The 72,089-nt window shown below is 38.5% G+C and overlaps 2 protein-coding genes across 2 annotated transcripts; both read left to right on the plus strand.

Annotated features, from left to right (window-relative positions):
• The first annotated feature begins 38,742 nt into the window (after positions 1-38,742).
• Positions 38,743-40,971, plus strand: LOC148037352 (uncharacterized). The gene has a single exon (XM_087677096.1). It carries the CDS (start codon positions 38,743-38,745, stop codon positions 40,969-40,971), a length of 2,229 nt encoding a protein of 742 aa, XP_087533222.1.
• A 2,445-nt stretch (positions 40,972-43,416) lies between these two features.
• LOC148037353 (beta-fructofuranosidase, insoluble isoenzyme 1-like) lies at positions 43,417-46,093 on the plus strand. The gene is made up of 5 exons (XM_087676256.1): positions 43,417-44,294; positions 44,423-44,584; positions 44,675-44,913; positions 45,039-45,129; positions 45,675-46,093. Exons 1-5 carry the CDS (start codon positions 43,422-43,424, stop codon positions 45,858-45,860), a joined length of 1,551 nt encoding a protein of 516 aa, XP_087532382.1. The 5' UTR covers positions 43,417-43,421; the 3' UTR covers positions 45,861-46,093.
• Positions 46,094-72,089: the final 25,996 nt, after the last annotated feature.

The raw sequence follows: 72,089 nt of genomic DNA on the forward strand, positions 1-72,089 counted from the left end.
CTGTAAGGAGGAATGGAGTATTGATTGATAGGGTTTGAGATTTTTTGAAAGCTTATTGAGTGATTTTTAATGGTTTGGAATGGTTTTGGTATGAGTTATGTGGTTCTGATGCTTTCTGTTGACCTTCTTATGCTTCTGTATGTGTTCTGATGGGGATGAGAGTGCAGCTTGGGAAAGTTTTCTAGCCTGGGAAAGAGGTGAATACAAGTGCAAAAGAGCTAAAAGAAGTCAAAGAAGTAGCTGCTGAAGACTCAAGTAAAGACTGGAGTGAAGTGACAGTGGTGAGCTATGAAAAGACACTGTAGTGGCTCTGGTGCCTCTTCATATCAGACATATCTCTTGGGAGGTGCATTCACGACTTAAGAAGGATTATTGAGGGTTATTAGTGAGCAATTGTAGTGAGGATATGATTTACTATTGATGGAGAGAGAGAGAGAGAGTCAGAGATAGCCAATTCCATCAAAACTGTGTGATTGTATATGAGAGATTGAGAGAGAAGACTATGAAGACATTGAAGATGAATACCATATGATGTATTTCCATTAAAAGATGGTGTATTCCTTTGTGTTCTTTGTTCTATTGATGGATTCTATGAAGATATTGAAGAATATGGTTGATTCTATCAAATCCGTGGGAGATCTACATGATGCTGCATGAATATTTGTTATGTCTGGTGTTCTTTTCTTCATTGTGATCATATAAAACCTAATAAAAAAGCTTGTTGATGTTACAAGATAGATTTTCTTGCAAGAGAATTCCCTTTTCCTTGGTGTTCCTCTTGGGGCTCCATGTTTTTGGTGCGCAGCCGGGGAAGCTTACCATCAACAAGCACCAGAAGAGGCTGAAAATGAAGGAAATGGCATTGCCAAGAAGAGAAGAATTCAATGGATGTTTGTAAAGTTCCTTCTTCCACTGAAGAGTTGGAATTTCTCATAATCAAAGCCACTTTCCACAAGAAGTTCATCCCACAATGGCGGAAACATATCACCATCCTGATGCATGCTCTATGTGGTGGACAATTTCCTCTTCCTGTTGAAGCAGCAGAAACTTGCATCTTGGTGGCAAACTGTTTGGGAACAAATTGAAGAGAAAAAACAGAGAGAATGACCATCCATGGAAGATTTGGCATTCATTGAGAAGTTTCCAGACATCATCAAGTGGGAGATTGTGAAGAAGCTTCAGGAGTCTTGGTCTGTGGAGGTTCACAAAAATAAGAAGGAAAAGAGTTGGAATTTGTTCATGGATGCTCAACAGCAAGATACATGGGATGCTTGGTGTTCTAACAATCTTCTGTTTGTTCAATTGGCAACCCACTGGAAGTTGGTAGACAGAGTGTTTTTCACAACATGCACTGTTGAAACCATCAGAAGCTGGCATTACTATGATGATGCCACCACCACAATGCTTAGACGTATGCATTTTGACACCTTCAGAACCGAATACCTTCCTCTGTGCAGTGGCATGAAAGTATAATTCAGAGACGTTGAAAAGGAAGAAGTAGAAGAAATGTTGGCAAGAGAGTCCTCCAGAGACAAAAGCCTTCTGTTATCCCTTTGTGGAGCACTAACAACATAGTGGAGCCAACCCCCTGATGAATGACGCAATAAAGAGGCAAGCGTTAGAACGAGTCTAGAGGTACGTGAGAAGAGAGAAAGCAAAAATCAGAGCCGAGAACGTGCTAGCAGGAGAAGCCGCCTTTGATGCCCTTGCGGAACTCTTCACAGAAGTCCCAATGGCACATCAAGCCCTTCCTCGTCCTGTTGGAGGTCCACTTCCAAGCTAGATCCGTCCTAAAAATATTGATGAGGACAGGCCAGCGAATGTAATTCCATTGCCAGTTTTTAAGGGAGAGTACAATGAAGACCCTGATCTTCATGTAGCATATTTTATGGTAGCATGTGTGGCTAACAATGACAGAACCCCTGAGCATTGGTTAGCAATATTCCCCGCCACTTTCAAGGGTGCGGCATTTCAGTGGTATGAGAGACAAGCAGCAGGAACTTTTGGTACATGGGACGACTTGAAGTTGGCCTTCCTCACTAAATTCAGGCGTGAAGGTTTTGAAGAGCGGATGTGAGAGGAATTTATGAATTTAAGTCAGTCCTCTGGAGAAAGAGTAGAAGCTTATGTCTCATGAATGGAATCCATCCTGAAGAGATGGACTAACCATAATCTAGATGATGGCATTCAGAAGGGGGTGTTTCTCAGAGGATTACAACCAGAAGTCCGTAAGTTTGTGGAGCTGCAAAGACCAGCCACACTACAAGCTGCAACAGAAGGTGCAAGGGAAGTTTTCTAGCCTTGGAAAGAGGTGAATACAAGTGAAAAAGAGCTAAAAGAAGTCAAAGAAGTAGCTGCTGAAGACTCAAGTAAAGACTGGAGTGAAGTGACAGTGGTGAGCTATGAAAAGACACTGTAGTGGCTCTGGTGCCTCTTCATATCAAGCATACCTCTTGGGAGGTGCATTCACGACCTAAGAAGGATTATTGAGGGTTATTAGTGAGTGATTGTAGTGAGGATATGATGTACTATTGATAGAGAGAGAGAGAGAGAGTCAGAGATAACCAATTTCATCAAAACAATGTGATTTTATATGAGAGATTGAGAGAGAAGACATTGAAGACATTGAAGATGAATACTATGTGATGTATTTCCATTCAAAGATGGTGTATTCCTTTGTGTTCTTTGTTCTATTGATGGATTCTATGAAGATATTGAAGAATATGGTTGATTCTATCAAATCCGTGGGAGATCTACATGATGATACATGAAGATTTGTTGTGCCTGGTGTTCTTTTCTTCATTGTGATCATATAAAACCTAATAAAAAAGCTTGTTGATGTTACAAGATAGATTTTCTTACAAGAGAATTCCCTTTTCCTCGGTGTTCCTCTTGGGGCTCCATTTATACTCTTGCATATCTTTATGGCCTGCTTCAAAATAACAAATTTACAAAGGACAAAGGTATCTTGGCTAAGTAGAAATTTTGTAGAAGTGAAATTAGACAACATTATAGGAAGGCTTTGGAAATCTAGAGAGTACGACCATAAGGGTGATACCATGAGGTCTATTGTATGCCCCCAATCCTTATCTTTGTGTTATAACATTGCACGACAAACTCTTTCTTTGGGCTTTGATTATAGGATATACAAACTTAAACTAGGCATTTTGATTCCCTTGGATTCTGATACATATCGCATACCCTTCAAACTTAAGGTGCAAGTTACAACACACATGAAGAAGAAAATGAGATAAATATCACTTCCAATTGGAGTCTTAAAGATGTAAGGTATACCTTGGAGCTACTAGATAGTACATCCCCTGAATATAAGTTCAAAGTAAATGGTAAAACATTTGAAAAAAGAGTTGAACGCTCTTTTTTTTTTTAATGAGTTTCTTGCATTTCTCACAATTGTAAGCTTTGAGCCATAAATATGAAAACATTGATTACATTTACATAGGGTAAAAATCTTCTCATTGAATCAAGCATTACAAAATTGAAGTGAAAATATATAACGATGCTTCTAGTCCCCATTTGTATCTATTTGTCTTAATTTGCTTTTTCTTTGGTTATTGGAAGAATTTGACTTGGATAGGGGGTCTCTTCTCTTCATTCTGACAAGGAGATGGATGAGACTCCATAGGAGAAAGTTTTTTCTTTTTGGAGTTTACCTTGTTAGTCTTTCCAGATGACTTGCCCTTGCCTTGCCCTTGCCCTTACCCATACTCTTAGTTGAGGATTTTTGTGGAGGGGAGTCAGGGTTGATTGGCGTGATTTCCCTATCCAAAATCAACTCAATACATCTCTCCCTTATCCACCACGTGAATGAACTAAGGTAATCTTGACACTGCAAGAAAAAGTGTAATAAGTTGGAAAACTCAAAGACAAGTTCCTCAAAAAATAAACAATGTGAAAAATATTTATATTAACCCCATCTATCTTGAGTATCTTTGAATCTATTGTCCTACAAACATTTGAAATCACTCTCCATCCACAAGAATGCGCATCACTTTGCAAGGGCACTTCTTGTTAGAGAAAGCTATATGGTTTTTGAGGATCAACAATATCCTCATATGTGGTGTCCAAAAAGGTAGCCAATGAGCCTGCCTGCACTGTAAATGGAAACATGTTACTTAAAAAAAATAATCAAATAATATAAGCAATAAACCAAAAATCAAGTAGTTTTCTATTCAACAAACATTTTTGCTTGGCCGTGGATACCACTAAGAGAGTTCATGAGGATAATTTCTCTAGTGAGAATATCAATACATATGAGGATCCAATGTCCTCTGCAAAGTGAAATATTAGTAGGAAATGAATACAACAAAGAAGTATACATTAAGCCCTTTCCAAAATTGCATACCTTTTTGACATAAGGAAAAAAAAATATGGTAGTTTATGATTGAATCAAATGTTTTGAAAAATATTTCTATGTTTGAACCAGATCTAGAAAACAATTCCACCGATAATAGTGGATCAACAATAAATATACTTTTAAAGATTTCTTGGGTTGAAAAGAAATCAATGCCCTAAAACCAATAGCAAAAACAGAGTATTATTTGCAATGAACAGCACCATCATTCCATATACTAAAAATTTTGAGAGTCAAAATGCCTTACCTTATGCAACAAAATACTACAGAATCTGACAATTGAATATCTTTTTTAACAAGCATAGATTTGTCCTTAGGAGATTTACTAAGATAGTCCTCTTCTGAAGAAGTGCAAGAGATATTCACACTCCATTCACAACCATTTTCCCATATACCTCCCCCATTCTCTTCAGATTGACTGGGCCAAGGACATCAATTTTCCTCTTGCAAACTTCATCCTCCAACTCTATAACCTCTTGTGGTTTTTCTTATTGGACAAACACTTTTCGAGAAGTAGCCTTTGTTGGGTATAAATGTGTCACCTTGTTGATCATTGGCCCTTTCACTTTCCTAGACAATTTTGGTGGAACATTAAGGAACTCAATGGCTTTTTTTTATCAATAGTGGGCAAGGGTCTCAATACCTTGTCGAACCTATACCTAATTCTTGTTGACCATACTAAAGTCTTTGTTCATAAAAGTCACCCTATCAGCATGAGCAATAGCAATGTAAGCATCATTCATAAAGTCAATAACAAAGTCTTGAGCTACCCCTTGAATACAATGAATGGCTACAAGCTACCATTTCTTTTGCATGCCAACTTCAATGGACACCCTTGATAATCTATAAGAAATGTCCTTAACAACTTTGATAAAAGTTATCTTTGGAATGACATGATGTGTGGATTTTTGTGCCTTCCTTATCTCACTAAAACGTTTCTGAACATAATAAAATCTAGACTTTCTATTTCTCTTAAGCTTGGAAGAGGGTCCAGGTTGCTCTGTTTACTAAATAGGGGCTCTAGGTAAGGTAGGAAACTTGGCAGTTGTTGATTTTAGAGGCCATCCTGGTACCTTTTCTTATTCTCCATCCTGCTTCTTCCATTGCCTTTGTATTTTACTGCTTTCTCTTCCGTCTCAAGCTGCTGGGATTAACATTTCCCCCTCCTAGTATAGTGTAGTCCAATGGCACTGATGTGGAGTGGTAGGAAGGAGGGATGGGTATAACCGGGTGGCTTTTTTTTTCAGTGTGTATACAAGTCCTTACGAGGATTGGTGTTGGGTGGAGCGGCCCTTGAAATTGGAGATGAAGTTGGGGTGGGGTGGGTGCCTCTTTGCTACTGGCCATGATGAAATTTGTCCTTTGAAATTAAATATCGTGTTAGACGGATCCTTGCGTGGAGAGAGACTGGTGGGCGGACCCATCTTTGAAATTGAATATCGTATTAGATAGATCCTTGCATGGAGAGAGGCTGGTGGGCGGATCCATCTTTGAAATCGAATATCGTGTTAGATGGATCCGTCGTTTGGCCCTCTACACTTACTTTCTCCTAAATTGTTCCAAATGAGCTTCTTCATTCACTTTTTGACTGGGCTGCCTCATTCTGCCTCTACCTTGTGTGCCTACATGGTGACATTGTCTCATGAGATGACCCCATTCTTAAGCGGGTGTTGGTTCCCGGACACTTACAATTTTGAGCTGGTGAAGGTTCAATGAGAATGGGTAGACGTGTGAATCGATGTTCATGGGCTCTCAAGGGAATTGTGCTTGGGAAGAAATGGATCACCCGGTTAAGGAGGTGGAGGCTGGGAGCGCATTGGATGGCGCATTGTAAGGATAATGAGGCCTTTGTTTGTACTTGAAAAGAAAAGAAGGTGCACTAGCTGGGGGTGTGATTGGTTTTCCATGTGGTGCATTGTGCTCATACTAGTGGGACTGGCCTTGAGCTAGCTCCTTGTTAACAAAATATTACACCCAGGCCATAAGATTACTGGCATCGACCATGGTCGGGGTGCTTTGGGTGGCCATTGTTGTTGTGGAGGTAGGTACCATGAGGGGCGGTGGGGTGGACGGGGGCTTTGCCCTCGCCCTCCTGCACTGCGGTTAGCATGCCTTCAGGTACTTGAGTGCTTGACTTGTTAATCTGAAGAAAAATATCAGGTTTACGACTCTCAATTTTTTAAAACATATATTTTAATTAAATAAAAATCATTAATTATTAATGTCAGTTAGTTTTTACTTTAGTTAGTAATCTTACTAACTTATTAATTGACCAACTAACTTTTAATTGTGTGGAAATATTACAATGTTACATCACTGCCAATGTGGAGAAGTCATGACATGTTGAGACTACCACTATACAAGAAAGACATCAATGAAATTGGGTGGTCTTGGTCTATTAGAGTTCTTATGTGAGGAGCTAAAATAGGATAAATAATGAGCAATCTAGGACAAAGAACAAGCAATTCAAGAAAAGTTGGAATTGCAAGAGAAGTTTGAGGAAGAGGGATCGGCTCATCATGACTTTTTGATTCATTCATGCCAATAACCATGACTTATAGATCGAGCTTGTGGAGAACAATAGGGAAATGGAGGGGTTGAGAGAAAAATTGCAAGAAGTTGAGATTATGAGAAAAAGGGAAGAAATTACCTATGCTCAGATTGCAAATCTTATGGTCTAGCTAGAGGAGGAAAAGGCAAGGACAACATCTCTCACTAGAGAGTTATCAAAAGCACATCAAACTCAAGCATAAATGAAGGTAGGCTTCACAAGATTGCAAAATAAAATTGGAATGATTCTAACTACTATTTTCAAGCAAGTGGAGGAGAAAGCTAATAGAGCTTATGAGAAGATGTTGTAGCAATTGATCACAAACTTGGCACATTCCTCCTCTCTTCTCAAGTTCAAGGTGTCCATCTCGCCTTGTTTGCCTTGTTGCCCCATTGACCTGTTTTTGGCCAATTTGATGTCTTCCTCTTCCTTCTTCCTTAACTCCTCCTCCTGTTTAGTGGCTTTTCTCCTCCTCTCTTCCTCAGCTCTTTTTGACTCTTTCTTGGCTTTCTACAAGTCCGCTTCCTCCCTTTTCTTCCTTTCTTCCTCCTGCTTTTCTGCATTGTTATCTTCTTAGGCATCTTTGCTTTCCTTCTATTGGATTGAGCTTCTTGCTCTCCCTCCTCTTCACTAACTGTCCTTTCACTCAATTGTTTTTTGTCATGACGAAGAGGTGACCTATTAGGTGTTTCATCCGCTCCCTCTTCTCCATCCTGTGCCTCTTTTATCGCTTCTTGGATAAGGGCAAGATTCCTCCATGCCCAATAAACGAGGCTTTAGTTGAAGGCTTATTTCTCTTGGTTCCTTTCAACGTTGAGGACTCTCCACCCGCCAAGGACTACTTCCATGGGCTAGTGCTTTAGCAGATTGGTATGTGGTCTTCTGCACGTAGCCATTCCAATCCACCTCATCTAGCGAGTGAGCCGCCACACTTTTCAGCACGGGCACGTTGATCCTGTGCATGAGCAAGTTGTACCTTTGGCTGGAGAAGAGGGAGTGGATTACCTTGGCTTACAATCTGACTTCTGAATCGGGGATGTCTTGGATGCTTATGCCATCGTTCGTCAAGGCATTCTCCTTTTTCATCCTCAGCATGGCATAAACGTCTATTTTATGCCTCTTTTCCACTTTCGGTTCCAATCCCAATGCCTTCTCTACCAAGGCCTTTGTTGAGAATAGCAAATGATGCTTGCCCATAGAGGCTAGATGTATGCCCTGAAGAGGCTAGAAGATAGACAAAAAATGTATGCTCTAGGAATAGATGTTCAGAATCCCATATGCATAGTGAGGAGAATGGTACTATCCAAAAAGCTATAAAGGCATGTACTCGATTGACACTCATAACAAGGTAATGGTACTATCAATTTGAGTCATTGTTAGTGTCATTGTCCATTTTACACAAGAATATGTTTATGAGTCCAAGCTAATCTATCTTGGAATCTAATTCACTTGTGCAACAGTTAGTCTATCTAAATCTATGTCATCATGAGTTGTATATTCATTTTTCATCCCCCATAGCTCCTATCATGCTCAAGATCCGCACTTTTGACATGGTATCAGAGTGCAGCCAGGCATGGCACTACCCCTCCAGCTCCGTTTCACTCTCATCTAGCTCAACTTGAGCTTAGTCCACAAGTCTAGAAACCCATCTCCTACTCCTTCTCACTGTCCTACTTCACACCCATAGCCACCCTGCCTGAAGCTCTTAGATCTCTTCAACCAGACAAGATCTTGACAAGATTTATTCTGGAGATCTCTACTCCTGCTCTTGGAGCTCCTCTCTGTCACCTCAGAGCTCAACATTAGGTCATCTGTACCTGAGCATTGTCAACTATGTCAGCTTATGCTCTATGTGTCCTCCATAGCCAAACATGACTTGAAAACAATTGAGCTCTTGGATCTCATAGTAGAGGCCATTTCAGCTCACAATTTCTTCTGTGGATCTCTTCAACAAGGGCACAACTTCTTGCCACAACAGCTCACAATATTGAGCACTCTATGCTCCAGCATTTCCAAAATTTATCATCGCTACCTATTTGGCGCCTGTGCCTATTCATATGGCATGCTCTCCCTATACATAGCGTTATTCTCACCGAGCTCATAGGGCGAGTGAAGCTCCATACCTAAGCTCTCTCGCACTCAAAGGCTTTTCAAAATGGTCATCTTTATGAGCTGCAATAAGTGAAAGATCAGCCCCCTGTCCTGAAACCCTAAACAGAAAGCCATAGCCGTTTGGGTTGAAGCTCATAAAACACTACATTTTCTCACTCCTGCCACTTGAACCAAGTTCTTGCCACTCTGATCACTTGATTTAGTAAGGTCTTAGCAAGATTTTCACATCAAACTAAAAAAGGAGGGGAAGATCTATGAAAATTTGAAGGATTCAAGCTCATCATCACCTGACATCAAACTAGTATCTCTTGATACTAATTTAGTGCTTCTTGGCACTTGTGCTTTTTTAGCACAGTCAAGATCATCTGGGTTGTTGATCATTTGAAGTTGATTTCCTATCATAGAATTCCAAGCATGAAGAATTTTAAATAGATGATTCTCATGAAGAGTAACATGACTCATACTACTCATCTATACTACATGGAAGAACTAGCTGTTTCACTTGTAGGGATGGCTGGATTTATTTGTTTTGAAAAGCAATCGATGGTCTTATTTGAAGACCTTGAAGACATTTCTACTACCTCAAAAATAATGATACCTTTTCTTGAGGAGAACAAGAAGAGCAAAGTCAAAGTCGAAGAAGCTGCAAATAAAGCAAGAAAAATGAAGGACAATATGTTGTATGATCTCAGAAGAAAATCCAATGTAATGTCAAGTCATGAGTCAAAGTCATATGAAATCCCAAAAGCTATGTATCCAAAGATTTATGAAATAGTTCAACAAGTCATGTCAAGTCACAGCAATGTACCCATCTCAAACTCACTGAGAAAGAAGACCAAAAGGACCTCACAAAGAAGACTAGAGCACAAGGTAATGAAGAGCATGAAGACCAAGAAGGAGTCCAAGAAGATCGAAGACACCCAGATGATCGAGAAAAGGAAAGGATACTAAAGAAGCATGAAGAAGATTAAGAAATCTCCACTCCTGACAACAAAGAATATTCCCATAGTGGATCTCATATTCCCTTAGTGGATCTTCTTCCCATAGTGGATGTAACAAACCCTACCAAAAATGTAAATTTTCAAGCTTGACCTGACTATAGTTGCCAAAGAGTGTCTCCTAGTCCATGTTTGCATGTGGGGGGGCAAATGCCAATAGGTGTAGGAACTCCTCATTTGAGGGGGGGTGTTGAGAATAGCAAATGATGCTTGCCCATAGAGGCCTAGATGTATGCACTAAAAGAGGCTAGAAGATAGACAAAAAATGTATGCTCGAGGAAGAGATGTTCAGAATCCCATATGCACAGTGAGGAGAATGGTACTATCCAAAAAGCTATAAAGGCATGTACTTGGTTGACACTCATAACAAGGTAATGGTACTATTAGTTTCAGTCATTGTTAGTGTGATTGTCCATTTTACACAAGAATGTGTTTATGAGTCCAATCTAATCTATCTTGGAACCTAATTCACTTATGTCATAGTTAGTCTATCTAAGTCTATGTCATCATGAGTTGTATATTAATTTTTCATCCCCCATAACTCCTGCCATGCTCTAGATCTGCACTTTTGATAGCCTTACTGAGCGAGACCTACACCTGCTTCATTCCTTCTATGCTCCCCAACAGTTATTGTCCCATACTCCTTATCGGGGTCATATGTCCTCAAGAATTCCACACACTTAGTGCCAAACTTTTCGATACACTTGGCAAGGTTGCACTGGTCTACAATCCTCCTCACCCTCCTCACTAGTCATCACCTCTTTGATGTTGTGAATGCTCTTGAATTTGAGCTGGCTATATGCCCGATTTTCAAGGGAGAGACCGTACTTTGCTTATTCCTCTTTCGTCGTGAAGGAAACGCGATGGGCTCAATCTTGCTGCAACATCTTTAGCTTCTGTCATAAGTCATGGTTTGTCATTAGTGTTTTTTCAAAACAATCACTTGCTAGAAGAAAAAGCTTCATGCTTTCTGAATTAAAATGTTTTAGTACAGAAATAGACTTCCCTTCCAAGCTTTATTTCAAAGTTTGCGACATTTTCCTCAATCGCGCTAGTTAATATTTTCCTTCCTTTTCTTAGATGTGGATTGAGGCTTTTAAGGTATGTTTTTCCTTTTCTTTTTTCCTTAGGTATGTGATTTGATTTAGATTCACCTTAGCCCTTTACCCCCTCCTCCTCTGAAGTGAGAAGAATCCTACCTAGGATTAAAGATTAGAGGATAGAGGCCATAGTGTTTTACTTCCACATGAGCCAAGAATAGAAGTTTGGATTATATTCCATATGAGCATATCGGTCCATGTCGAAAGGTCGGATACTTGCCTAGGTGATGTAAGTAAGAACATTGAGCAAGAAGTCACCAGAGTCTACGCGACTAGCAATGTGCAGTTCTTCTTGGTGAGGATGCAATCTAAATAGGGGTGTCCCTGAATGTGTTCTTCCAAGGGTCGGTCACGAATGATCGTCAATATCCTATAACAGGTTGGCACGACATAAGTTGGGTCATACGCTAATGTTTTGATTGCTCGTCATTGCTCAACATTGGCTATGATCTGACATCCTTCAAGCTCCCATTAGAATGCGAAGAGCATACCATTTCTTCAAGAAAGGGGAGTCAATGGTAGCACCTTGTTTCCAGTCTTCTATCTCTTGATCATTGGCATAAGTTGTGCGCTTGTCATATGAGGTGATGAGGTGTTGTTTCTGCACTTGTTCGCAGGAAACATTAGTGGCAATCAGCTTCTGAGCTACCTCAGAAGCCTTGACAAACATAAATTCCAATTCTTTCCAAGAACAAGGGAATGTCCATACTTCCATCGCTATAGGCTCATCCAAGAGCCCCAAGTCTATAAGCAATCATAGCTTGTAGCAAATGACATGAATGTGGCATCTAGGCGTTGAAGACAGGCAATTGAGTCATCCCTCGTGTTCTCCACTAAGTCCAAGGCCATAGTCAGAATTGATCATAGCTCATACAAGGGTCAAAGGTTAGCGAGGGATTGGGGTTTGACAGAACTAGAGAGTTCAGCAAAGTCGATGGCGGCCACTTTGGTTGTTTCTGAGCTTGGGGTTGGGCCTTTTGTACAGTAGGTTGGGCTACGGTTGCCGACAATACACTGCAACATTCGGGTGATGGTCCATGAGTTGTAGGACTAGTTATGGCCTACATGTAAGTAGTAGGTTGTGGTTTGGGTTGATATAGTTGCTCAATTTTCACTAGTTTAGGTGTTGGTGATTTTGAAGGTTTTGAGTCCAGAGGCTCTTATGGCCTTGGCCTTGGATGTGTCATGTAGGCTTGTGTAGTCAAGCTTGAGGGTGGCGTTCGAGTAGTGTCTTTGGCCATTTTTTTGTCTTAGGAATCCATATCCAAGCAGTACCCTCGTAATAGCCTTGCGCTTGCAAGAGGGTCTTGGGGACCCACTATAGTTGGGCCATGCATTGATGTTTGTAGTTGTGTCTTGGCCTCCTAGGGCATGAAGTGGGGTTCTTACCCTTGGGGGGTTGTGGGTGTCTACTCCTAGGCTATCGTCCTTGCAATTTAGGCATCCATTGAAGCTTTGGCTCATGGGCGTTGGCTTTGACTTTAGTGATTTTCTGGTCTTGAGGCTTGGTGAGTTGTGACGGAGTACTACCCCCCTCCTTAAACTTGGCAGTAGGTTTCTCTACCGATGGCTTTGCGGACTTGGAAGGAGTCATGCAACCCTTGCTAAAGGTTATAACTATGTGGATGCTGCCTATGGCTAGGTGGATATGTTGCGACTCATAGTCGACATTGCAACAAACTTTCTTCTTAAAGGTTCATCCTAACAGCGACTCTGTGCATGCATCTTTAGTGTTGAGCAACACATAGAAGATCATTAGCATGCTTTCAAACTCAATAGAAATTACAACCTTGCACAAGAGTGCGTATGATTGGCCCCCGTACGGGGGCTGAGTTTAGCATTGGTGAGTTGTAATTGCAGTTTGCCAATTTGGATCCAATGATCATGAGTTAAGGCATTAAAGTCATCTCCCTCATTGATCAATGCATTGAAGGTGCATGTGTGCTTGGCAGTGACCATTATGCTTAGGTAAGATGGCTCTACAGCTTCCTCATCCTCATCATCAATCTCAGTGATAGTGGCTACTCATACATTCAGAGGGGACTTTAGCATTAGAGGGTCATGCAGCGAGTGCATGGGAGGGTAGTACATCTTTATGTGGCTGTTGTTGAAGAATCCTATGCTCTCACCTTCTAGGGTTTCAAGTTCTACATTGCCAGTTTGGTTGATGGCCCGAACTCTGAAAGGTCCTAACCCCCTAAACTTCATTTTTTGTTTATGTCCCTTGAGTGAGTACAGTAGCACACTGAGTCACCCTATTCAAAGTCTCGCTACTTGACATGATTATCAAACCAGTTTTTGCATATTGCCTTCTGACATATTAGCGCATGTGTGACTAGAAGCCGAGTTTCTAATAAGAATTCAAGCTCAACCAGGCATTCTGTCCATGCCTTCTTCCCGTCCCATCTCTCTTGAAGGGCTATCCGCAGGCTAGGAATGAAGAATTCTAAGGATAGAATTGCTTCTATTCCATAGGTCAACCTAAAGGGAGTCTGACGCACAACCGTTTTGTAAGCTATGTGGTAGGCCCATAAGGCTGCCATCAACTTGTTATCCCAGTCATTGCACGAAGCAAAAACTACCTTGGTCTGGACATTCACCAAAATTTTATTTGTGGATTCAGCTTTGCCATTTGCCTAAGGGTAATAAGGTAAATACTTCTGATGGATGATTAGGAAGGTGGATAGGAGATGAGCTATCACTTCGTTCATGAAGTGTGTGCCTTGGCCACTAAAACGTTTGATGGGGCAACTGAATCATGAGAGCTCCCATAAGAACTTGGCAGTGGTCCTAGCGTCATTTATTCTCGTAGCACGTGTTTTTGGCCATTTCGTTAGATAATTGATTGTGACAATGATGTATTTAGCTTGTGAATACTGTGCAGTGGGACTCATGGATCCAATGAAGTCAATTCCCCATTTCTCAAAGGGTTGTCATGCAGCAATGATTGGGGTTAGCTTCATGTGATCCTTACGAATAGAAACCTTAGTTCGTTGGCACTCATCACAATGCTCTACGAATTGTGTTGTATCTCAAAAAAGAGTGAACCACCACAGCTAGGACTGCAGCACCTTCTTGCGGGCTGTCGTATCTCCACTGAAGTGTCCTCCTACGATCCCACCATGTGCCTCTATGAGTACATCATGGATTTCATGCTCACACATGCATCTGCGTAGCAATCCATCTTGCCCAAACCTGTAGAGTTGGTCTGCTACTATCAACTGATAGGGTTGGATCTTCAGGATGAGCCACCTAAGTCGAGCCTTTTCTATTGGTCATTCAAGTAGTCCATGCTCAAGCACTTAAACTATGTCATATGCCCAATACGGTGTCATATCGGCTCTAAAAAAATCCCTTTTGCTGGACAAGCTGAATAGATGTGCATCTGACAGTTCGTCTACAGGTGTAGCCAAAAGATAATGCCAAAATTTCTTTATAGAAAATACCATGGCCAAGCCCTCTCTCTCTATTGTTGAGTAATTTATTTCAGTCTCAGTGAGTTTTCTACTAGCAAAGCTCACTCGGTAATCTAGGTTGTGTTCACCAGGTTGGCACAACACAAATCCTACGGCAAATTTTGAAGCGTCAATGTGCACATGAAATGTGAGTGACCAATCTGAGGCTCGTAGAATTCATGTCATGGTTAGAGCCTTTTTCAGTTTCTCATACACACATTGGCTTTCCTTGGTCCATTCGAATATGATCAGCAGCTTGTATAGAGGTCTAGCAATCAATGCATAGTTCAACATAAACTGCCAATAATACCCTGTATGGCCTAAGAAGCACTAAATACCCTTATAATCAGTTGAGGTGGAAGATCGACAATGACTCCGACATTCGAGAATTCTATGGCAATGCAATTATTTGACACTACATGCCCTAAGATGCATCCCTGCTTTACCCAAAACTGACACTTCAAGGGGTTCAATGAGAGACGATATAGTCGACATTGTTCAAAGACCGCCTGAGTTTGTCTAAGTGTTCCCTCCAAGTAGAGTGAACACACAAGTCATCCATGAAGACCTCTAACTCCTTTCTAAGCATATCTTTGAATATAGTTCACATAAGTCATTGAAAGGTGGCGTGTTAGTCAACCTGAAAGGCATGACTATGTAGGCAAAGATGCCCCACTCCATGGCAAATATGGTCTTATGCCTATCCTTAGGTTGCACTTGCACCTGATTGTATCCAAAGAAGCCGTCCAAAAAACTATAGGCCTCTTTGCCACAGCCACTCTCTTGAGCATGTGCTCGGTGTACGAAAATGGATAGTTATCTCTCTTTGTAGTAGCGTTTACCTTCTTGTAATTGATGCACACTCTAATCTTTCCATTTTTTTTCAATACGATGACTATGGGCGAAACCCAATTTTTGTGCTCAATTTTGTAGATGAAACCTGCTCTCATTAGCTTGTCAATTTCCTCCTTGACGACGTGGGCATGCTTTGGATTCATAAGATATGGTCGCTACTTGACCAGCATTGTGTCAAGTGTCATGGATATGTTGTGAGTCACTACACTTAGGTCTACCCCTTTGAGCTCCTCTAGGGACCAAGCAAAGACATCTATATACTCTCGTAAGAGAGTAGTGAGACTTGCTTCCTCTTCCTCAATTAAGTCATCGGCTATAAAGATAGGTCAAGGTGTCTCCTCTTCTCTGGCTAAATTGACCTCATTAACCTTGGCAGGTCCTTCGATTGGTTACTTGCTTGCCCCTATCATTTGGCTCCTAGCAAGATCACTATCCTATCTCCTTTTTTGAATTTCATGAATCACTTTGGTAGGTCTTGCGATTTTCACTAGTCTTCTACCTGTGTATCCTTAGGTAGCTTCCATCATTCCTACCTTAACCATTGGTGCCTTAGGTGGACAAGTAGATCTCCCTTGGTGCGGACTTTTGACTCAAAATCCAACTCTCCATCTTTGCTGAAAGAGGTACATCAAGTTTAAATCATGCACCTTGGATCATCGCTACTTAGGTTCATCCACCAAGAGATCTTGGAGTGGCTTGAGATTCATTGCTAGATTTCCATCCAACTTGTTGATCAAGTATCCTAGGATCTCCAGGAGCTCCTATCTATTATTCGGGACTCGGAATGTGACAAGGTTGGGTCTTTCATGTAGGCTTCCAGCCATCATGCAAACTGGTACTTAGGGTGTGTCCTTGGGCTTGCTAATCATCTTGATGGCTTGTTTGTACTCCTCTTTGTCAAAGAACGGGAGGTCGATGGTAGCAAGAACATGCATACAATCTTGCTCGTCCTCAAGGCATGGGATATACTTGGTTAAGGCCCCATAAGATTTCCTAATCTGGTCATCACCCTTTAGCATGGTGGAGATGGCATCTAGGTCAACCGGTGTAGTCTTCTAGGTGTCCATATCTACTCTTACAACCTCCATTTGATTGCCTAGGAAGATGAGACCATTGCCCCAATCTTCTATGACTCTCACGTTGCGCATCGAAGGTTGACCTAGCAGGATTTGTAGTCCACTCCCTTCATGACTATAAAATCAACAGAGAATTAGACTTGTGATCTTCACTGGTCTATTTTTTAACACACTGAATGGTTTCACCTTCATCCATTGGCCAACATGCTCTTGAACCTAGCAGTCTCAAATGCTAGGTTACCCCAAGTTTGGAGTACTACATGGTTTAGCACACTAACTTCCACTCCCATGTCTACGATTCCCTTCCTTGTGACATCTCCAAGAGCTAAGACTGGCAGGATTGCATGCATCTCTATGCCTTCCCAAAAGGCATTGACGTGCAAGGACTTAGGCAAGGAGTGCAACATCATGCTCGGTATTTTCATTTCTATGTAGTGCTCGTGCAAGTCTGTGGCAACTTGCTCATTTGATTCTTAAACCCAGTGTTTCAACTCTTGCCATAGCATTGGATGTTGCCTAAGCAGGTCTCCTAATCTTAGAGTCACAGGGGTGGTCACCAATGTATTAAGGAGGTTGCTAGCTGCTTGCCTCCCTCCCAACTTCGTGATTCTTGGCCAATGGTCTTGATTGATTTGCTGGCCCATAGCATTTAGACTTTGTCTAAGTAGCACTGCTTGTGGTGTAGTTGCATCCCTCGATTTTGGTCGTGGGGGTGAGACTAGTGTGCTTATGCTTGAGAGATCATTGATCTCGTCTTCTAGTATGGGCTCAGCATCTTTTAGGTGCTCTTGGGTTTCCTTCACCCACTCTTTCACTTTCTTGATGGCTTCAAGTTGGTGCTTTAGGTTGGGGTACTCCCCGACCTTAGCATTTCCCTTTTCAGTCATCTTTGGAGCCAACATTCTCTGCATCAGTGACTTTCTTTCCAATAGGCAGTGTCATGGCACTTTTGGTTTTGAGTATGACCTTAGCGTTTGGTCTCCTCTTCCTCCATCTCCAGCTCCTCTTTCTAATTAAGGTTGCATCAAGATTGATAGGCCCTAGCAATGATATGCCAGCCTACTTTGTTTGTGCATGGTTCATGACATGTAATGGGATAGGCGTGGCCTCTGCATCGAGTGTCTCGACACCGAACAACCCCAATGGGACCGATGGCTCATTCTTCAAACTAGAGGATGGCTTCCATCTAGGGAAATCGACAAAGAGATGTGTGATTCCACACTCAGTGCATCTTAGGTCAGTCTTATCTCTATTTGCTTGCTCTCTCTCGGGGCAACGTGAAGAAACATGTCCTTGGGTAACCGCAAGTCCAACACACGATTGGCTCTTGTGTCTGTCCCCCTAGAGCTCTGCCTCTCCCTCTACCTAACGCCATCATTGATACTGCTCAGTAGTCCATAAGGGCTGCATTTCCTTCTTCGTCATATGATACGTAAGGGTGTACATAAGGCTCATCACTATTTGGCTCCTCCACATAGTGGACTGGAGTGTCACTCAATGGATGAGTTACGTAGGGTCGAGGTGGTCTAGGGATACCCATAGGGTTTATATCCATCCTAGGGATGGTTGTCTTAGCATCATTAGGTGCTGGGAGGGCCAATGGGGATCCCCTTCCAAAGAAGTTCAGTGGCTTGTTCGCAAGGTAGGGTTGACCATAAGGTTGTGAGTATGGAATTCTCCGAGGTAGTCAACAATGCATTGCCTCATGGCAGAACCTATCGCAATTTAGCACAAGGTCGTGACCTAGGGTCCTAACACTTGACTAGCGGGTGGTTCCCACCACAATGCATGCATTCGACATGTGGGCATGTTGGGCATCTCATCATCTCCTGTGATTTGGCTATTTCCATCTTCATCTCTGCTAGCTCTTGTCCTGAATCAATACCCTTCCCTTTATCTTGAGAGCACTTGGGTCTGATCTATCACTTGGCGTTGAAGCCCTCTTGGAATTCCTAGCACTCACTCTTCTCGATTCAAGCTCCTGGAGCTTCTCTCCTTGAGCTCATCGTCCACTCTAATAGCTTCTTCAAAGACCCTTGTGCTAATGTGTCTCACTGCAGGCTTGAGTTGCCGGCCAAGGCTTTATAGAGTTCTTTACTTCGTATTCCATTAATGAATACCGTGGATACCACTATTTTGTTTGGTCTCTCGCCCATAGGAATTCTCTTGAAGAGGCTCCTCACATGGGTCATGTAATCTCTGATGTCCTCCTTTTCTCTCTGCTTGACATTCATGAGTCGTACTAACAGGTTATCAGAGTATCCAGGTTCGAAAAATCTCTTAATGAAGAGATTTTTTAGGCCACTAAAATTGTCTTACTCAGCAACATCCAAACTCGTGTACCAAATCCTACCCTTATTTCCTAAGCATAGATCGAAAGCTTGCGAGCATTAAGTGAGATCAATGAGGCCATTGGCCTCACATACCTGCTCCAACTGCTCTAGAAGCTATACGAGGGTCGTCGTTCAGCTGGTATTTGTCTACTTGCTTTGCTACCACGGAAATTTTTTATTGGCTCTTAGAGCCTTGGCTGACTCCTAATCCTACCAGTAGCGATGTTGCTAATGCTACAGCACTCTGCTCCAGTGCCATATTATCTAGCAAACGCTTCGTCAGAAGCTCGCTCAGCGTGAGATCTCCTTCTAGTGATCTCTCGTTCTCTATCTGATTTCTGCCTACTAGGGCTAGCATTCTCTAGATCTCTCACATTTCTGTGTTCTGGTGTAAGCTCTTAGTCTACCAATCCTGATTGTAAGTGACTATGCCTTGTAGAGCTTTGCGTGCTAGTTTCCTCTCCTCCTCAAGGTCCGCTATGATGTCCTCTGCAGGTCTCCTGCGGTGTTCTAGCCAGGTTTGAGCATCATATTTGCTCACTAATTGTTGGATTGCCTCAGGAAAATCTCCTAGTTTAAGTTCTTCGTTGCTTCTATGAACTAAGCTACCCTCTTCCATGTCCAAGATTTCATGTTCTGCCAAGTTGTCGATCAAGTTGATGAGGTCGAGTAGATCCATCTCCCTGATACCGTCAGTCCTTGCTACATCTGGCTTTTCAGTTGTGTTCTTCACTTGGTCCTACACTTGGGGATTCGATCACCTATCTATGTCTTGGGATCTTCTCTTGCTTGTGGATTCCTTCAGGGTTTTATGTCTAAGTGAGTTCCTTGTTAATCACAACTAGTCCTCAACTTACCCTCACTGTGTGTGTGTGTGTGTGTGTGTGCGTACTCTTTTCTGTGCATTGTGCACAATCAAGATTTTAGCTTTTCTTAAGTGTGTTCCAAGTGCTGGAAATTAGAGTGAGTGAGAAAACAAAGTGTCTAAGTGGCTTTTGCACTCTCATTTATGGGTTTGGCCTGATAGGCTTATATGTTCGACCATCCTCGCTGGTTTATAGGGTTTTCGGTGCTCCTCCTGCTCAGTCAAGATTCATTTGGGGGTCTAAGACTCCGCTTGATGCCGCTAACGGGTCATTAGATAGTCGACTAGCATCGCCTCTACATCTGTTAAGCTTATTCTTCTTTTTCTTGCACCAGAAAGGTATTTTGAGTGCTTGTATGGCCTTCCGAGGTTCATATGGTCTGTATCTAGGTGGGTTTGGTCTAGAATTTAAAAATTTTGGAAAAATTTTAGCTTTGGTCCAATAGGTCCGAATTCTAGTAGGGGCTGAGTGTATCACTCAACCGGGTGGAGTGGCTAAGGGCTGAATGGCACTGGGCCAAATTGGGACATCTGAATGATATGTGGCACAAGTAGGCCAAGGCCAAATATGGAGTTCAGACAGGCCAAATGGCCAAGCACGATTGGGTCGACTACCTAGTACATTCGAATGTGCCACTCAAACGAGTCAAGTGGTTGCGTGTCCGAATGTGCAAGGATGACTCGAATAAGCCAAATGACCAAAGACGAGTGGTCAAGGGCCGATTCTGGGACTCAGCCTAGGATCAAGCCACTCGGACAGGCCGAACGCGGCACGTTTCTTGCTCAAATGGTAGAAAATTCAACATGCCGAGAGATTCAGAGCTTCATACTTTTCAAGCAGTTACAGATCATAGGTGTGGGTATACCTATAGCAGGCGACAAACTCGTGGGTGGCAAGATCGAAGTGAATCCACGCAATGGAGCTCTCTCTCTCTCTCTCTCTCTCTCAACCGGGGTTTCAAATGAGCTCTCCCTTGGCCTCTTGGCTATTAAACCCTTTCCAACAAAGGTCTTGCCACTCCTAATCCCTCACTTGTCGACCTTAATCCACTTGAGCACCCTTTCTTCCCCATTTTTCTTGATTTGTGCCTTGTTCAGTCATGTTTTACTACAGCGAATCCTACGCTTTTCCAATCTGATTTCTTAATCCTAACCTACTCTAAATGCAACAAGAATTGAAGGAAAAGTACTAAACTGATTTCTCCTACTCTCCTAATCATCAAACCATCAAAATAACCAAAATACTTACTTGTTGTGAAGATTAAAAACCCCAAAACTTCCTACTTATCTCAAGCTCCAGTTCAGGGATAAAACCCTTACTTCGATGTTTGATTACGTGAAAGTGCTCAAGCTTGAATTCGTTGGTCTCGGCAACGGGACCAAAATGTAGAAGCGAGCTCACACTCAACTGCCAAGACCCATGGACCGCTTATTTGTTCAAGCGTTTCAAGCAAGCACCTATAGCTATCTCTCACCTAGCCAACACACCTTCGATATCCTATCGGGGTGTAGCTTACCTCGATGCCCGAATGAGTTGCCTCCTCCCTCAAGCACACCATGCTATCTCTCACCTAGTCGACGCACCTTCGCTATCCTACCGAGGTGTAGTGAGCTTACCTCGATGCCTGAATGAGTTGCCTCCTCCCTCAAGCACACCAGTAACTTCACGATTCTTGATGCAAGCTCAAGCATCCTAAAGCCTCCACCTCCAAGCTCCATCCTGCGTAGTTGCGCACACGACGAGAGAAGAGAAGAGAAGAGAAGAGAAGAAGAAGAGAGGAGATGGTGGAGAGCTTCACCTCCTCCTCGATCCCTCATACTCTTGCACTCCCTCTCTCAAGCACACACAAGCAAGCAAAGAGAAGAGAAGAAGAGAAGAAGAAGAAGAGTCTCTTGTTTCCACACATGAATGAATGAGCTCTTCATTCACTTTTCAACTTAACCCTAAATTTCCTTTTGGGGGTTCATCCCTTATCCCCTTTTTACATGACCGGTCATTGTCACAAGGTCCTTTTTTTCATTCCCTTCTACTCGGCCTATTTCTTTGGCCTATGCCCGTCTACACTTTTACAATTTGCATAGGAGGGAGCCTGGCGCTCTTTTACAAACATTTTGGGGTGCCTTTTACTTTAAAATGCACTTTTTCCTTTAACTTGATTTTAGATGCTATCCTTGCGTCTTTGCTTGTTCTCCGTCCTGCTTCTTCCATTGCCTCCGTATTTTAATTTTTTTTTCATCCGTCTCGAGCTAGGGTTAACATTTAGCAACGAGTGTGGAAATGCCTAGAAATTCTCCAATCAAGGAAAAGTCACCATTCAAGGTTCCTAGATTATCTCATATCACAGAGGTTTCTCCCTTAGAAAGGCTCCTAGACTTTCTTCTTTAGAATGGTATAGAGTTATCTTACTATGGAACTGCAAAGCATATTTTCAACCTTGAGTGGGATATTGACCATGTATTGAACTCTTACAATAAGTTTTTTATGGATGAGTTTGCTGATTTTGAAGGTCTTGCATCTCCTGTGGTTGAAAAGGATGCAAAGGAATATGTGCATATACTTATTAGGAGCTCACCCTGAGAGAAACCTTTGTTTTCAAGGAAGTGTACATCTCGTTCTCTTGAAACACCATATTGGGGAATATGGGAATTTCCCATAAGTTTGAGATACATGGTCAAATATTTGGATTTGTCATAACTTGAACACTATAGCTCCAAATTGAGCGCTCTATAGCTCAATAGATTCCATTTTTCAAGTGCTTTCCAATGATAGGTCACATCACATGGTTTTGAGAAACTTATGGGCATGTTATCTGGGTGCCACCTTTTTAGTATTCAAAAAATGGGAATTGAGAGATTCCCAAACTCACTAATATTGTGTTTTGACAGGTTTTGTGCACCAGATTTATTTTGTTCTTTTCATTCTAGGAAATGTAGGCTTATGTCAAAAGCAACCGCATTCAATGCTTATACTCTTGTTAAATATCCTGTCAAAGCTGATGAACAACAATTAGAGGATCCAAAAATTTCTAGCTTTTTCCTTTTGGATAACGTGGAAAATGACAAGGATGTAGAGAAATGTTTGGACCCTGAGCAAGAAGCATATATTATTGGCAAGCTAGATGTTGTCCAATTCAAAGATGAGACCATTCTTGAAGAAAACCATGTAAATGTGGATATTGTATGTGACTCTTCTTTCTATTTTGTTCCTTCCCTTCCAACTTTCCTTATCAAGGACAAGGAATACATACGACTATTAGACATCCAAAGGCTTTTCAATCTTATGAAGGATTTTTGTTTAGTGATCATTGCAGAGGCTTCTAATGCTGTAAATGACATTGTTGATGTCAAAAATGAATCCAAAGAAGAGTTGCTTAAACTGGATATTTAAATTACAAATGACAAGTTTATTGAAGTAGGGGATGTCATTTCTCTTTGTTTTGACAAGGCAAAGAAAGCTAAGAAAGAGTATGGGATTATTGATGTGAGGAGTTCAGCCGCCTTCAAGATCTCGACTTAAAATTTCCAATTTGGAAGAGAGGAGTCGGAGTATGTTAAAGAGTTGGAAGATACCAACAATCATTAATTAATACATGAAATCCAACTAAGCTAGAGAATGATGAAAATCAATTGGTACTATTATCTCCAATTTTGTAAGATACATTAATATGTTTGATTTCAACATTCATTTGACATTCTTTTTTTTTTGTAGTTGGAGATTGAAGATTTTGATAACTTCTTGGGATGGGATAAAGGGTTGAGAGCTAGTATTAGTTCATTGAAAGATGTTGTACTTGGCCACTACTTAGCAAAGGATTGATCCCCATGTTTTCTTGGTATTTCATAACATCTTCTCAGAGGAAGCAACATGGCCTATGCTATGTATCAAGGCACTTAAAAGGCTACTTGCCTTCTCTGGGGATTACAGTACAATGCACCACAAGGTGATGTTTTTGGAGAAGATTGCAACAATTAGGATTTTTGGTTATGATCCTAGTTTCTCTGCTTGTAACATTTGTCGTTATCCCACATGGCTCTCTCCAATGCTCCCAAGTAATCCTCACCTATTTTCTTGTATGGTTTTCTAAAAAGCATCTAGCTTTTGAGCCTTCCATTGAGACATCAACCAAGACATCTCTTGTTTTTCCTGAAAGTGTTGGATCTTTTCTTAAGTAAACTTGACCTCCATCACAACCCATTTTGGAGAATAATACCTCACACTTGTCAATACACTCATTTGATAAAGACATGGGCTTAATTGAGTATGCATAGTCAAGATGCAACCTGAGAAGTTTATCAAAAATTCTAATCTCTGCATGCAAAGTACATATATGAACATTTGTAAGAGGAATTGAAAGAATGGAACCCATATATTTTTATTTTTTTTATATTTACTTAGATCTATAGAGTCTCTAGTAGTTAGGGCTCTTCTTGCAAGGTGCAAGTTGCTCCAACCTTTAGACCTAACACTTTCCATGTAATAAATACAAGGATATTTTGCATTTGCCCCATTATATATTTCAAACATACATTTGATAGTTTTTAAGACATCACTCATGTACCATTCCATATTAAAATTACCAACCCCATCAGCCACCAATATTTCTCCATCACTTTGCGACTTAATAATGTTTGGAATACCTATATGAGTGAAGAACCATTTTAGTGTTCGATGATCCTCAATTGGTACCTGGGTTGTACCAACCCACCAAATCTCCATCTTAGTCTGGAACTTGTGCATTGGAGCTTGATCCCCACCATTGTTGTAGTCCAATACCATGTTCATGATGCAAATGCTAACTCTTTTCATATTTTTTCCTTTTTGAATATATGCTTCATCTAACTTCAAGGCAAACTTCAAAACACCATGGCATTCCTCTAACGTGAGTCTATACATGTGAACCATTACAATCTACACTCTTCTTAGATCAACCCACATATTGTTAAATGCATTATATTCAAAACTAGATTTTCTTTTTGTCTTTTCGTATGGCATAGACACTTCAATATGAATGTATTTCCCAAAAACATATGGAATCTTATGATTCATGGCAGTCCTTGCAACCAATACTATAAGGGCTTGAGGCAACCCAAATGCAGTTACTCTATTACATTTAAGATTTTTAAACCATAATCTAGTGATAGAAAAATAACCTTTTTGACTTATACCCACAGTATTACATGTCTCTACAATTTCGTTTGGCTTTAATGTGTCTTTAAGTCCTTTACCAATTCTTTAAGAGTTAGGCATCTCAAATCCGCATTCTGTGAGGTGACTTAAGAATACTCAAAATATCATTCTTATTCATGGTCTCTTTTAAAAGACTAATTCTCTCCTCACTCTCTCGAATATTAATGCCTGATATGTTAAAGACATATTTCTTTGCAAGATTTAATATTCTTTTCTTTACTCTCTCACACAAGCTACTTATATTTTTTAATGGTCTCTTTCTCTCTCTAAATCTTATTAGAGTTTTCTTTAAGTGTGCTAGATTGTCTTCTAATGACTTATTAGCATTTTCTAGAACGTCAATCTTATTTGTAAGCTCAAAAATGCTTGTCTGTGTAATTAATAATATTTTTTTCATTTCATTCATTTGAGCCATGTATGTGTAGGATGCAGAGTATAACCTTTGACAATAGCCAAGCATCCCATTAGAACCTTCCCCAACATACCTCATGTAGTCATGAATATTAAAAAAATTAGGAGGTTTACCTGTTGAAGGATCCTTGGGATAAATATTTCCATTCACCCACAAATCTATATATTTCTTTCCTTGAGATCGCAATCTATTGACCTCCATCTCATTTGTTAGTACTCGACAATGTATACTTCTCAGAGATGAATTAAATTGGATCTAGTTGGATGGTAAGTTTGTACTTGCATATGCTCACATCTGTATTACTTGTAGAGGTATTGCTAAACATTTTAGCAGATCAATGATAAATGAATCTCACAATGATAAGAAAGTGAGCACAAAGAAGAAAGTGGTGAAAGAGAATGGTGAAAGAGAGTGTGAAAAGAAGATGCACGAGTAGACAAACATGATATAGGTGGTCATTTCTCAAAAATACAAATTCTCCCAAGTTTCAAGACAAAAACGGTCAAAAAGGTGACCCTGACATAAATTAAAGATGAGGAGCAATTAATGGTTGACCTCTTCAATGAATTAAACACTCTCATTAATCACATCCGATCAACCAAATTTGGCTATTTCATTCTTCCAAAATCTCAACTAAGTAGCAACTTAATCATTTTCTTACAAGTGCCTTTTTTGAAGCATTTTTTGCCCTAATGTAAAAATCTTCGTGCTTTCACATCCCCAATTGAGAGTTTCTTTGGCATGTCTCAACCATCCTTTGACCTTTTCTTATCTCTTTCAATCTTCACATTTTCACCATACAAACCAATGTCTAATAATGCCTTCTTAAGTGTTGCAATTGCCTTGGCTTGTGTAGATCTAGGTCGCATTGTCTAAGCAAAATATATAAACAAGAAAAGTAATTTCTCAATGATCTTGCACAAACCATGCATTGTGCAAATATGGACTTGAGACAAGGCAAGATCTAGAACTATTCTCAAATTTGGATCTTTGAGGTGCCTATTGGGTGCCTTTTTCCAACTCCTTTTGTCAACTTCCTTTCCAACACGCAAGTAATATATGAATGGGCTCTTCGAATTGGCCCCTTTTGAGGCATTGTACATGCACTTTAGGTTCTTCGAATCACCTACTAGATGTCACTCTACTTTGAATCTTCCAAATCCTTCCATGTCCAAGATTCTCCTATTCATTTTCTCACTAACAATTTGGAGTACATTTATCTTGTGAAAAATCCAATGCAAGGTTTCAAAATTCTCATACGTAACCTAGAATATACATGTATTATAAGCATGTGACACAACAATAATATTAGCATAAGTAAACTTCTAATTTAAAATATGTTTCTTACCTCAAAGGACCCTAGAGAGAATATATTGTTCTCAAACTGGACACTAAACCATTTTGGATTGTGCTTTGAATTGTTGGATTAAGTGCTCTATTCATCAAGGTGACAGTGACTCGTTCTAGCTTTTTATCGTTCACAATCTGGCACTCATCGAGCTTGAGTAAAAATGTTAGGAGGCCATCACATTCATGTGGAGTCACCTTTTAAAAAAATAATTGAATAGAGTATAACTGTAGGGCCTCCAAGTTGTAAAATATATTGTTGTATTTGTTGTAAACCATCGCCTCGTCCCTGGTGCCAAATGATATGTATCTTCAATATGAAATGGAGCTCCAAGAGTTGTAAAACTTGATCATTCACTTGTTTTTGCATTTTTTTAAGTGATGTTGGGTGGTTTGGCAATATCGATCCTTCCAACTTAGATTCCTTCATCTTTGTATAAAGAGATTTGTAAATAGTTGTATATCCTCTGCTAAATATACCTGCCTCATCCAACAAAGCTTGCATATCACTTGAGCTAAGTTGACTCCCTCTTAGGGAAATCTCAATCTTCTCGTTTGCAAGATTTCGATATTTTGAATCCTTCAAGATTGCTTCGGATAGCTTCCTTATTTAGAATCATTTTAAAGTGTTCAATTGATACCTCCATGGCGCTTGAAGTCATCTCTTCATTGGGTTGTAAGATATCTTCTATTCACAACAAAAAATTTCACTTATCATAAATTATTTTACAAATACTTTATGAGATGGAGAAAAAAGTAACAAAGAGCTTAATTACTCCATATATGTATTCTTTTCTTATGAATATTTCAAAGTTTATGCATCATTTGCAAACCCCCTATATTTTTTCTTTAAGCCTTGATTGATCTCTCTATTTTTCCAACTCTAAAATAGTCTCCTTGTTCTACAGTAATTTGTGCTTGCATTGCTCTAATGTTTACCTAAAACTCCTTCTCTAATTAATCTATTTCTAACTTGTGTACATTGCTAATGGCATCCAAATGTTGAGAATATCCTAAGAGGCCATTATAACCATTTCCAATGAATCTTACTAAGGATGTAATATCCTTGAATGGAGGCACAAATTTATGCAAAGGATCTTTTGGATACAATTTCCTATCAATCCATAGATCTATATTCCTCTTTCCTTGCAATATACAAAGTTCTTTGGATGTAGAAGACATGAGAAAAGATTTGTTTTTATTACTTAATGGCTCATACTCACGATCAAGCTCAACATGGAGGTGACATGCCTCTCTCCTATATCTCTTTGATGATGATTGGACACCATCATCTCCCTTTGTGATCTTGATTCCACCCCAGCCATCCCTATTGATTCCACCCCAGCTATCTCCATTTTGTGATGTTGATTTAGCTCTCATTTAGCTTCATCCATCCTTTTTTGTGATATTTGTGAAGTTTCTTTTAAAAAAATGAGGGAGAATATATGGAAATCTTCCAAACATAATGTGGCGGGCATAACTTAGGGCTTCACGTAGTCTTTTGGCTCATCTTTTGATAACAAGAGACTATGACATTAAATCCAATCAATTCAAATATGAGCCATCAAGTTTTGAGTATTAAGCACTTATTTCTGAGAACTGATCACTAAACTCTTAACTAAGGGTAATTGACAACTTAAAGGCTATGAGCTAATTTGTATATTTTGAAAGAAAAAAGAAAAAATCTTGATATTTTTAAAATTTTAGCCATTTTCATTTATTTTTGAATTATCTCTCTCTATGCTGAGGTGGAATTTCTTACAAGACTCAAACTTGAATCCAAATCTCCCCGAATGGAAGCGCTCGAGTGTATGATGAAATTGATTATCATTAATTTTATTACTAATAATCATGTATTTGTATATTGCAAGTTGAAATTTATATTAGATTCAAGACATGTAAGGTAAACGAATCCAAGCATGAATCACAATGGCCTCCACTACTAGAACCGCTTCGTGGCCCACAATGTATTCTAAGAGCTAAGGGCATTGCCCCTACTACCACATATGAAGTTGGTGAGCCCTCTCATGTTCATGATGAGCCTCTCTTGAGTTCTCACATCATCCATGTAGCCAACCTTTGAGAGAAGACAAGCATGGGCAATGTAGACAAAGAGACAAGAGTACAAGAATGTTTCGAGAATGAAGTGGTCTTCTCTTTCTATGGGCACCTATGCATAGACCTTCCAATGTATCCCGAGCTTGACATGGACCTGTAGGACTGGTTGTATTTGCCTCCACTTATCAAATTCATTGAAAATTTGCTTTTATTGAAACTTTAGTATGTGCTTTTTAAGTAGCATCCTTTTTTGCAAAGGGTGTGCTATTGTATTTTACCTTCACCCTTCTATTGATTAGGCTAACATCATGTTTTGACTGTGTACGTTACTATTAACGATCCAAAGAGTAGGATAACCTAAGGGATGATAGATGAGGAGCTAAAGAGATCTTCACATGTATGTTTCTAAATCAAATGGTATGCTCTAGGGATATGGTAGAACAGGAGTTGTCTCAATCATCATCTAGGCATTCTACGTATTCTACCTAAGTACGCTCAGATGCATTCTTTTCCAATAGGAAAATTTGTCACTCTAGACTAGTCATGAAGGGAGGCTCAAGGACAGCTCATTTTGGGGGTGGTTTCAAGGGGTGCTATGGAGATGTAGATGTTTGATCCCATGGCCGGTTGAACGATATATTGAGTATCTAGACTTCATTGTATCAGAAAAGGGAATCTCTGTGGATCCTGCAAAGGTTAAAGATGTACAAGAATGGCCCCCACCAACCACTATTAAGGAAGTGCATAGCTTTCTTGGTCTAACAAGATGGTATAGAATCTTCATCAAAGATTACACCTTAGTTGTAGCACCCCTCACAGATCTACTAAAGAAGCAGGTTGCCATAGTGTGGACAGCCACCACTGAACAAGCAAGCTTTGACCAACTCAAACATAGCTTAGTAGCAGCGCCAATTCCGAAGCTCCCAGACTTGAGCAAGGAGTTCAAAGTTGTTATAGATAACAGCTCACTTGCACTAGGTTGTGTACCATTGCAATCATTTCCGTACCAGTTATAGAGAGGATAGTTCATATGCGTGATATGGAGATACCAATGCAGTGTCCCCATCTCACTGGTTGAGTGGACACCTATCAACTCCAGGATGGTTTGCTACTTCTATAGAGATATCTACTCCCTTGACTCTAGGTTTCACTCAACCATTGACAGGTGGCACCCCTATGGGTGATACTCCCAAAGATACCACCCCTACAGGTACACCAAATGGATAGGGATCTCCTGATTATGCCTAGAAGCATAGTTATAGGTGGGAGAGGGTGCACCTTAGATGTACCCTTGAAGGGTACAAATACCTAATGGATGAGAAAGTCGGTGCCATGTTCATGAATGATGAGGGGAGGAGGGTGATGGCACACATGAGAGAGGAATTGTGCCAACAAGTATTTAGGCAGAACATTCAAGACCATTGAAAAAATATACTAGAGGGGAGCAAGGACTATGTGGTAGCATCCTTGCACAAGTAGTTCCCAGTACCTACAATGACAAACCAGTTTTCTAGAAGATGGATGATGGATTGTATATGTGCATATATGTCACATAGATGATCAAATATGTGCAAGGCAATCAAGAGTTGTGCTCCAAATCTTGAGCAATTGGACACAAATGATTGGCAGAGACTCAGGGAGGAGGTCATAGACTCTCCAGGATGATGGTGGTTAATAACAAGAGGTATCGAGGGCACGACTGGAGGTAGCAGTGACCATGTATCATCTAGGAAGTGGCAAACATAGAACTTGAATTTTGTAATCTTTGTTTTGGTTTTGTTTACTTTCTTATTTAGTATACTACTTGTACTAATAACCTTATTTCTAACAATGCTTCTTTATTTTCCTTGTAGCACTTGATCACAAATTGCAATCCTACAAGTTTGAAGACTCTGTATGCAGAGAGACATGGTCTCACTGCAGCCATCGATAGATTATATGCACACAACGGCCCAATAAGTCATGTCTCTTTATTTTTTTAGTTATTAGTTTTTTTGTGATGCATTATACATTGTGGATTTATCTCATGTTGTTTGTATTGCAAAGTCCGTTTGACACTCCATTGCATCGAGACAAGCTCTCAGACGGTGAGGAGCTATAGCAACTGCTTGGATTTGTAGAGTGCACATCCTTTCCTTTTTTGGTCCTATGATCCATATAGGCTCCTTCTATGTAGCTTTCCTTGGATATATTTATCATTATTTGTATGGAATCGCATTTTGCGATATTTATCGGTACATTTCTCTATTTATTGTTGACTCTCCTCCCTATCATTCCATGTAGTTTTATGAGATATCATCATCGATATTGTACTTATTTAAATATTGAATCAACGACCCTTTCTTTCCAACATATCACAATGTATGTTTTTTAATAACAATTTTGTACTCAATTTATAAATGCTTTATGGAACATTGTTCAATACATGGGGCTAGAAGGGTAGCAAGGCAGCATGCCCTACCACCTTCCTTTTTCTTTCTTTGCAAGCATCACTATTAGCATCACAAATAAATTGCACATGTCACTATCTAAAAAGAAAATATTTAAAAATGATTATTTTTAGATTGTAAATGAAATAGTATTTGCCTCTTTTGGCTATCAAGCTATGCATATCATTGCATGCATATCATGTGTGAGTAATATGTATGCTTCTTCTGTAATATTTCATTATAAATCTTTAGAAAGTGAGCTTTGATAAGAAACAAGTCTTTTGTGAGAATATCAATTTGAGAAGCCCCATTTGTATATTTTTGTGAACAAGATGAAGCCTTGTGAGCTTTGTAATCATGAGAGCTAGTGCATGTATAATTCTATTTTAGTAATGAGCAAGATGAAGCCTTGCGAGCTTTGTGTAATGTGCCCACCTAACAACTATCCATAGCAGTTCATCGAGAAACGAATCTAGGCGTCACCACCTGGCACTCCCATGGAATGTTCCAAGGTTTGTCATCTAGGGTTTCCTGAGTCCGCCTCTCAATGGAACATTCGCGGCCGAACCCACTAGGATCGACCTGAAATCTAGGTTTCTAGGAGTCAAGGTCTCTTGACAGTATTCTAGCGTCGGATTCTGGACATCCTACTTTACGTAGAGATACCCAACCCGAAGTAGATCCATGCGGCACTTGATTCAAGGAGAATGGGAAACGAGAGGGATGTGCCGCTCAACCTCTCTGCCCGTAAGGCATAGCCCCATCGTGGTCCCCTAAAACGGCATGAATCGGGTTCTAACCTAACCTTACCTAAGGGTCAAACGACGGAAAAAAATCCTTGTGAGAAGCCTTCCAGTTCTCTGGAACCACCCTACCGTAGGACGGACCCATAAGGGGTTCCACGCACCCGCTTCCCTTGATAGCTTTAGTTTTCTAATTAGGTCCTATCATATTTATGTGTGACATTCAAAATCATCTTCCTTAATTAAACCCTTTAGGGAACAAGGTTCGTTCTTGTAAGTTACGTCACAGACGAGAATACAGAACAAGCAGTCCTTTGACAAACAAGTTCCTTAAGTTATCTCGAGTTAATCTTTGTCTCCTGCCTATACAAGAGAATTATGTATCCCTTCTGTCCGACAGAAGTACCCAGTCCAAATCACATGGCACCATAATTTCTATCCAGTATCTAGAATAGGATCTTCCAATGCCTCTAGACGTTGTGCTCGCGGCAGTCTACAGCTCCGTCGGCAAGGGGTGTCTAGAGCTCCACTCACCCCAAGCGACCTAGGAGTGAGACACACTTTCCGTGGTTGGCCTTTTCACCACTCGACCTTCGGCCCGTGAATCGAGTAGTGCCATCTCGAGTTGAAAGGCGACGTGACCTTGGAGATTATCCACCCGCGCAAAATATCCTTCCTTAATTAATCCAATTAAGAACCAAGCACAATCAAGGAAATCAGCCTAATATCATCTTCCAAGAAGGGCATTCTTTTATTCCCATGGCAACTTGTCATTACTTACAGACCCTTGCCATGCATTTACCATCAAACACAAGCACTTGGAATAATCATCCAATTCACATCCCACAATCAGTTTAATGCAAAAGCATTTTTTAAGACGATGTTAGATCAATTCAACAAAAATAATGATAACCTTTTTCAACATTGCAGGAACAGTCGCGATAACCTTCCATCGCATACTTGCTCTCCCCCCTTAGGGTCTAAGCAATTTCATGCAAAATCTACTTAACACTTTGGCTAAGACACATGCCAAGGTCTTATACAACTATGCGAGAATGTAAATTCTATTGAGCACTTATATTGATCAATAACCTAACTCTCTTCTCGGTGAGTTCGAAAGCATTGGCCTTTCCTTTGTCTCAGGTTTCCCTTGAGCTCTCTACTTGCCTTTGAGGCCCGGAGCTGTCTGTATCTAACCTAATTCCCATATTTGGATTGATAGACATAATGTTTATCGGGCGGATCCCAAGGCAACTTAGTCTCTAATCCTTATGTTCATTGTTTGTACGAGTTAAGTACAACGTTAAGATTCCCAATCTAATGGCATGAGCTACTAGTGAGAGTTTGGTCAAGGTCTAGAGCTTCGTAAATAAATCTCTTCTAGAATAAGTTGCTTTCCATGCAATCTATCAAACATACGAGTTGTGACATATACCTTTGAAATTACAAAAATTGCACCTACTATTGCAAGGACAGAAAAACTGACAATGCTTAAATCTTTTATGAATTCATCGTACAACATTTAAATACAATGGTCTTCTCCTAATACGCGCGTTTGGGGAATTCAGTCTATCAAATACTTGCAATGCAATTTATCCTTCTTAATGTCCTATCCTCGTATGGATCTAATGCATCTCATGCGGGACTCAAAGTAAGCATTTATCAAACTAGAAATACGTTACTTACCACTAGTACCACAGTTGGATGGGCGGTGATGTACTCGCTCAAGGCTTTCGTTGCGGGATTGCCACCTAGGTGCGACAGCTTTCTCTTGGGTGCCATCCCTGATCTCTTCTCTTTTAGATGTGCTTTACACAAGACTTCCGCATCTTATATTCAATTAGTGAGGGCCAATTGGGGAGCAAGATGAGCTTGCAGTCGAGGGATAATCATGTGGAAACGAAGTATTGGTCCGCAGCGAATGGGAGAGAAGGTATGCGTGTGGACACCCTCTACAAAGGGGAAAGGCTCCTTCTTCTTCTCCCTCTCTCTTCCTCTCCCTATCTCTCTCTCTTCTTCTTCTTCTTCTTCTTCTTCTTCTTCTTCTTCTTCTTCTTCTTCTTCTTCTTCTTCTTCTTCTTCTTCTTCTTCTAGATGTGCTTTACACAAGACTTCCGCATCTTATATTCAATTAGTGAGGGCCAATTGGGGAGCAAGATGAGCTTGCAGTCGAGGGATAATCATGTGGAAACGAAGTATTGGTCCGCAGCGAATGGGAGAGAAGGTATGCATGTGGACACCCTCTACAAAGGGGAAAGGCTCCTTCTTCTTCTCCCTCTCTCTTCCTCTCCCTATCTCTCTCTCTTCTTCTTCTTCTTCTTCTTCTTCTTCTTCTTCTTCTTCTTCTTCTTCTTCTTCTTCTTCTTCTTCTTCTTCTTCTTCTTCTTCTCCGTCTTCTTCTTCTTCTTCTTCTTCTCCTCCCTCTCTCCCTCTCTTCTTCTCTTCTTCTTTTTCTTCCCTTCTTCTCCTCTCTCTCCCTCCTCTCAGGCCAACAGCAATTGGGGGGGCAAGAGGTGGTTTATCTCTCATCCCCTTAAGGGAGGGGGGAGGGTTTATATAGGGGAAAGGAGGGTAATATTGGGGGAGGAAAACACAGCAAGGAGGTGGAGTGGTGGTAGTGGTGGTGTTCACTACCCACCATCTGTCACATGACATGGTGGATGGTGCCTAGTCAAGGGCCTAGGGAGGGGTGGTAGGCCCGCGGTCTCCCCCTCCACGTTGATTTGATCATGGCGGCTCGACATCATCATCCTCCCCGCCACTTATTCGATAGCTTTCAATGGCCTGGGGGGGAATAAAAAATTTGCATTTTCCTAAATAAAAAGGGGGGGTTATGCAGAGAGGGGCGGAACGTTACACTTTGTAATCAATATGGGAGCTAGTACAAGTATAATTCCATTTTAGTAATAAGCATTTGATGTTTCTTTTAAACTTTGAGAGTCTAAATCCCATCTTCTTTCACATAGTTCAAATTTTTCGAGCATTTCAAGTTGAATTGTGACATGACAAATAAAATTTAGCCTCTTTTCTTAACTTTCGTTTCGTTTTGTGTATTTGAAAAGCCTCTTTTTAAAAATGATACAAATGGAATACATTTAAAAATTGCAAATTTTCACATCATTTTTTGGATGTTTTAATGAAAATGTGTGGTTTTAAGACAAGTTGTATAAGTAGATTAAAAACTAAAAATCTTCACGTCATTTTTTGGACCTTTTACTTACAATACGTGTGTTTTTTAAAGTTGTACAAAAAGTAGCCAAACTTCTAGGAAATCTTCAATAGGATTCCAAATGTTTATCCTAAGATGAAATAGTTTGCAAAAGTTTGGGACCATGATTGGACTACTGTTGTGAAAAATGTGCTCGTGAACCACATCGCATGAAGTTGGGGATAATGAAGTAGCATGATGGTACTTGCATGCAAAGTTGATTTGTCTATGTGCATGTGTGATATGTTATATATTAGAATGTCAATTTAGAAGAGATAGCGATTTGTAATTTGGTTGCACAAGGGAAGTCGAGTTACATGGCAACTTGTTCCTCTTACAATAACAAGCCACCTAGCATTCCTTCCCACCATTGCTAGTTTATTTCATTCTTAGAGTGGTGTTGCATTGTTGAACTAGCAATATGGTACTTCTTAGCAATCAAGTCAACTAAGCAATAATCTAGAAATATGCTTCTCTATTGCCAAGAAAATTGGGGTGCACATTTGTTGTTTTGGGACCAACCCTTATGATTGGTCCCTCAGACCTCACAAAGAGAGGTCTAACAGGAAGGATAAGTAAAGCCAATGAGTTTGGGGGATCCCTTAGTAATTGCAAAAAACTCTAAGGTTTATCTTGTCAAAGTGAGGTGGTTATACATTGAGTGGTGTTTGCCCAATCGCGCCTTGCCTAGGGTGTGGGGTGTACTTTGATTGGGTGCAATACCTTTACATACCAAAAGGACACACTTTGCAAAATAGTCAAATTTCATAAACATGTAATGATTTTGGTTTTGGTGGCACATGCAAAATTTGTACCTTTCTCCGTGACTTTTTACAATGAGTGGGTGAGACGCCCATCAAAAAGTGGCTAGGACATTTGCCAATTTAGCAAGCAAACAACAGATCATGTGATTTCTCGTATGTATAGGAGAGAGGACACCCAATGTCCCTAGTATAACTACTTTGATTGGTTAATAACTTGGAACATGGGCATCCATAATTGGGTGTGTAAAACAACTTGAATATCAATGTGGAAGTGCTAGACTAGATAGAGGTATATGTGGGGTATGGGGTTGAGTAATGTTGTGGCCCCCAATAGTATGCCATGTGCTCCCCGATTCAAAAGTGTAGGGACTCCAGTAGAAGAGGAAAAGGTGAAGGGTTTTGGAGGACCTTAATTGAGATAGGCTACAACATTACCTTGTGATATGCATCTTCAGTGGCATGCACATGCAAGGCTTCTTTGGGCGTTTTTGGATGAGTTGAAATGAATTCAAGGGCTTTGATCTTTGAGAGCTTAGAACATGAGCAGCTTAAATTTATTTGTGGGTTTGCCTGCATTAAGAGAAAGGCTAGCTAGAAGAATCTTTTTGTAGGTTCACCTCCATCACGTGAAAGATTGGCTAGAAAATGTTTGAGAAATTTTGATTCTGATGGTGGTTTTTTTTGTTTTGGTGGGGGCGGGGGGTGGTAGCATGTGAACATGATCTTGGAGTGTAACAAGATTGAATCAGTGTTCGGGAAAAGGCGGGTTCGCTTCATCCTAGGGCCGGTTCATTTTAGGAGAAAACTCGTTCGATCCAATCTGAGGAGGAATTGTCTACTTGTGCAAAATACATGCGAAAAGGATTTAGGCCAGTTCATCTTTATCATAGAAGGAGAATATCCTTCTCATGATTAAAGTAGAAGGATAAGATCTTTCTAAATATAAATGAAAAAGGATTTTTAATAATACAATATATATATTGTACATTAATATTTAAAATTTAAATTCTAATTTCGAATTAATTATTATTAACATTTTTAAATTTCAATTGTCCAACTTCCAAGTTCCAACTTTAATAACACTAGTGACTAGTTAGTAGTTAGTAGTGTCCCTTGTCAACTTTCAAGTTAAAGTTTAAACGTTTTAAAATTTAGCCTTAATTATAATTAAAGCTGGCTGCTGATGAATACTGTCAGTAAATTGGAGAGAGTGCCAAGTGGAGACTCGAGAGTTCAATGTTCATAACTTCATCATGGCACATGCAAAGTTGCATGTGGCATGCACAATGCAAAGTTCAAACTTTCAGTCTTCAAAAGATGCGTGGCCCTGGGCACTCAGCAGATTCATCATTCCAGAATCCAGAAGAACTTCACACTGCACACTGCACAGCCTCTCAAGTCTCAACTCTCAGCCTTCAGTTCAAAACTTCCTGTAGGGCCCAGGCTGCCTCTCGAGTCTCAGCCTATCGGATTCCAGAACTTCCTGCAGGGCCCAGGCTGCCTCAGTGCCTCTCGAGTCCCAGGACCTGCAGCGGCCAGCCTGCAGGCTGCCTCTCAGACACTCGTGAGTCGTGACTCCACCTGGCACCGTCCAGGTGGCAAGCTCCCGAGTCCCGCCTCCTGGGGTTTCCGCAGCCCACCTCAGACTCCACTGTCCAGAGTCCAGAGCCTCGGCTCTCCACCGTGACCCGTCCAGGCTGCCGCGGCCCGCCTCCTAGGGCCTTGACTCTCCAGAGTCCACGGGTGACGGACCACGCCTCCTGGGGCTGCCGCAGTGCCGCCTCCTGGGGCCTCGACTCTCGAGTCTCCACCGTCCAGGCGATCTCCACACCTCCTGGGGCTTTTGTCTCCTGGGGCCTCGACTCTCCACCGTCCAGGCTGCCGCCTCCTGGCGCTGCAACCTCCACGCCTCCTGGGGCTTCGCCGCTGCGACCTCCACACTCCTGCCCGACGTTGCGACCTCCAGGCTGCGCCGCTGCAACCTCCAGGCTCCCGCAACGACCTCGTGAAGGCTAACTCGTGAAGGTGAGAATCCTTCAATCAATATCCTCTAATAATGAGATAACCATCACCAATATAATTCATCTACATGCTTATGATTACCACAAGCGTAATGTGAATATCAATCCCTCTTGTTTATTTTAGATGTCGAACAAATGCTTTGTTACATTTACTAATGGCTCTTGCATTCCCTTTCTTCAAGAAATTGCTTTATGGATTGAAGCAACTACAAAATGAAACAACACATAGGGTTAGCATGCTAGTAACATGCCTACAAATGCAATCCTATGCTAAGGATATCCGTGTGCACTAAGACAAAAAATTCGTGTGTGTATGTGTGTGTGTGTGTGTGTGTGTGTGTGTGTGTGTGTGTGTGTGTGTGTGTGTGTGTGTGTGTGTGTGTTCTATACACTTTATACATGCACCTAGTATAAACATTGTATACTTGTGTGTGTGTGTGTGTGTGTGTGTGTGTGTGTGTGTGTGTGTGTGTGTGTGTGTGTGTGTGTGTGTGTGTGTGTGTGTGTGTGTGTAATATATGTGTGTGTGTGACATACGTGAAGGTGAGAGAGTGTGTGTGTGTGTGTGTATATAATATATATGTGTGTGTGACATACGTGTGCAATGTGCATTGTGTGTATATGTGTGTTAGTGAAAGCTTAAAGGCAAAATGTTAGTACTAATTTTTATTTTTATTTTGCTATGTGGTTGTTAATAGGTTAAAAAGCTTTGTGAGACATTGTAGTTTGAAGATAGAGGCTGGCTGTTGGAGGAGCTTAGATTTTCAAAGGGAACGAACGCCTAACAAAAGGTAGAAAATTTCAACGATTATAAGAAACACGGTAAGATTGCAACCACTCTTTTTAACTTTGAGAATGGCACCTAAATTGAAAGATAAGAGACAAGGAAACCTTCTTGCATGGGTTGGGGTTGAAAACATTGCCAAGCATCCTTCTAAAAAGTTAAAAGAAAATACGGATAATATTGGGGGCTCAACTTCAATTAATGTGTTATCTTCAAATGAATCATTCGATAACATGTCACTTGAAGAAAGGGCTGAATTTGAAAGGAAAAAAGAAGGACGCTTACTTTTTCAAGAGGATTGGCTAGACCAATTTAAATGGCTCGTTTATGATAGAGATGAAGTAAAAATGTTTTGTGAATTTTGTTTGAAGTATCCTCATCCACATAGTGCATATTCAAAAGGGGGATCTATAAATTTTAAAATTAGCAACTTAAAATCCCATGTTCGCACATCATGTCATAAGTTTGCTATGCAAGCTATTTTACTCAAAGGAAAAGACTCAATTGAAAAGAGTGTTAAAAAAATAAGAGAAGTAAAAGATGAGGCATTACTTTCATTATTTAGAACGGCATATTTGATTGCAAAGCAAAATTTGCCATTTTCTGTGTTTCCTGACATGATAAGCTTATTGCAAGATTGCCATGCACCATACACTACTAGTCTTTATAATGATGATAAGGCATGTGCTGAAATGATTTTTTGCATGGCATCGTCTCTTATGAAAAGTACAATAGAAAAGGTTTCAACTAGTCCATGGTTTGGTGTTTTAATTGATGAGTCAAATGATATCTCCTCACATGGACATATGGTTATTTATTTATCATATCTCGAGGCTGATTGTGTTCCTAAAACAAGCTTTTATGGTATCATACGTGTGCATGATGGCAATGCAAGATCTTTGTTTGAGGCTATTATTAAAGAGCTAAAGAAATGTAAGCTAGATTTATCTAGATTTGTTGCATTTGGGTCTGATGGATGTTCCACAATGGTAGGAAAGGAGAATGGTGTCCAGGCCTTATTGAAAAAACACGTTAATCCATTTTTAACATCAATTCATTGTGTTGCCCATCGTAGTGCCCTTGCAATATCTAGTGTAGCAAAAGAGATGCCTTATTGCAAAAAGCTAGAAAAACTTATTAATGCTATAGCTTCGCATTTTAATGTTAGCACGAAGAGATTAGAAGGGTTGCAAGCTATGCAACAAGATTTGGCATGTCCCATTCTTCGACTTGAGCATACTTTTGATGTGAGATGGTTAAGTAGATATAGAGCTATTAGTAGAGTGTGTAAGTCTTTAGATGCAATACTTGATATCACTAAAAGAGAGGCATTGCATATTTATGAAGAATTGGTTGAGTTTGAGTGTGTTTATTGCTTACATTTCTTAGCTGATATTTTGAGAGGTTTAACAACACTAAGCCAAATGTTTCAAAAAGACTTTGTAGATGTCACCACTATAGATAGTCTTGTAAAGAACGAAATTGTATCCATAACACAATATTACATTGATTGTCCTCCTTTTGATGTGAATGCATTAACTATTGGAGTATATGGATATGATATCCTTCCAGACTATGGGCCTGAAAAGGGATATTTATATACATTAAGAGGTGCTTTACATGGGAAGAAATTTTATGAGCATGATTTAAAACGTAAAATTAATGGAGAAGACTTTAACAGGGCCTTAGAATTTCAAGTTGCTTTTGCCAATTCAATGGTAAGTAACTTGAATTCTCGATTTCAAGATAATTCTATATTTAATTGTTTAAAAATACTTGTGCCTGCACAACATCCAATACATGAGAAGGCCTTAAAAAACTATGGAACCCAAGAGATAGATCAATTAACTTCATATTATGGTTTTCCTAAAAAGCTAAATATAGAAGAATTCCCTGCAATGATAGAAGTTGACGAGTTTAAGAAAGAATTTAGAAATTTTAAGCATCAAGCTTCTAGAGATTGGATACGATTCACATTGTTAGAAATAACTTCAACACTTGCTTGCAATAGTATGTGGAGGGATGCTTATCCGAATATTCTTACTCTTTGTCAAGTAGCTCTTGTCCAATGTTCGAGCATTGCTATTTGTGAGAGAGGTTTTAGTGCTCGAACTGTGATAAAGAGTAAGCTTCGTAATCGTTTGGAGATTAAGAGTTTAGATGCATTAATGAAAATCTTTATTGAAGGGCCTTCTAAGTTCACTGATATAGAGTTCATTGAGAGTATGGACTTATGGGCTGAAAAAACACATCGCCATTTATACACAGCACAAGGAATTTGTTCATTGATTTTGCAATAAATTTGCATATTCATAAGAGCAATTGATTTTTTATGGCCTTAGGCCTATGATGATTTTGAAGTCACTATGCATTATTTGCACTTTTGTTGTTTTGATTCTTTTGACTCTTAATCATTTTCCTATGTTAAACTTATTTTTCCCTTGCTTGCTTCTATCTTTTAAATAAAAATCTTTCAATTTGTTTTTAGATCATGCTTGCTTTTATAAAATGTACTTGAACTTTTTTGTTTATAATGTTGGTTGTATTTCATTATGTTCTCTTTTATGTTAGTTTTTTTTTTCTTTTTATATCATGATTGCTTTTAATAAAATGTGTTTTGACTTTTTCTAAACTTTTTTTTTTTGTTTTGCTTAAGTTTTTTTTTCTTTTTGTATCATGATTGCTTTTAATAAAATGTGTTTGACTTTTTCTAAACTTTTTTATTTTTTGTTTTGCTTATATTTTATTATGTTATCTTTTATGCTAGTTTTTTTTTCTTTTTGTTTATTATATGCTTTTAATAGTTAACTTCTTTTCTTTTTGGGTTTCTTTTTTTTTTTTTAACGTTCTCTTTATCTTTGTGCCTATAATGTGTATACTTCTCTGAGGCCATATGGCATAGACCCACTAAGAGACATAGAAACAACTTGCATATATTTGTTTTTATCTATTTAAATTTTAGATATGTAATGTAGATCAAGTTACTAATGATAATAAGGGTTTTGATTTCTAAGGTATAAGAGAAGTAATTGAACAAATTCCAAGGAAAACTTTGAGATAAAAACCCTTTCAAATAATAGAAAAAAATGATTATCCTTTCATTAAAGATTTAAAAAGGAATTTGACCGATTCAATTTGTAGAATCAAGGGAATTGGGCTGATTCGATTTAGAATGTAAAGGTTTTGTAAGGTTCAAATTTTATGAAACCGCCTTAGGTTAAGAGAAGAAGGATCTATGTTAGGCTCACAATTTTTTTTTTCCAGAACCCTGGAGTATACTAGGAATTGGCGCACGTGGATGATGATGACGTGGAAAATCAGGAGGGAAGGGAGGAAAAGAAAAGAGACAGAGAGACTGCAGCGCTCAAGTGTGAACACGAGTCATGGGTTATGATGTGGCAATATATGATTGGAGGAAGGGGCCATTCTTTTCTCCCGTAAGAGACCCCCCCCCCCCCAAACAGCATTTTCCTTTCTTTTTAAATTGTATACGTAAATCTCTATAATAGAGCTGATTATCGCGACGTCGAAGCCTGCATCGTCCTCTCTCTCTCTCTCTCTCTCTCTCTCTCTCTCACCTTGTCTGTCTGTCTGTCGTGTTAATGATCAGATTTCCAACCTCCACACAAGCCCCGACAATGGCGCCCGCCCGCCTTTGCTCGGCCTTCCTTGTGGCCTTCTTCTTCGTCTGCTGCTGCTGCAGCACGCTGGCCTCCGCCTCGCACCATATCACCGTAAACCCGGAGCTCCTCGCCGCAGCTTCCGTCTCCTCCCAACCGCAGCCCTACCGCACTGCCTTCCACTTCCAACCTCTCAAGAACTGGATGAACGGTGAGCCCCGTAGCTTCTTCCATTGCAAAAACTCCTACCTCTTGATCAATACATTGCGAAGACATCAATTCACCTTCGTTTAATCCATCTAACTCGTCAAATTTTCGTTTATCTCCGTTTGCTAATCCGCATTCTTAAATGTTTAGATAGCTCTTTGATGTAGCTTGTACTCGTCTTCATCTGATACTTACCTGTGGTTTTCCTTTTGCGTGTCTTCTTTGCTGTTCCGGCCATGGTGGACACCGGAGTGATCAGACCCTAACGGTAGGCGCTTCTCTCCCTCAATGCTGTTAATCGCACTTCTACATACAAAATCCTGGAAGGACCTATTGCTTTGCTAATTTGGATCCAAAATTGCTTTTGTACTCGATCGGACTTGCTTCCTAGATGCATTATGAAGCACGGTGTCAAGAGTGCACCTGCTCGCTTTAGGAAGAAGCCTAGCTTCCAGTCTTTTGTGATTAGAAGCGCACTGCTCTGCATTACATACGTCGAATATGTGTAAATCGATTGCTCGTAATACTTCATTGAGAGCAAAAATCCATCAAGCTGAATTCATATGTCAATCCTTGCCAGCAGGAGGCACGTTGAAGAAGCATACTTCACACACAACATTCTTTCCCTTACTCATACCAAAAATCAATCAAGCTTAATTCGTCATGTCAGTCTTTGCAAGCAGGAGGCATGTTGAAGGGACATATTCACACACAACATTTTTTCTTAGCTTCAGGGTGCCAATTTAGATCACACAAATCTTTGCCCATTCTTACTGCATATACTTCACACACCATTTTTTCTTAGCTTCAGCGTGCCAATTTAAATCACACAAATCTTTGTTCATTCTGACTGCATTTACAAAGACGATCCTTAGCCTTTTTTGCCATTTGCTGACAAAGTTTTTCTTTCCTCTCCAGGACCAATGTTCTACAAGGGCTACTATCATCTCTTTTATCAATGGAATCCGTATGCTGCTGTGTGGGGGAACATCACATGGGGGCATGCGGTCTCTAAAGATCTTATACACTGGCAAATTGTAGATGAATTAGCTCTGGTGCCGGATCAATGGTATGATCAATATGGCTGCTGGTCAGGTTCTATAACCTTTATTGAGAAAGACAAGCCCGTCATTATCTACACTGGCTGGAGCAATGTATCCTTTTCTCTGGACAATCAGGTCCAAATGCAAGCTATGGCTGTGCCTGCAGATATTAACGATCCCTTGCTCAGAAAGTGGGTCAAGATACCAGAGAACCCCATCCTCCAAGCTCCTTCTGGTATAAATGCCACTAAGTTCCGGGACCCTACTACTGGATGGATTGGTGAAGATGGCAGATGGAGAATGATCATTGGTTCCAAGAGAAAACATAGGGGTCTTGCTTTGCTGTATAGAAGCTCTGACTTTATCCATTGGGAGAAAGCCAAACATGCTTTGCATACTGTTGCAAAGACAGGGATGTGGGAATGCCCTGACTTCTATCCAGTGCCTCCAGAAGGTACAAATGGATTGGACACCTCAGCCAATGGTGCTGGCATAAAGCATGTCTTGAAAGTCAGCTTAGATGATACCAAACATGACTATTATGCAGTAGGCACATATGTGACTAGCTCAGATTCATTTGTTGCTGCAAATGCCAACCTCGATGCTGGCATTGGACTTAGATATGACTATGGAAAATACTATGCATCTAAGACATTTTATGATGACAACAAAGGGCGCCGGATCTTGCTTGGATGGGTCAACGAATCAACACCTAGTACAACCGATGTTAGTAAAGGCTGGTCTTCTGTGCAGGTATAATGAGGTTCCCCAAACAACAGCCTCTTGTTATCAGCATAAATCAACACTGCAAAGGGCTAAGACTTTATTTTTGCATGTGTATGTCAACTTGATCTGCTGACTTAGTTGTGCAATCTTTTTAGGCACTTCCAAGAAAGGTTTGGCTAGATGCCGAGACTCGGATCAGCCTCTTGCAATGGCCACTTGAAGAGGTGGAGCTTCTTCGTGCAAAAAAAGTTACATTGAAGCATGTGCTTCTAAAGAGCGGTTCAGTTTTAGAAGTAAAGGGTATCAAAGGGGCCCAGGTAAAGGCTTTCAGAGAAATGCTCTAATCAAACTTCAAAAAGAATCATCAACTCCATCCCACTAACTTTTCCTCTCGTGAATTCATACAGTTGGACGTTGATGTACACTTTAACTTGCCAGACTTGAACCAAGCAGAGAACCTGTATGTGGATCCAGATAATGTTCAGCTTTTGTGCAGTCAGAAGGGTGTATCAAGAAATGGTGTCATTGGGCCTTTTGGACTATTAGTTCTAGCATCTGATGACCAAAAAGAGCAAACAGCTGTGTTTTTCTACATAGTGTCTAGTGGAGAAGGCCGGAAAGCTCTGGTATGCAGTGACCAGAGCAGGTATTCTCTTTCAAACTAGCTTGGCATCTGATTCCTTAGCATTTTATCAATAGTTTTAATCCTACCTAATGAGAAGTTTAATGCAGAATGGAGTAAAGAGCTCATATTGAGAATTACTATTACAGGTCTTCCTTGACTCCAGAACTTGACAAGACAAGCTATGGAAGTTTTATCCCCCTTTCAGGACATGAAAACATGTTATCATTGCGAACTCTGGTATGTGATGGAAAGGCTTCCCTCTCTTACTAATGAACTTCGCCGCCTTCTCACAAGAGGTTTTAGACAAATTCCCACTATAATTCCCACATTATGAATAGTGATGAGCTTCTGCTCAGGAAGGAGCGCATACCTAGCTAGCTGTGGGTTGGGGCCAGGGGGCCACTGGCCCCCCAGGTGAGGGCTGCCCCCAACCCACACCTAGCTAGGTATGCCATGTCTCCCAACAAGGAGAACCTCATGATGTTGAACACTATACTAGGGAAAAACAAGGGAAGGTAGCAGGCTGGCAGCCCCGTGCCCCCAACTGCAGCTAGCTAGGTATGCGATGCCTCTCAAGCAGAAGCTTATGACGTTAGATACTATGGGGAAAACAAGGGAAAATAGCCCCTTTTCTCACATGGAAAATGTGAGAAACTTGAGCCACCTTATGCTGTTGGACAGTCTGTGGGCAAAGCAAGGAAAAATCGCCCTCAAAAACTTCTTCTCTCTGACGATGAAGTTGTGATTATTTTAAAATCGTTGATGGTGTACTTGTTGTGCAGGTGGATCATTCGATTGTGGAAACATTTGCACAGAAAGGCAAGGTCTGCATTACGTCGCGGGTATACCCTCAGAAAGCTATCGGCGATGCGGCACGGCTGTATCTGTTTAACGACGGGTTAACGTCTGTTCAGGTTAGCAGCTTGGAAGCATGGGAGATGGATAGTATATCGATAAACACGATCTGATCGAAGCTGCCGTGGCCCGTGTCGATAAATTTCCCATACAGCTTGTAACTTTTGAGCCTTGAATAAATGTATAACGTTATTTATCCGTTGGTTTGTGCCACTTGGGACTCGGGAGCGCAAACTCCAAGGCCGACTGAAAAGTCATCAATCCATCTGTGTGATGTGATGTAAGCGAAGCCTGCCTCCCTTCGGTTTCTGGATATGAGAAAAATGTGCTTGGACTTGGGCTTCAAGATTCGACTTGTTTATCACACACACACACACACACTCTCTCTCTCTCTCGTCAAAACTAGTGTAATGAATGAAAAATTGCTCGTGTTGCGTCTCTCTCTCTCTCTCTCTCTCGCTTTGTGGTCAAAACTAGTGTAATGGTTTTCAGATCAAATGAGAAATTGCTCGTGTTGCGTCTCTCTCTCTCTCTCTCTCTCTCTCTCTCTTTGTGGTCAAAACTAGTGTAATGGTTTTGACATCAAATGAGAAATTGCTTGCTCGTGTTGCGTCTCTCTCTCTCTAGGGTCAAAACTAGTGTAATATTGCATTCAAAGATGGTAAATATAGCTACTCGGAAAGAAGGTAAAATTGCATTCAAAGGGTAAGGGAAGGAGAAGATCACTAGGCTTTTGTATGTCGTCTCTAAAGAGTGGACAATAAAGTTTACATGCAAACAAATGAGAATTATCACTTTAAAACAAAACTTTGGATGATCTTTACCCTTTTAAAAAGAAAAGTTGAGACTTTTGTGATGTGTCACCACATGTTAACAATCATAAACAGGGTAATAAAATCACAATGGCTTGCCTTTGGAAATATGAATCTTAGCTAGATATAAAAAATAATGTATGTTGTTGAAAAGTGGTATGTGTAGAGTTGAAACTTGATTATTATTTAAGTTGCCTAATTTGAAACTTGAGATTCATTTGATTCAAGAATTGTGCTCTTAATCATTGAGATGAAAAAATTTGATAGAATAATTTGGTGACACATATGCCATCTTGGTCAAACAATGCATTTTGCTACATGGCATAAGAACACTATTCTTGCAAATAAATATTTACACAAATATGTATGCATATGAATAGCCTTTTTTCTATAAAGATGAAGAGCACATGGTATCTTTCATTGTGTTGCTAAAGCTTCTCTACTCCACCAGAGAGAAGGATGAGCAAAACAAAAGGAAATGCTCTTTAAGGAAGGGTTAGAAGTTCTTCCAAGTGTTTTTTCTACAGACAACATTAAACAAAGGTATGATCCTTTGTTTAGTTTACTTATGACTCATGCCAACTATTTTTTCTTGAGCAACCATTAATCAAAGTATAGTGTTTTTTTGTAAAAAGCGCTTTGATAAACATTTCATTAATATAACATAAGAGCTTACTTATACACGTATAGTTCAGTTTACACTAACTATTTAATGTCTCAAAGATTACATAACTCTTGCTCAAATAGATACATGAATTCTATAGGATATAAGTTTACATGTGCAATTTGACTCTTAAAGTAGTATAGATTATTCATGTGTTTGGTATCCATAGGATAGTGTTTGTGTAAAAAGTTTAAAACAATAATACTAATCAATTGTCAAATTTTAATAAAACTCTCATTTAAAAAATGTTTGATTGAATTTATGGAACATGAATTGCAATGTTATGGGTAAGTTGATTTTGTCAATGTAGTTGAAAATATAGATATGCAAAACTATCTACTTGACCCTTGTAATGTAGAATCAACCCTTGACATATTCAAGATGCATGGAGAAAGTAGACTTACCACTTACAATAAACAACTACCCACTTGACCCTTGTAATGTAGAATCAACCCTTGACATATTCAAGATGCATGGAGAAAGTAGACTTACCACTTACAATACATGGCTACAAGCTACTCATGGAATATATATATATATATCTCTCTCTCTCTCTCTTTTGACTTCTGTACATTGCCCCTAATGTCCGAAGACACTTTATAAGTGTTCACGAATCATCACATTGATGGTCCATGTTCTTCTAAGGTTGCAAGGAATCTTAGGCATTTTCTTACAAAAATGCTATTAAAATTTGTGAGCTTGTTCAATGATACACTACTAGTGATTGCAACATATGCTCAACTCTACACATCTTGCTATTTAATTAACCAACATAATGTAGTTTTATTTTTGCCATAGTCTATTCTATCTTTTGTTAAGATGATTTTAACCGTAGTCTTTTAGCATCTGGCCATATTTACCACAATAAAAAATGCCATCATTATTATCATCTTCATTCACTTTTATCCTAACTCAACATCTTTGATTCCCCACACCTCTTATGGTTCTTTCTTTTACATGTGAGTAAGAATCAGGATTACGATTTTCTTTTCCACTAATGTCTCAAAGGGCCAATATTAGATGAAATCAAGGCATGTGAATTTTTGAATGTGAAATTGAAATGTGGCTAATAGCATAATTGGACAAATATAAGATGCAAGCTTGCTAAGAAGACAATGCATATTCTAGAGTTGTGTGGAACACACATAAAAGCGCAAAAAGTTAAGTTAGCATAAGACATGAAAGAGATAAAGCATGATATTGAGGTGCCTTTCTTTGGATATAGTTGGTAGTAAGGTCACTTTCAAATTTATTGAATCTCATCCTAGTGATACATGAGGATTAATATTGATAACCTTGGAATAGAAAAGAATAAACACATACTTGAGAAACATTGAGACATCAAGGTATAGGAGGTTGATTTGCTTGATTATGGTTCTCATTTAGCTTGTCAAGATGATGAATACTTTGTTGCATATGAGTGAGCTTCAAGTCTAATAATGTTAGGGGTGTTGAATACCTTACTCTTTTTTTTTTTGAGATATTTGTAGGAATTCTTGGTGGGAAAACATGGGTACTAAATGTTGGCTCTTTAAAATTTGCTTAAAAATATAAGGTCAAGTGACAAACTTGTAGAGCTCATTGCCACAATGGCAACAGCTCAAATGGATCCAAATTCCAAGTTCCAAATCAAAAGTTATGGTTGTTTCATGTCTAGTACGTAAAAACTTTTATGCATGAGTTGCATATAAGTTTGAAAGGGTTGCATTTTTTTCTTTTTTTGGACTCCCAAATTCGTAAAAATATGAATGATCTCAAACAACCCTTTTACTTTTTTGGATCTCCTAAATTGGTAAAAACACGAGTAGTCTCAAATTTTAGTAAAATCTATCAAAAAATAGTTAAATGATCTACTTTTGCATTTAGAGAAAAGGTATACCCTCCCCTCTCATCATCAATGATGTAAGCTACAAATGCTAAAAGTTAGCCACCCACCTAGTATATAAAGGGAGGATAGTATCTCATAGGCATACACTACTCTTTTAGAGGAGACACCACTTTGCAGGCATGGGTGAAGCTAGAGAGAAACTCTCTCTCTCTTTCTTAGTTTATTTCTCCTCTTTTACAATTGCATAGGAGCTCTTCTAAAGTCCTTCAAGCTTTTTCTCTCTTTTCCTCAATCACATGGAGGCTCTACCAAAATCCACCAAGCTTTTTCTCTCTTCTCTAAAATCATGTAGAAACTTTATTGAAATCCACCTAGTTTTTTCTCTCTTTTTCACAATTATGTAGAAGATCTATCAAATTACTCTAAACAGTAACCCTTAAGAGATGTTAAGAAAGAAAGGCCTGGGGGTCATTAGCGAAGGCACTTCTTGAAAACTTGAAGAAGACACTCCAACAAAGAACTTAGGAGATGTGTCGAGGAGATACACCATATCATATGGAGTCTCTCTAAGATTTTCCCCTTGCTTCTATAATTGCATGGAAGGTCTACCAAAATCCGTTGAGCTTTTCCTATCTTTTCCTAAATGCATGCCAAAATCCACGAAGCTTTATCTCTCTTCTCCAAAATTATGCAAAAACTCTATTGAAATCCACCTCACTTTTTCTCTCTTTATCACAATTGTGTAGCTCTACCAAATTTACTCTAAAGGTGGCCCCTAAGAGATGTCACATGAAGGAAAGAAGGTCATTAGAGAAGGCACTTCTCAATAAACTCAAAGAATATATTTTCACAAAGAACTTAGGAGATATAATAGAGAATGTACACCATATCATATGTAATCATGATAATTGGGTTTAATTTTTTTGTTTTTTATTTATTTATTTTAATTAAAAATATTAGTTTAGTTGATCTTGTTTATTGATTGGAAAATATTATGCTCCTTCTACTGGTATGTTTGCTTTTATTATTGTGCTTGTGAACTAATATGAAGGTTTAAGCAGATATGTGGCTATTGGATCTATAGGACTAACAAAGCCACTGTCTATTAGTCTCACCCCAAGGTCCAATGGGAATATTGAAGTGATTGAGATAAATTAGAAAGAGTGTTGTGCTTTGTATCTAGGGCCGAGAGTTAAGTGGTGAAAAAGGCTAAGTGCATTGTTGCTAAATCACTTTAGGAAAATGAACTTAGAGGGGCTCTAAGCTAGTAAATCTATCGTCGGCCTATGATTTAGATGTAGACCTTTGTGATCCCCATTGCCAAATAGGGATTATGAGCTTGAATGACCTTAATATCAAGAAGGGAACTAGAGAAAAAAGAGAGAAAGAGAAGATTGTAGAAGAGTGAGAAAGAGGAGAGAGACATACTAGAGAATGAGAGAGAAAGACACGACGAAGAGAAAGCACATGAGAGAAGCTATGAAAGCTCTACAAGAAGGTAAGGATGAAAAAGAATATTAATTATTACAAAACGATGAAAAAATAAGTCTCTTCACATCTTTTATACCAAGGTAGTTTAGTTAGTATTTTTTCTTTATTTTTTTCCAAAATTATTAATGTCTTTCCATCTCTCTAAATTCTATCCCCATCTAAAGATTTTACCCTTTTTAAAAAAAAGAAGGGACTTATTACAAATGGCTCCAATTATGGAGATGACAAAGGACTACTCTCTTTTTTTTTTTTGGGGGGGGGGGGGGGGGGAGCACCTTATAGAACGTGTAAGATAACATGTGAGTTCAAAAAAAATGATATTTTATTTGGTATAATTTACATGATTATATTTAGAAAAGAGGGTATTTAATTACAATTTTTAAAAAAACGTGTAAGTTTAGTAACGTAAAAGGGGTTGTTTCATGGCCTAATAACATGTAAAGAACATTTAAATATAAATGATTTCTTATAGGTGCATCCCCCAAGCTCTATTTCAACCTCACAAGGGTATAAAAATATTGCTAGAATTTGAAAGAATTTGATTAGTTTCAAATCCTAAGAGTAAGATTCTCATATGTATATCATATGAAAAGTATAAAGTTGGAAACTCAACTACCAAATCTTTGTGAATGTACTCCTACATATACTAGATTACTTGTACTAAAATATCTACTAGAGACCCTACTGTACTAAATCTATAATAACTTTCTATAGTTTGCTCCAAATCAATTGCACTACATATCAAAACAAATCTCATTTCATTTACTTTTAGCCACTAAGCTAATCCAAATCAAGTGTACTATATGTCAAAACAAAGCTCATTTCATTTACTTTCAGCCCATATAACATTTTCTTTCCTATCATTAGTATAAGGTAAAGATTGTCCTAAGAGTGCTATTTGTAGTAAAACTTTTAGCTAATTTCAACCAAGATAAATTCTTCAAGATAAGAAAACCAAAATAGATGCTAGCCTCCAACAAGTTTCTTTAAGAGGTAGACCTTGCCATTTGATCAAATACTCCAAGATTGATCAAGATCTAAGTTTCTTCTTACGCTCTCTTATGACTTCCTAAAGAATGTACTAAATGATGCCCTCTTCATCCATAGGTGATGGCTCTTCCACATAATCCACTTGGGAACCAATAAAAGGCTTGAGCTAACTCACATGAAATACATTGTGAATATTTGTGGAGGAAGGAAGTTATAGATGATAAGCCAAATCACCTATGTGCTTTACAATTCTGAATGGCCCATAATATCTATGTGATAACTTGTTGTTAGAGCCATCTTTAAGAGTGAAATACCATGACTTAAGCACTTTTAAAAGTACCAAATATCCTTCTTAAAAATCCATAGGTTGCCTCTTCTCATCAACATAAAGCTTTGTTTGATCCTATGCTTTCTTACTTTCCACTACTAAAGTAGGACATACATGGGATCCAATTCTTCTTTTCCTTGAGGATTTAAGTTCTCAATAAACATGGCCATAGGAAGGGGTACTTTATACCTATACAAAGCCTTGAAGGGAGAGACGCCTATGCTAGAATGAGTGGAGTCATTGTATACAAAATCGGCCAAATGAATCCATGAATCCCATGCATGCTACACATCATAACAAAAGTATCTTTAAGTAGGTCTCAAGCCATTTATTCACTTGCTCTATTTGGCCATCAATTTGCGAATGGTATATTATATATGGAGCTACTTTTATTTCCATTGAATTGAGAACTGCTTGCCAAAAGTTACACATAATGGTATCCCTATCAACTCCATAAACTGGTTTGCTATTTGGCACGCCGTAAACTAGCTCTTCATGGTAATAAAATTAGCTACTTTGGTGAGTCTATCCATAGCCATATAAATGCTATTCCACCCCTTTTTAGTTATAAGTAAATCAATAATCAAATCTATTGTTGTATGCATCCATTTTCCATCAAGAATAGGTAATGGTTGTAATAAACCACCTAGCTTAAGAGTGTTTTTCTTTACTTTGTTGACATGGCATATATCTTAAAACTCTTTGACATTCTTCTTGAAAATAGATAAGAGGTGAGAGAGGTGAAGAAACCAAGAGCACACACACAATGGAGACTTGGGCACTTAGAGAAGTAGGGCCAAAATCTTATTTTTCTTCTTCATTATTCTTTCATGCAAAAAGACTTAGTTTACAACATGATAAGAGACTAATATGAAAGTAATAAAACATATATGTATCATCACTAAAGTGTGAATATGTTAAGAAGAGATGAATGGCACAATGAATGCACGATAACCTTGAAAGGATCACTCATGAATATATGTATGTTTCAAGTGAGTTCAAAATAAGGGGCTTTAAAAATACTATTTTTATATATTTTTTACATGTTAGTCATCTAACATGCTAGTAAGAAAAGTCATGGCCCATCACCAAGACATGTAGTGTATGCTAGTGCATATGGAGCTTGACGTCTCAATACTCCCCTTAGGTCCCAACATAAGCTCATACACTCCAAACATAGTCTTGAAGTAGAAGAGTTTCTCAAATCTCAAGGCCTTGGTGAAAACATTTGTAACATGATCCTCTATATTGACATAAGCCAGGTCAATGTCACTTGCTACAATCCACTCTTGAATGAAGTAGTATATTAGGGGAGTTTTGAGGTCTTGAAAATGCCCTGTAAGCAATCCTAGAGAGAAAAAATATTTTAGAAAATAAAATTATTTTTTTATTTTTAAAAAAATTATATTTTGTATAAAAAATTGTTAATAAGTCATTGTCGCAATATTCTCATGGTCATATCAAACCTAGAAATCTAGGCTGCCATAAAGGTGACAAAGATTGTCATAATCAAGATCTTACTCATCCTCATTAAAGTGAAAACTAATATTCAATTTGAATTTTGTTCAACGTTAGATTATTTCCCTCCATTCTCACTCTCTTCTTTCTTTCCCATCCTTACTAGTTTCTTCTTCATTTTCCTTCTCGTTTCTAATTCGCATACTTTTTCAATCCAATCTTCTAATCACATCCTTAGCTATGGATCAATCATCCAATTATCTATATAGCTATAGTAAAAGACCTCTCTATCATCTTTATATCGAGTTGGATAGTGAGTATGAACCAATAAGAAAGAGAACAAAACCCATTACCGTTACAAAGTCTACGAAACATATACTCAGGTTTAAAGGAAAGAAGAATCTTGATCTTTGGTTAGATGGCAAGCTATATCCCAAAGATCCTAGCAAAAATAGCACTCTGCCTTTCTATAATAGCTCTTCATTGTTGAGGCTCATTGGTGATGGTTATAATGGGTTTCTAGGCTATACACTTAACTTGGTTACAGAAAAGGATGTCCTCAAATTGGAGAACCATCTTTTATCAAAACATAACAACGAGTTACTACAGAAGCTACAAGGCTATCAACAGAGGATTCATTTGTTGGAGAAACGCATCAAATCTTATCAACGAAACCAAACTATTTTAGGACTTTGAAATCAACAAAAGGCTCTTAGAAATATTGAGAGTCTCAGATGAGGAGGAGGTGGTTGTAGTAAAAGAATCCAAGCAGCAAGGTACATTTTTGTTCCACTTTAAAAATATGAAATATGACTTTGTTTATAATTAATTGTATTGATTTGTGATGTTGATTTTGATTGGTCTCTTCTTCAACCGAATGCAAGTGAAAGAGATTCTTTCAAAGCATCACGATTTGATTATCATCTTCTTCCTTTAGTAGTTTCAAAAGATATTTTGGAGAAGAAAAAATTAAAAAGGCACAAAAACAATGCTTGCAATCATTTATAAAAGATCTCTCTTTGGATACTAAGTTAGTGCATAAGACACTAGATAATATTGGTATCAATCAAAATGCTTATATACAACTTTTCCAGCTTTTACAGTCAAATATGAAGCAAGGACAAGTACATAATTGCATACTTCCAAGGCCATCTACGATTAGAACTATTAGACAGAGAGTGAATAACAAGGTAATGGAGATTCTGGGTGAGCCTTTCCATATCAAGGATAGCTTCAAGGGTAAGAAAAAGGAAGCTGTATTCAATGAATTTAACAATATTTTCCTTGACTTGCCCACCCTACAAAGCTTAATGATTAGATTCTATGACTTGTCACTAGAAGAGACACAAGGAGTGGCTAGATTTGTGGTTAAACTTGATAAAAGTGAGATTCTAAAATGTACAAAACTAGAGAGGTTCTCTATTACCTTGATGAATAGAGAATTTTCATCATATCATTACAATCACTCAATGTCATTCAGTGTTCAATCGGAACACAACATCTGGTGGCTAGGAGCATTCGAAGTAGATATAGAGGATTTTGATATATTGTATTGGATTTTTCATCGAACACTAATACCTGATGTTATTAAGAGACAACAAGTAGGAGAAGAGCTATTTGTTGAAGGATTTGGAAACTATAAGATTGAGTGGCACATAGCTGGTGACTTAAAGACACTTAAATGTACGTACAATGTATCAAAGGGAGCCAACTCTAGATCTCCTTACCTATACTACATGTCCCCAACCAGAGAGTTGAACTCAAGCAATTGGAATAGATCTCCCTCTAGGCACAACAAGGATCCACAACTCTAGATCTCCTTGCCTATACTACATGTCCCCAACCAGAGAGTTGAACTCAAGCAATTGGAATAGATCTCCCTCTAGGCACAACAAGGATCCACAGTTTAAGTCAGTCCTAGATATCTGTACACTTCATGCGCTTTGTAGGATAATTGAAAAGCTTGTTCATCTTTATATAGGATTTTCATGGAAGCTAAAGCCATTATCAGCTAGAACATATACTATAACAAAGATTGAAAAAGTCCTATCTGCAATTGGTTTGCATAGTGGTAATATTGTTATTGAACCAGATCTTCAAAAGTCTAAGGATGGCAATTGTGTCTCCAAAAATCCATCTATCGGTGGAGTGAAGGCTAGAAGGTTCCTAGACTTTCATGGGAGACTTGATAAGATAAACTCTAGGAATGGTGGCTCAATTATTAAATACAATCAATGGAAGTGCCTATATAATGCAGTTAAGGATCATGCTGATAATGGACAAGCTCGGAATAGAAAAGCCAATGTTTGGGAAACACTAGACAAAGTATTCTTTTATTGTGATAAAACAAAGTGGAATGATGATGATCTCAAAGACTTCAAAAACCAATTAAACCTTTTTAAAAAGGCAATGATAGAAACTTGGGGTAATCAACACTTCACTCACTATATGGTAAGAAGTTTGCATATGTATGTCTCTTTATTGTTGACTCATATAGGGTTTTCTAATTGAATTTCTTTATTTGTTAACTATACAACATATTTTATACAACCATGCTCCATATTTTATCAAGAAATATGGATCTCTATCTATTTGGTCAACCCAAGGTATGGAAAAATCACATTATCAAGCAAGAAAAAAATACTTTAGACACACAAGACATGGAGGTGGAAGATACAAATCAAACAGTTTATTAGAGGTCTTTCAATAGTTATACAAACAAATTTGGCACAAATTCAAGCTCAAATACACAATCACATCATGTAATACATCATCTTTGGCAAGGACTATATCCACTATTACCCCAAAAAGAAAATAGGGATATTTAAACTCTTGTGCAAAGCAAAGATATTCTGAATGGTTAAAAACTAGACAAAGATATGGAAAAACATGGGTTTCAAGGAACCCTTAACATCTTTTAGTCTAACTCTGTTGAAGAGTCTTTAGTTTCATGAAATTCACTAGGTCCTTTAAGGGAATCTTTTGTTTCATCCCACTCGATGAGACCTCTACATTTCAGGAACTCTTGTTTACTATAGCCTGGAAGGAGCTTCAAACAAATTCTTGGCATCTCCTACATGGGAGAGCAAATAAGAGGCAAGAACTCCAAAGTATCCTGCCCTAGATCCAGTGTATCTAGGCATGAAGCCAAAAACTCTTACAGCTTCTTTCTTCTCCACCAAAATTATCTTGTCTAAACCTCTATTGAAAGCTTGGGATCCAATCACCTTGGAGATAGCTTTCAAAGCCATTATTGGTAAGCTTGGAGAGCTTGACAACCTGCTATGATAAATTGCAACTATTTGATACAACCTGCTATGATAAATTGCCCTTGGCTCTTCCAAGAAAGTTGTCTGCATCTTCAATTTCTATATGCACAATAAACCACAATAGTGTAAGATGTCAATAGATAAATATCCAAAAATATTTGTGTATAATGCATAACATACTCTAATATAAATCACAATGGATATCTTAGAATTTTCTTTCATACCTTAGGGTTTTCATCTTCTTCAAGAAGAATAATATCATATAGATTTATTGAACTTTTTGGTTTCTCCTCTAATGGAGACTTCAGTTTCTCTTCATACCCCATGTTATCAATATCAAGTCTCTGTTGAATTTGTAAGTACTCTTCCTTTGAAGGTATCCCCCCTTTTCATATTCCACGATCTGATTAATACAAGAATGCAAGGCTACATTACTGTCTTGAAAATTCTCTCCCTCAACATCAAGAGTTGCTAGCAATTCCTCTTCATAACCTAGAAAATTCTTATCATTTTGACCCCATGCAACAAGGATTTCCAAGCAGTAATCTTCTCTAAGATCAAAAAGGTGTTGAATATCATTTAGCAATACCTATCACTTTTTGTTGATGAGATAACCGGGAAATATTGGGACACATTTAAGAGGACCTATTTCAATCTCTGCACTCAACTCTATCTCCTTTTCTTCCACTTTTGTAATGTTCTCACTTTTAAACAAAGCAACATCAAATCCCTACACTAACTGGTTCTCAATATCCTCTTGAAACATTTCACCCTTCTCTTCAACTTCTTTGTCTTTGCATGCAATATTCTCCATCTTCTTCTCTTGTATTGTATTTGAAGAACAACTATCCATATATTGAAGATATACAAGAAAGCATCCTTTTGTACAAGAAGACATTGTTGTTGATTCTAATGAAAAGGGCAATCCATTTTTCACTTCTTGAATTCTTCATCAATAAGGCTAAACCTTGTTTGCAAAGTTGTTCTAGCAGCATTAGAAGCTCCCATTACATCGCTATAATGGACAAATCCCTCAATCTCTAGGCCTTCCACATGTCTATCATAAAACACCTTAAAATCCTTCAGTTTATCTTCAAGATCCTTCAAAAGCTCTTGCAAATCAAAGGGAACATTGAGCATATCTCTTATGTAAATAAATCTACATGAATTTCCTGTTGCATAAAGAAAATCAAACAACTTTTCATCACATGTGACGTCTAGATCCTTCTCCTCCATTCCCTCTAATGAAAACTTCCTTTTAGCCATCCTGATTACTCACAAAAGAAAATCCAAAAAGAAAAAATAAGGGCCATAATATACAAATCCACATTTGCTCATATGCAATAGACTAAAGAAAGATTGCTAAGAAAATTAAGGTAATACAAGATGAAATAAATGAATTAAAATTTTATACAGAGAGAAAGCATGAAATTCCAAGTCTTATCGATCAAACTTTGTTTAACATTTTCGACTCATGAAACGTGAAAACAATGGTTCAGACCGCCTCACAGTTCACCCTTTAGAGGAATTATGTGGGTAAGGACTCGCAGTGGAACATCCTTGAGGTGAGAATAGCTCCAAGCAAAAACATCTTGGTATGCGTTTCATACATCCAAAAAATTTGAACAAAACAATGCCTCAAGAACATCAAAACCCCATCTTTTTACATGTTTACCAGGCCAATATCGCTAGAATAACAAAGTAAAACCAATACAAAATTTCTAAGTCCCTGATGTATCTTTCTCCTTTTAAACCAACTAACATCTTCAATGCCTCAAAATTCAAGATTGCAGAGAAAAATATTAAGAAAAGTGTAATAACTAATATTTGCAGGCCTTGCTCCTAAGAATAAATGGTTTCTTGTAAGCGTATGCTTGGTTTGGCTTGTGATGCTTACAAGATAAAAAGTTGGTCGAATACAAGATGAGATACGTAAAAGAAATAGTAACCAAGACCCGAACCTGAGTGTTCATATATATATATATATATATGCCAACGGTCAACGCATGTTTGATCAAAAAGTACGCTGCACTAATTCAAAGGACGTGCGCTTAAAATGCAAAAGAAAAAGGAAGAAAGTTGAAAATCAAAGCTATAAAAGCGCTATCATGCCAAAAAAGTAAGTGGCATGTGGCACAACTTCCCAGGCAATATAGTCTTCAGTCACACGTCTGAAATTAACTATGCACTACAACTGCCACACATGTAAACCAACATCGTTTTAAACCCGATTTCTGAACTGCAAAAGAGTTTTTTCAAAGACAAAACCCTCTCTATGCTCAACCATACCAACACAATGCTAATTTGATCGCAGTACAAAATTATTCTTCCGTGCAAGGGTACCAAAGAAAGTTTCATCGATAGCATATGCACTCAACACTCAAGAATGTAAGTTTTTTTCTAGAATATGGGTAAGTTATGAATCACTTGAACACTCCTACTAAATCATCCCCAAAAATGCCAAACATATGAAACGCGAAGGGTGCTAGGTTTCTCTTGTCCACATGAGGCCTCCTCGTGTTTCATACGACTAAGGCCTACAAGTTTCTGTTGTAATGTGGGTGCTAGGTTTCTTTTTTCCATTAAGCCATACTCGCATTTCAGGCGTTTAACTTGATGCAAGTTATAGAACTTTGAATCTCTTTTAAGTTTCATGAATTATAGAACTTCAAGCTTCAAGTAAATAACTAAGTTGAAATGAAAGAATTCCTTTTAATCTTTCAAATGCATGTGTGTCTATTGAAAAAACATATACTACAAAGTCAAATTTTAAAAAACTTATCAATCAAGAAGGATCAAGATGTTTAGGGTAAATAATTTTGCCCAAAACGTAGTCTAAAGGATGAGTTGATTGTCCTAGAAAGTTAAAGGTGAAGATACCTCATAGAATAGATGAGTTGAACACGACTAGGATTGCCATGTTTGTCATGTGGCGTATGAAACGCAAACGATGTTATGTTCGTTTTTTCGAGTAAGGCCATATCGCGTTTCATCTAACTTGAGCCTGCATTGTTCCCCTTGTGTCGTATGAAGCACGACATGATGTTGAGTTCCCTCTTTCTTCAAGGCCTACTCGCATTTCATATACCCTTGTATAGTATGAAATGTGATATGATGTTGAATTCCCTCTGTCTTCAAGGCCTACTCGCGTTTCATACATCTTCATACTGTTTTATTGAGATTGTATTTATACTTTGTCATTACTGTTTGCCTAATGCTTCGTGATCGTAGATATATTGATATGAGAGATTATCTTTCCTAATTTGTTAGTATTATTTGGCTTTTTGGATGTTCCAGATGGCTAGAACTAAGTCCGCTGCAAGGAAGCAGAAAGTTGATCCTAGAGGTCTTGCTTCAAAGATACATTAGTCATCCAAGCCTTCCAAACTTTCAAGAAAATCAAAGCCAAGAAGAAGGTTCTCACAGCATGTGAGGTGCCTTAAGGAGATTAGAAATGCATTGAAGGCTCTCAATAATGCAATTCCAAAGCTGTCTTTTCAGAGGCTTGTCAAAGAAATCTATGATAAGCATAGTCTACAAAGTTTTAGATGGACTAGGGCAGGTCTCAACTATATTCAGGAGGCTACAGAGGATTTTTTGATTGAGTTTTTCCAAGATTCTTATATCTGTGCGGCTTATGCTTATGGATAAAGACATGATTATTCTCAGGAGATTGGGATACAGGTTTTCAAAGGTCCTTGAGCCAGTCCCTCTTTCTGATGTTAAGGCTTTCAATATTTTAAATGTGCCTCCATATAGAAAGAAGAAAAATGATACTAGTCTAAGGGTTGATGATGTTACGCATCAAAAGGACACAAGACTGCATGAGAAAGAGGAAAAGGCCACAGTAGAGCAAGGAGATAAATGGAGGGAGTTTAAAAGAAAGAAGGAAGAAGAAAAGGAAGCAGAAAAACTCCCATCTTTTGAAGAGGAGTTATCTACCCTTCTTGAAAGGGCTGACCCTAAGGGCTTCAATGTTTCTTGCTTTTTTGCTGATATTAACAAGAGATCTAATATGATATTTTTGGACTTTGATTGTGTTCAAATTCTCCAAAATAAAGTGAGAAAAGTAAATGACTCGATTCTTCTTATTGATATGAGGTATAATTTACCAAAATTTGTTTAAACTCACCATATTTTTCTAGCAATAGACTTTCATGTTGATGCTTAATATCTCCATTTCTTTGCTAGGTGTGTAATTAATGAGCTCCCCTTCAATATACAACAAAAGATTGAGGTTCTTGATCCATCCATCTCATACTATATGAGGAGTGAGCTTGATGCAAGTGCTTTTGACCATTGGTTCAATTCAATTGACTTTGAATATTTGGAGCTTATTCTAATTCAATACAATGAAAAGTAAGTAATTTGATATTTTTTAAGATTTTATGAGATCTTTTTTTGCTAGATTATTAAAATATTTTTGTTTTCAATTCTCATTGGAGCCTAATTGGAATAGACTGTGTGGAGAGGCAATGTTTCCTCATCAATTCTATAAAAGGAAGCCATGGAAATGCCAAGTTGTAAGTTATATAATCTAGGGTCTCCTTGATATTTTGATCTTTTTGTTTCATGTAATCTAAATATTTTGATCTTTCTTTTGTAATAACTCTAAATTTTATTGCCTTTTTGGTACAGAATTTGCAAAAGATTGATTGAAGTGCTAGAGAAAAGGCCTCCCATGCCTTCTGACTTACTTGCAACAATGCAATATAGACAAGTTGCGATAAGTTATTGATTAATATGGTTGGAACATACTAAGAAAATTTGTTCTAAAAACTACCATAAACAAGTTACTCTTGTTAATTGCAGTCTCCTCATCAGGATGATAGTTACTCTTGTGGCTGGAGAGTAATTGTAAATGCCAGAAGATTGGTTCAATTTATTTATCTCAATGATGATAAACTTATAAAGGTAATGTGAAACATACTAAACTTTAAGATAGAGTTTTATTGAAAAATAGTCCATTGTAAAAAATAACAATGAACTAAAAATATTTTTTTACAAATGTATGACAGTTTACAAGGGATTGCTATACAAGTGAGCACATTTGGTATATAAGAGCAAAGCTCTTGAAGTACATAATGACCAATTGTATACAAACAACAAGAAGTGGAGGCTTGGACATTGAAGGAGAGGAGGTGCATGTAGCTACAGCAGGTGAAGCTATGCCTTCAACAACCAAAGCATCAAAGATAGGCAAAAGGACTCCTAGAAAGAATGTTCCTTATCAAAAAAAGTAGATTTGCCTCAGATTGTAAGCCCTTGTATATAAGTCATGGAGATGGCTGACAAAAATTTGTACATGTATTTTATATTTATAGTAAGGAGATCTTTTCTTCAATATCCTTGCATTGTATATTCTTCTCTCTCCTTGTTGATGTCTGTAAAATATATATATATTACAAATGTTTATTAATTAGGAAGTGAAATTAGATATACACTTAAATGAATATAATATAAATTTATAAAAACTTACTCGTTTGTTATTAAGTTGGAACACAAATGAGTATGGTAGTTCAATATCTTCATTATGTAAATCCATCCTCACTTGATGTAACATACGTGATGATCTAACCTTTAGGACTGCAATAATGTCCTCATTGTACCAAACATCAAGATTCACTATAGGATCTTTGCCAAAATTATCAAGATTTTGGTCTAAAGCAACCAGACTACTGCCAACATAATGCCATCTACTGTAATAAAAGCTAAGGATGAAATTTTGAGTAGCAATCATATATTTACAAGCTATAGAGTCTTGATCTATCTTACATATAATTTTCCCTTTTGTCCTAGTGTCCCATCCCTCATCAACAAATTGTATAACATGATCATATGTTAGTCTCTTCACTGAAAGCATAGCCTTTGATTTTCTTATCTCAATATTAGAAAAGAATTCAACAAATATATTAATAGTCATGAACAAAGTAACTTTGCTTAGCCTACTTGAGATACTAGGTTTTAATGCTCTCTGTATCTCAGAGAATATTTTACATCTATAGCCCTCACTAGTAGGTGGACTTGGCAAAGGCAACTCAAAGTTTGAAAAATCTGGCAAAGGAAGGAGGGATATTGATCCCCTATAAGAATGGTCATAGAAGAATATTCCATTCTCTACAAGCTCTGTCTTCTTTCTACCTTTGTACATCTCTTCTCCAATCAAGCCATGCATCACATCAATCACATCAACAATAGACTCAACTGGTTGCCATTCCTCAAGATTAGAGGGATAGACATCTACAAGACAAATGACCAAATGTTATAATGGAAAAACTTAAACCAAGTTCAAGAAAAGAAAGACTTTAAGAATTAAATCCTTACAATTTGGTATGTGCATTGGAAGATTTAAACTTCCAAGTTCGAAATATAGCTCTCTATGCATAAACACATATTGCACCAAAACCTCTTTTATGCTATTTTTATTTACTCCAAGCTTGAAATTTTGGATTCTACTCTTCCAAGCAGAGATGAATGAGCTCTCATATCTTCGCCTTTTCCCACGTTTTGCATGTTGCATGGTGATCCAACTGCCTTTGCTAATGATTGTAGGAATCCATCTTCCATCTTTCTGGAATGAGTTAAATACTAATATGGATATGATTTGGAAGCTTGGACGCCTTGTTGAAGGTTAAATTTTTGTATCCATAGCGCACGCACACACACACACACACACACACACACACACACACACAGAAGAATAGGCTACCACAAGAGGGACAAAAGAAAGGAGGGAAAAAAATATATGCCAAACTTTCTACTAATTTGAATTTAGAGTAAACATGTCATTATCATTAATTCAGACATATCATTAAATAAAAGAGGTTGTGATTGTATATCAGTAATGCAAAGAATGTCATAATCACAAATATGAGAGGCTAAAAATAGATATTGATAATAAAAATTTGTAATATTATTATATAAGTATCTTTTTATAAAATAATTTTTTGCATTTTTTAAAATAGAAGTTCCGTTACGGAGACTTTGCTCCTATTGGTCTAGAGTACTCTCTTTCTATCTCCTAAAAGGCATTTTCGAGACCTCAAAACTCCCCTAATGGAGGACCTTTAGGTATTTGGTCCATGCATAATATACTAGATTCTTGACTAGAGCTGATATTGCTAAGGTTATCACAATACATGATAACCTTCTTTTCAACTTGTAGCCTCAAATCACCAAGTAGCTTGCATATCCAAGATACCTCACATGCTACAACTGCATCACCCTTGTACTTTGCCTCAGTACTAGATAGTACAATTAGAGGCTATTTCTTGCTATCCAAGTAACGACACCACTCCCAAAGGAAAACATAAATCCACTAGTAGACCTCTTGTTTGAAATACTACTAGTACAATCTACATCCAAGTAACCATGCAACTCCAATGGTACACTTATCGAATAGAATAAGGTATAATCAAGTGTAGACTTGACATAGTGCAATGTATACCATACCATATCCAAAAATTGACTCTCCAAACCATCTATATAGTTTGCTCTAGCCTAGCGACTGTTAAACAACTAAGGATACCTACAATATTCCTATGTATAATGAAATCCTCAATCACATCAACATCATGTGCACTAAGCTTAGCATTGACACTTTGAGGTATTAAGATTGGCTTATAATAAACCATACCATACTTTTTTAACATATCCAAAGAATATAGTCTCTGTAACAAGCATATACCCTCTAGAGTCTTGATTATTTGTATACCAAGAAAATAGTATAACTCTCATAAATCCTTCATTGCAAACTTAACCTTGAGAAAACTCTTCACATGATCAATCTTTGACTCACTATTACCCATAATAATCGTCATCTACATATATAGTAGTGACCACAAGACTTGTATCACCCTCAAATAGATCAAGTGAGTAATCAGTCTATGCTCTTCTAAATCCAATACTAAGAAGATATTCTGCAATCGTGTCATGCCACGCTCTAGATGCTTGCTCTAGTCCATATTAGGTCTTACAAAGCATGCATACATAATGAGAATAACTATAATCAATATAACTAAGTGGTTGCTCAACATAAACTTCTTCTTGCAACTCCCCATACAAGAAGGAATTTTGAATATCCATCCGATGCATGATCCAACCATTTGATACAACCACTACTATGGCGACCCTCATAGTAGCCATGTTAGCCATTAGAGAAAAAGTCACCTCATAATTAATGCCATGAGTCTACGCATACCCTTTGGCAATCAACCTTGTCTTGTAGCACTTTATAGATCCGCCAAACTTATACTTCAGCTTGGAAACCCATTTGCAATAGGTTTTTTTTCTTCTAGCAAAGGCACTAAATCCCATTAGGACAGATTTGGATTCAAGTTTGGCCCTTGTAAGAAATTCCACCTGAACATAGAGAGAGGTAATTCAAAATTTAATAAAATTAGCTAAAAATTCATACTTTTTAGGATTTTTTCTTTTTTTCAAAATATACAAATTAGCATGTAGCCTTTAAGTTGTTAAATTAGCCATATTTAAGAGTTTAGAGGTCAGTTCTTGGAATTAAGTGCCTAATGCTCAAAACTTGATGAATTATATTTGAATCAATTGGAATTAATGACATAGTCTCTTTTTATCAAAAGATGAGCCAAAAGACTACATGAATTACTGAGTTGTGTTTGCCACATTACATTTGGAAGATTTCCATGTATTCCCTCTTATTTTTCTGAAAGCAACTTCACAAACATCACAAACAAGGATGGATGAAGCTGAATCAACATCACAAATGGAGATGGCTAGGGTGGAATCAACATCACAAAGGGAGATGGAGATGTCTGAATCATCATCAGAGAGATGCAGAAGAGAGGCATATCACCTCCATGTTGAGCTTAATCATGAGTATGAGCTATTAAGCAAGAAAACCCATCCAAAGAACTTTGTAGGTTGCAAGAAAGAGGAATATAGATCTATGGACCGATGGAAAACTATATCCAAAAAATCCTTTGCATAACTCCATGCCTCCATTTAGGGATAATACATCCTTAGTAATCTTCCTTTTGGAAATGGTTATAATGGCCTCTTAGAATACACTCAACATTTGGATGCCATTATCAATGTATACAAGTTAGAAAGAGATTTGTTAGAGAAGGAGAATGCCTCTTTGAGGCAAACATTAGAGCAATGTAAGCACAAATTATTCCAAAACAAGAAGACTATTTTAGAGTTGGAGAAACAAATCCTATCAATCAAGGCTTAAAAAACAATATTGCGGGTTCGTAAATGATGTAGAAAACTTTGAAATATTCAAGACATGAAGCTACGAAGCGGTGGTATTAAGAAAAGAATACAGTAGTGAAGTAAGTAAACTCTTTGTTCTTTTTTTCTCCATCTCATAGAGTATTTGTAAAATAATTTATAATAACTAAATATTTTTTATTGTAAATACAGGGATATCCTACAATCCAAAATGAAGAAATGACTTCAAGCACAAAGGCATTAATTGAACACTTTAAAATGCTTCTATAAATAAGGAGGCTATCAAAGCAATCTTGAAGGATCTAAAGTATCAAAATCTTGCAAAACAGGAGATTGAGATTTTCTTGAGAGGGAGTCAACTTAGCTCAAGTGATATGCAAGCTTTGTTGGATGAGGCATATATATCTAGCAAGGGGTACACAGCTATTTACAAAATCTCTTTACAGGAAGATAAAGGAATCTCAACTTGCAAGGATCGATATTGCTGAACCCAGCATCACTCAAATGAATATGAAAACAAGTGAATGATCAAGTTCTACAACTCGTGAGAGCTCCATTCATATCAAATATATGTATCATTTGGTACTAGGGAAGGCGACTGTTTACAACAAATACAACAATATATATATTTTACAACTTGGAGGCCCTACATCCATACTCTATTCAATTATTTGAGGTGACTCTAGATGAATGTGATGTTTTTCTTCGGCAATGCAACCTAGGTCTATGCAGGTCAAGGTAATTGTAACACTTGAGAAGGCATTATCAGACTTTGGTTTGCATGATAGAAATGTGAAGATTGGAAGGGATAAGAAAAGGTCAAAGGACGATGGAGACATGCCAAAGAAACTCTCTGTTGGGCATGTGAAAGCATGGAGATTCTTATCTCCACTAACCTTAGATAATCCATGTCAAGTTAAAGATTCCACACAAATAATCCAATTCAACAAGTGAAATTGCATCCACTATGCAATTGTGGACCATGCTGACAGTGGCGAAGCCCGATCAAGGCCAGCGTTTGGAAGTCTTTAGATACAAACTTTAATGGGACTCAGATGACTACCAAGCCTTTGAAATAGCATTGAACGAATTTAAAAAGTCAATGGTTAGTACATGGATAGATCAACACATTACCCACTACATTGTACGTTATCTTCATAATATCTGATAAAGTATAATTTCTTAATCACAGGTGCATGAAGCGCTAATCTAGCATTCCTTCTTATACTTTGATAGCACATCATATATAACCATACCCCTTGATTTTCCAAGGAATATGGCAGTTTATTAATGTGGTCAACCCAAGGTATGGAGAAAACCCATTATCAAGTGTGTATCAGTTATTCCAACCATACAATATAGTGGGGGAGTACAAAAAGCCAATAGTTTAGAAGAATTATACCAATAGACATATAGAAAGTTTTGTAAAAACATGGATCTAGGGCATGGCTTGAGGTAGAAGCTATGGAGATTGGAAGAGAAAGAGTGAGTTCATGAAGACACTCACATGACTGACTGTTACACAAGTGAATTAGGTTCCAAGATGGAAGCTTGGACTCATAAACAGAATCTTGTATATAGACTGACAATGACACAGAGACTTTACTAAAGGACAAAAGTACTATGACATTGCATTAGAAAAGAGAGCAAGTACAATGCTTTATAGGAAATTGGATGGTAGCACTTCTCCTACTGTGCATATGGGATTCTAGTCCCGAACCCATCTAGCTCCAGTTTAATAATGGCATGAGCCTTATCATCATTCTTTTGCCAAGTGATTGCAAGGTCCGCATCACAAGGCTTCTTTTATTTTCCAGTGGTAATGGCCCGTAGGCCCTTCTTCATCAGGATGAGTTTGATGCGGGTTTGCCAAGTGTGAAACAAGTATGAAACCCAATTCCTTTGAAGCGAGATATTAGAGAGTATTTTCCCATGTTGGATTTGCAAGGACATCAGCAAATCAACTCCAAAATTCTCAGATTTTATTAGTGGAAGAGCAGATTACATTAGCGTGTCAAGAGACACAGGTAATGATAGTGTGAAGCACACTATGTAAAGACTATATCTGAGTTGATGTCGAACTTGAATCTTCTTAGTTCGGGGTCATCAGATCCTTCTTCAATCTTTCCAAGTCCTTCCCCTCCTTGATTTGATGCTGGGATAGTAGATCAGAGTGGCAATGGGTTGCTCCAGTGGGGCAGGAAAGAGAAAATGATGAGATTTTTCAGCTTTAATAAGTGAAAATGGCTATGGAGTCATAGTTAGGCTTTTTGACAATGGCCTGGTTTTTTTGACACTGCAGGAGCTATACTTGATCATTTTTGAAATTTTTTTAATGAAAATGAAGCTTACTTTATGGGCTATCAATGCCCTATGATGGCAACTGAAATCGCGTCGCGCAGAGATAAATCAGAGCGTTCAATTATCATGGCGCAGTTTTGGACAGTGTGACGAACTTTCAGCAATGTTAAAGCATATGATGGCCAATGTTACACTCTGAGGTGCCAAGAACCAGTGCCTTAAGCAGAGAAACAAGTCCTCAGAAGGAATCGTGAGCTGATATGCTTTGTATTGAGAGATCCAGGGACTCCAAGCAAGGTATGTCCTACAGGTCACAGTTGCAAGCTATGGCAGTGACTGAGAATTTTGACAATGCTGAGCCTATGGTTGCCTGATGTCAGTGATTGAAGTGACAAGAAGAAGCTCTAAAGTAGTGGAACACTTTTCTAGAAGGAAGCTCCAGGAGATTTGACTTATGGAGTGAGATATAAGAGCTTCAAGCTGACATGGTGCAGCTGGCTATGGCTACCATGGAAGCTCAAGTGAAGGTAGAGTTGAGAGATGAAGTCATGGGCTGGAGAGCTGAGCTTACCAAAGTCAAAAAGGGAATGAGAGAGAGCAGAGAAGAGCTAAGTTGAGCTAAGCCATGTCCTACTGGGCTCTAATACCATGTAAAAACATGGATCTAGGACATGGCTTGAGGAGGAAGCTATGGAGGTTGGAAGAGAAAGAGTGAGTTCATGAAGACACTCACATGACTGACTGTTATACAAGTGAATTAGGTTCCAAGATGGAAGCTTGGACTCGTAAACACAATCTTGCGTATAAACTAACAATGACACAGAGACTTTACTAAAGGACAAAAGTACTATGGCATCTCATTAGAAAAGAGAGCAAGTACAATGCTTTATAGTGATCCGGGTTTTTTACGAACCTGATTTTTACCACAAAATTTGGCCAAAACCCCTATTAAGAGCCTTACCATATCACTTTGGGTTTACTCTTCAAGCACTAGGTATGCTACATTGCTTCTCGATTATAATAACTCTAGCAAATGGGGGGAACAAGTTCTTAGGAGGGATGTCAATGTAAAGGGTAAAAGGGATGGTTATCTTAGTGAAGATGGAAATGGATTACACCCAGGAGTTGAGTGAGTGCATAGATTTTTCAAAGGACTAGCCTCCAACCACACATGGATTCCGCCTGCATCACTAAGATTTGGAATCTATCACCATCATTAGAGGACACCTCACCCTAATACACAAGTCAATATCCACATCATGGTGTTATTTGGATCTTACACAAAAGCTTACAAGCATGGACCCCTTCTGTCACATGCTTATATGTATTTATATATATATGGGGGACTAAAGTCAAAGCAACTTTTGGAAGCTGTTTTTTATAATCTCAATAACTCCCAAGGAAATGCTAATTTCAAGAAAATTCACGCGCAACCCGATTGATTTCGATCTGGTCTACAAAGTTGCATAATAAACTTTTTTCAGATTCTTCACCGATTTGAAGTTACAAAGGCGCAAACTACTGGCTACATGCAATTTTCTTCTCTCCTTCACCACATCAACTTTTCATTCTATCCTTCTTGTAAATATATTATAATAATCTACTTTGGGAACCCACCTCTTGTAATCTAGCTCCCTTTCTCTATTTTGTCTACCACCACCCTTGGCTTCTTGCATGATGACCAAGGTGGGGACTTGTCCCATCCACTATTCTCCATATTTTCAAAGATGCCATACATCATCTAAGATTATGTTAATCAAGAAGATTAGCTTAATCTAATCCCTCATGGAGGCTATATAAAGAGCCCATGGAGAATGGAAATAACAATGAGAATGAGAATGACAAGCACATGAGAGCACTCTAGAATACCCTCATGCTAGTCCATCTCTTTGAGGTAAGCTATGAGTGAGATCTTTTATTATTCTAGAATGACAAGCACATGAGAGCACTCTAGAATACCCTCATGATAGTCCATCTCTTTGAAGTAAGCTATGAGTGAGTTCTTTTATTATGTAGCATAATGGTAAGCTTATGACAAGCACATGAGAGCACTCTAGAATACCCTCATGTTAGTCCATCTCTTTGAGGTAAGCTATGAGTGAGTTCTTTTATTATGTAGCATCATGGTAAGCTTTCTCTACCTCTTCTCCTAATGGCAAGCTTTCTTTACCTCTTCTCCTCTTGTCTCCCTCTCCTCTCATCTCTCTCTCTCTCATGTTCTAATATGGTGTCTAGTACATATATTCTCTCTTGTGAAGTTGTGTCTTGGTTCTTTTGATTCTCTTAGAGAAAAGGGATGTCCTAGCCCATCCTCCCTTTGGCTAGGTGGTGCCCCTCTTTAGTTCTCTTAGTGAGGATTGGAGGTTGGATGGGTAAGAGGCAACCCATTCATCATTTCAGCCCTCTCAATAGGAAACGGGATGGTAGCACTTCTCCTACTGTGCATATGGGATTCTAGTCCTAAACCCTCACTGCTCCTTCCAAAGAGACTGAAGTAGGTGGGATTGCAAATATCTCAACAAGTTTGTCTATAGAGCTAATTTTAAAAAAGCACTAAGAACATTTGAAATCAACAAAGCAATGCAATATTTGGAGAGACAAAGAAGAAAATAATCATGGGAGAATTTTGATTTATCAATCAAATATACTATGTGACAACAAACTAGACAAAGGCAAGGAAAAACTTGGATACCTATAACCAACAGTTCCTCATAAATACTTAAGGTGTTTGTAGAAATTTGACACAGAGGAACACTTATCAATTATCTATTTTTGGAAGAAACATTTTACATAACAAATATACAACTCACTTTTTTCGAAAAACCATTATTCTTGAGTATACAATAATGAAGCTCACTCTACTTGTGGCTTTTTTGAAGATGACTCGACTTATTCTTGTAATTGTTACTCTAGTTCATTTAAATATTGTTGATCAATTTTTGGAATTGATCTACTTCAAAGCAAGCATCTTTTTCCATATTCTGCAAGCATATTGGGATTCTTGATCCTGCTCATCAACATCTTGAATGATACATACAGTAAGTGGTATTTGGGACGTAGTTTCTAGAAACTAGGGCCTTGCCCAAAAATTCTCATAGCTTCCTCTTATTTGCATTCCACCTAATAGAATACCCTCCAAGTATTCTTGATAGGGTCTTCAATTCAAAAAGAGGTGACTCTATATTGTCCCTCAAGAACTTGTGGTGGAACGCAATGAACTTTGAAAAGATGAGGTCTTTGATGTAATGGCCTAAGGCAAAGTCCTTGCCTAAACCTCCCTTCCTTTTGCCACATGCACGGCCAATGAAACCAACTTTGTACATGACAAGCTGAAAAATAGCAAACATACCTAGTGAGTCTTAGAAAAAAATTTACGAAAATCAATATGGTATCCAAATGAACATAGATTATGAAACAAACCTTTTGATTTTCATCTAAAATAAGCAACTCCTCACTCCATATTTGAATGGATGATTGACCAATTTGCAAGGACTTAGGATTCAAGTCCTTGTTTGATCTACCCCAAGTGAGAAACATACAAATTCTTTTATGTTGCTTGAACTCTTCCTCTGAAGGAATGGTGACTCATATCCAAGTGCATCCTTGTATATCGTATTCAATGTCTCTACTGCTATGGAGAAGTATTCCATTTCCTTGACATCTGAATCCACAAGCAGATACTTATCCCAATCCGATACAATAATATTAGAATGTGTTCCTAGATTTTGTGCAACAATGGTTAGGCAATAGTCCTCCTTGATGTTAAAAAGGGCCTGGATATTGAATAGGAGAACATACTACCTTTCGCCAATAGGAAAGGAGGGGAGTAGAGCTATGGAAACTTCACCAACATCCTCCTCCACCTCTTGCTTTAACAATAGAATCGACTACCTCTGTGTTCTCCCTTCTCAAAGATTTAACATCGAGTTGAGCACTTTGCTCTCTCTCATTGGCCACATCTACTAGCTATGAAACCTCTTGCACTCCGTTT

The sequence above is a fragment of the Lygodium microphyllum genome, chromosome 4 (genome assembly GCF_053477565.2).
Source record: "Lygodium microphyllum isolate KBCC chromosome 4, Lygodium_microphyllum_v1.1.10, whole genome shotgun sequence".
In the NCBI taxonomy this organism is placed as follows: Eukaryota; Viridiplantae; Streptophyta; class Polypodiopsida; order Schizaeales; family Lygodiaceae; genus Lygodium; species Lygodium microphyllum.

Coding starts and splice junctions, on each gene's coding strand:
- LOC148037352 (XM_087677096.1), top strand. CDS start 38,743: ATGGCACCTAAATTGAAAGATAAGAGACAAGGAAACCTTCTTGCATGG.
- LOC148037353 (XM_087676256.1), top strand. CDS start 43,422: ATGTTCTACAAGGGCTACTATCATCTCTTTTATCAATGGAATCCGTAT. Junction 44,295..44,422: donor AAGGCTGGTCTTCTGTGCAG/GTATAATGAGGT, acceptor CAATCTTTTTAG/GCACTTCCAAGAAAGGTTTG. Junction 44,914..45,038: donor GTATGCAGTGACCAGAGCAG/GTATTCTCTTTC, acceptor TTACTATTACAG/GTCTTCCTTGACTCCAGAAC.